The sequence below is a fragment of the Phaethon aethereus genome (genome assembly GCF_964289735.1).
Source record: "Phaethon aethereus genome assembly, contig: HAP1_SCAFFOLD_116, whole genome shotgun sequence".
In the NCBI taxonomy this organism is placed as follows: domain Eukaryota; kingdom Metazoa; phylum Chordata; class Aves; order Phaethontiformes; family Phaethontidae; genus Phaethon; species Phaethon aethereus.
Window position 1 is genome coordinate 378,638 of NW_028113910.1, and position 72,089 is coordinate 450,726.

Here is a 72,089-nt window from a genome sequence, read left to right on the forward strand (position 1 = left end):
TGCCGATCTCGACAGCTTCAACCACACCACCTCCTTCACCAAAGACCCCGACTTCTTGGAGGACGGGTCGGAGGGCAACAGCTCCAAGGACCTCCAGGCGGTGGCCATGCTGGGGGACAACGACCCCTTCTGGGGGGTGCCAGACTCCCCCTTGCAGGACCCCGACGGGAAGCAGGGCAGGGTGGCGGCAGACCTCCCCACCTTGCCGCCACTGAGTGCCCTGGAGGCTTCTGAGGAGAGCTCTCCGGAGAGTTTTCCAGATAGTTCTCCGGAGCGTTCAGAGGAGACTTCGGAGGACAGTCCTGTGGAGACGCCCTGGAAGGATCCCCTGAAGTGTCCTCCAGAGAGTCCCCTGCTGAGCCCACTGCGCATCCCGCTGCTGAGTCCCCTGGCCAGCCCCCCGGCTGCCCCCCAGCATCAGCCGCCCTGGAAGGATCCCCTGAAGTCTCCTCCAGGGAGTCCCCTGCTGAGCCCACTGCGCATCCCGCTGCTGAGTCCCCTGGCCAGCCCCCAGCATCAGCCGCCCTGGAAGGATCCCCTGAAGTCTCCTCCAGGGAGTCCCCTGCTGAGCCCCCTGCGCATCCCGCTGCTGAGTCCCCTGGCCAGCCCCCCGGCTGCCCCCCAGCGTCAGCCGCCCTGCACGGCCCCACTGGTGGAGGAGGCGCCGCGGAGGCAGCCCCGGCGGGTTCCGACCCGCCTGCCGCTGCCGCCACGCGCCACCTCCTGCCGGCTGGTGCCCAGATCGGGAGAGGCGGGCGACAAGAAGACCAAGCGCCCTGTGCCAGCCCGCACTCCCAAAACGCAGGAGACCTCCCCGCGGGACAACGTCCCACCAAAGAAGAAGAAGAAGATGGTGTAGCGCAGGTGTCCAAACGCTTGAACCCGCTGGGGGACGGGAAGCTGGTCGGGGACGGCGCGGCAGCAGGCCTTCACTGGCGGTGTGTCGGCCTCTGTCCCGGGGCTGCCAGTGCCCCGCGAGCCTGCCCAGCTCCACACTGTCACCTCCCAGCTGGCCCAGGCCAGCCTCTGGCAGGGGGTGCCAGGGCCCCTGGGGGTCCCGGGACAGGTGGGGCAGCTCCCTCGCGGGGTGCTGCTTCCCGCCAAGGTGCAGCTGCCCCCCGGGCTGCTCCCTGTCCCCTTGCCTATGGCTGGGGACAGCAAGTGGTCACAGGGACGCTGGTACCGCACCAGCCCATGGAGCAGGGGCCGTGGGCTGTGGTCCAGGGCGAGCCCCTGTGCCCCATGGGCTCCTGCATGCTGCACCTCCCTGCCCGCCCTGGCCCTCCACCACCCCGCCGCCCTGCGCCTCAGCACTGGCTGCAGGGCCCTGCCCTGCTCCACACCCTGCCTGGCAGTGCCTGGAAGCCGTCGCAGGCCTTTAACAAGGACGCAGTGGCCCTCGAGAGCAACGTCCCCGCCGCCAGCCCTGGTGGCAGCCCGCCCTGGCTCTGCCGACTGGCACAACCACGACCAAGCCCAAAGGTGAGGTCTGGGGGGTGGCAGGGCCCGTGGGCAGGTGGCCTGCGCTGAGGACAGCTTGCATCACCATGGGCCTGTGTTGGCTTTCTTTGCTTTTTCAGCAGTGGTGACCACCCCGATGGCCCTGGAGGAGCCCGCAGACATTCTCGGTCCGCGGCCGTACACCTTTGACGAGGCCTTTCATCAGCGGGCAGGTGACAACATCATCAACAATGTGCTCGCCTGGCTCAGCACCGTGGATGGCACAGGGGTGTCCCCGCCAGCCCTGACAGCCCCAGCTTGACCGCCTTCGTCCGTGAGCTCCCCGAGCTCTCTGCCCCGCGCCGGCCCGCACCCCCAAGACGCAAGAGGCATCCCTGTGGGAAAACAGGCCACCCAAGAAGAAGAAGAGGCTGGTATGCTAGGTAGCAAAACACTCCAAAGCCCTGTGGCAGGGGAAGCCAGACAGGGATGGCGCAGCAGCGGGCGGCGGCGGGCAGCAGGTGGGCAGCAGCGATCAACAAGCGGGCAGCAGCAAGTGCCGGGCGTCTGAGGGCACCAATGTGCCCACTTTGGGGCTCAAGCAACCCAGAAGCCGTGGGGACGCCGGGGGACAAAGTGCCCCGCGCCCGCTGCCTGCCCACCCAAACTGCCCACTGCTGATCGAGAAGGTGCGGAGCATGGATCCTTGCGACGTGTGACCCCAGAACAGGCTGCTGCGCAAAAAGGTCCAGGCCAAAAGGTCCGCTGCGGGGGCTGAGGACACCCTGCACCGAGCTGAGTGCTCACTTGCTGAACTCCAGACCGAGCTGCCACCCGCTGGGGCAAAGAGTGATCGTGCTGTGGCCGGCACGCCACCCGCCCAAACCGGAGCCCCAGGCCGGCCCCAAGCATGCCCCCCCGGGTCCCCAATTCCCTGCCAGCGACCCCAAGACCCAGCATGGGGCTGGCTGCCTCCAAGCCCCCGGCTGATGGCAAGAAGGAGATGGCACCGGCGGCGGCATCGAGCAGCAAGGCGCGCACCAGGCCTCCTGCCAAACCCAAGCAGCCCAGCTGGCTGTGCCTGTCGCCTGTGGGGGGCCAAACCCCAGGAGAGGGGCTGCCGCAGCAGCTGCGCATGCCGCTGCGGCGACGGTGCCCTCCCGCCGACTCTGTGCTATCCCTCGGGCCCTGGGGGGGGCCTCAGGGCTGTGCCCACCCCGCTGGAGGAACAGGAGGAGTCGGTGCCCATCACAGCTGAGCAGCAGCCTGAACAGGAGCGCATGAAGAAGCTGGCCCAGGAGGAGCGGGAGCGGGCGGCCCTGCAGATGTCACTGGGCCAGCTGCAGCTTTTTGCGCAAGGGAGATCGACATGGAGATAGCCAACAAGTACGGCTACGCGTAACCCACCGGTCCAGCACCATTCCCCGCAGCACCCATGCACGGAGGAGAGCCGGAGGCAGAGACCTGCACGCACCCGCTCCAGCCCCAGCCCTTTTCCAGGTGCCTCTTTCTCACGCAACTGATTAAAAGAGTGCGTGTTCGCTTTGCAGCGCGTCTCGGCCTGTGGTCATTTGCACAGCGGGAGGGGAGACCGGGGGGTTAATGCAGCCCCTGCCCACCCCACGGGTGGCTCAGCTGGGCTGGGGATGGCCACTGAGAGAATGGCCACCCTAATGCTAAGCCCTAACCCTAGAGCACCTCCCCCCAAGCCCCTCACCCTAAGCAATAACCCCTAACTCCCCAACCCTAACCCCTGAGCCTAACCCCTAACGCTAATCCTATCCTGTTGCTTAGCAGATATTTCTGGTGTCTTACATGGCTCTGCCGTTTCTCGAATGAGTGCTTCTGGGTCGTTTTGAGCATTTAGATTCTCTCTCCGTCATAGGCGTGTAGTTCTTGCAGAATTATGGTGAGTCCTGGTCAATTGGTGACAAGGTCCGGTGCTGTAGGAGGACTTCAGGACCACAGAGGCTAACGGCCGGAGCGCAGTGACTGACTTTGGCTCCTAGAGGTCGACTTCCGACTCACAACTCTACGAACAGGAAGTAAATCTCTTTGATTCAGCCAGTCTCTATGGTATGGAAGTCCTGCAACCGAGCCCGAATGCCTCCCATCTGCCTTGATGTTTTTTGTGATTTGGTTTTGGGGTTTTTTTTTTTACGTGGTGGGTTCAATTTATACCTCTTGGTGCACTGCAGCGTGACAGACACGGCCAGACACTGCAGTGCTCGTTTGGCGAAGGCTGTATCACAGGCCGTCAGCTCAAATGGAGCTGAACAGCACTGCCCCCCTCCCCGGCCTGGGGACCCTCGCCAGGGCAGGCGAGGGGTTAGGCTTAGGGTTGCGTAGAGATACATCTAGTTGGCGTTGCGTACTGCACCGTCACGGTTCAAGTCAGCATGACTAAAGGACCCCAGCTTGTTGTCGCAAATGCAGGTTCGTTCCCGCTGTGCAATGACCAATCTCACACACGGAGACGAGATACTGATTTATTACAGGGGTGCGCAAGTCTGGATGCTAGATGGAACTAGCACACCTCAGTTAACACGCGGAAAATATTTACGCGCTTCGAGCAACAGCTACCAGTATTTTAAAAAGTTGGCTCGGTCACCCTTGTTCCCACTGGTTCTCGCAAGGCTCGTCTCCACTTAAAAGTCACAGCGTCCTTCTTTTTTATTGCGCATGCTCAGTGAGGAAGGGGCTTTTCTGAGTAGGGGGCTTTCCTGCCCAGGGGCAGGTTCAAATTGATGTTGATTAGGTGTTAACAGGGATAGTTCACTCACGGTTCAGTTTTTATACAGTTCTTTACCGCTGAGTTTCTAACTGGTTACAGTAGTTTACAAGTAATCATCCGTGACAGTCTACAGAAACATTCTCAAGGTTCTCAATGCTACGTGACTGGACTTCATTTGACACTTAACTGCAGTTGGAAGACAACAATTCCCCGCTTTGGGACTTATTTAATTTTATTTAAAATAGTTACTTTGTTATAATATATTATTATTTTATTTATCATCCTTTATTCTCCACCCTGAGAAGAAAGGATACCCCTGCACTACCCAGGTCACGCCAGCATCCCAGCCCCTCTGACAACCTCTGTGAAACCCTCCCCCGATCTGGCATCACAGGTAAGGAACTGCAGCAAGACTGACTCCAGGGACGTCTGGATCGAGAAGGAAGCGGATGCACGACGGCCCCACAGAACTGAGAGCTGCTTTGCAAAGCAACCGGACTACTAACGCTGACTTTGGGCATCACTCAGTACCTAAGCTCAGCCGTCCCCAGTCCCTCTGATATCTGAGGATCGACTGGAAATCAAGGGGGTTTAGTTTCTGCCAAATTGCTCTGCCTCTTAACGCAACAGAAAAAATTGGCGTCACGGACAGGATTGCCATGGATAAATTGCTGCAAAACCACAAGTGTGCCTCTTCCCAGGCTGGGAAGGAGTGGGCTCAAAAGTTTTGGAAAGATGAAAAGAAAGTGGTAGAACGTATTGAGCAGTTTCAGGCTGCGCAAAAGACTGGAGCAAAAAAGGGTAAAGATGTGATTTGTGCAGTGTTGGGAGCCTGTTTGTCTTGTGCTCAGCAAGAAGCTAAAGAAACTCCTGCTCCCAAACTAGTTTCCGATGCAGAATATACCGCCTTAAAATCGGAAGATGAGGTGTTAAAGTCATCATTAGCCTTTGAGAGGGAGACAGAAAAAAACCTGGGAATCAGAGTTGATAAACTTGTAAGTGAGAACGATCATCTAAAACAAATGCTAGAAATTAAAGAACAATTGCTGGACAGGGTTAATCGTCTGTTAGATAAAATGCAGCCTTCTGCTCCAGTTAGGCAGGTTCGTAGATTAATGTGTAGTACAAACCCTGAAAATTGGGATGGCGATATTAGGTTTGATAGTGATGATGACGAGGAGGAAGAGACCTCCGATTCTGAATCTCAATTGATTTCTTTGAGACCTTTGGTTAAAACTGAGACTGTTGTTGATGACAATGACGAAGTCCGCACTACTGTGCGAACGATCCCGTGGTCACCAGCAGAACTGATAAAAATACAAGAGAAATTCTCGAGGCGGTCAGGAGAATCAGAAGTCGAGTATGTGTGGCGAGTTTCTCTTGAAGGGGGAGACTGAATTATGTTAAGTGAGGAAGAAGCAGGAGGCTTTTGGGGACCAGGAGTATTTTTAACTGTTAGGCCAGGAGACCATAGTTACTCCTTAACTGCATGAGCTGCATACTGGGCGAGTGGCATAGATCCCCAGGAGAGAGGAGAACCACTGGAAATTAAAACCACCAGCTATTCCGATCTGGCCACAGCAGTACAGAAAGCAGCCTGCGTTCAGGCAATATATGAGAGAGATGAATTAAGGAAATCCCCGATGCTAGCCCCTATTGATCCAGCCCGATTAACCTCTCTTATTCGTGGCCTCCCTGATTGTCTCAAGATGTTTGTAGCAAATACCCAGGATCGCATACAAGCTGCTAGTATAAAGGCTAATCGCGGTCGTGGACGAAATGGGCACACCCCCATACCCACCTGGAGTGAATTTGTACAAGACATAGACAGGTACGGACGCCGAATGGGCTGGGTCGGTTCATCCAGTACAAAGTCCTCAGATCATGCCCGGCGAGTTCGCCAAGTCCACCTTCAAAACCCCAAATACCCTAAATTCAATGAGAGATTTAAATCTAGTAAAGAACGGGGTGAATTGTGGTGTAAAGCCATAGATTTGGGTGTACCCCAACAAATCTTGTGGGGCACCTCTATAGAGGATCTCCGTACATTAGTCCAATCCCTGGGTAAGAGGAATAACCCAACAGGGGAGAAATGGCTCGCTGGGAAACCCCCAAACCATAAAGAAAGCGTACCTTCTGCACCAGTATGTAATCCAACTGACAGGGCAGAAGTCCAGCAAAAAAACTTCTATCCCCGGGGAGGGCAGTGAGCCACCCTGCTCGGCGGGTCTTAGCAATTCAATGGCTCTCTAATGAACACTCTGACCCTATAATTGCCATTCCCGTTGGACCCCGGAAAATATTGGTAAACTTTCTCATCGACACCGGGGCCCAAATGTCAGTAATCACCCATGAAACAGCACAAACCCTGGGCATAAAACCTGGACGACGCAGGGTTAAATTCACCGGAATCGATGGTGTGGAAAAGGAGGGCCCCACTGTGAGAATCTCACTCTGGCTGCCAGAGGAACGTAAATTAACTCGGGCAGAAGTACTAGCTGGTGCTGCATACGCTAATATTTTAGGATTTGACATATTGCGTGGGCGGATGTGGAAACTCCCAGATGGGACTGTGTGGAGTTTTGCAAGAAATAAAAAGGATCCCGGCACTGTGAAACTGAGCCTGTTACAAACATCTATACCCTTACCCCCCTCTCAAATCACTAATGTTCGGCAATATCCTTTGCCAGCAGCAGCACTTATGGGAATTGACGGGGTGGTAACAGAATTAGAAGAAAGAGGCATTATTAAACGAACTCATTCGCCATACAATTCACCGGTGTGGCCAGTAAAGAAACCAACCAGGCAGTGGCGTTTTACGGTAGATAACCACAAGTTAAATGCTAATACGGCACCTTTGACTGCTGCAGTTCCTAACATGGCAGAAATAGTGACATTGATACAAGGCGCTGCCCATCCTTGGATGGCTGCCTTGGATGTCAAAGATATGTTTTTCATGATGCCTCTCCTTGAACAGGGCAAAGCACAGTTTGCTTTCACATGGAAAGGGATCCAATACACTTTTAACAGGCTTCCACAAGGATATAAACATTCCCCCACGATTGCCCACAATGCTTTGGCTAAAATCTTAGCAGAAATTCCTGTTTCATCTGATAGCACAGTATATCAGTACATCGATGACATTCTGAGAGGGGGAAAAAGCCAAGAGAGTGTAAGAGACACCATGGAAATCATTCGGAAAACACTGCTTGATTTAGGATTAGAAATTCCAGACGCAAAGTGTCAGGGACCTGCACAGGAAGTTAAATTCCTGGGAGTCTGGTGGGTTAATGGAGCTGCTTCTATTCCTCAGGATACCCTGGAAAAAATAGAGCATGGACAAAGGCCATCTAGCGTAAAGGAATTACAACAAGTTTTGGGAACCCTAAGTTATTGGCGCAAACACATTCCAGGTTTTGCTATTATTGCGCGTCCTTTATATAGTTTGCTCAAAAAAGGAAAATCATGGGAATGGACTGAACAACATACGAGTGCATTAGAGTTGCTAATTAAGGAGCTGAGGTTATTCCAACAACTTGGTCCCATACATCCAACTGACCCTATTTATGTGGAATGGGGGTTCAGTGAACGTGGCTCTCATTGTAACCTATGGCAAAAGGGGCCAGAAGGACCGGAAAGGCCACTAGAATTTACATCTCACTCTTTCAGCGATACTGAAAGGAGACATTCAGATCTTGAGAAGGGTTTACTGTCGCTAGTGCGAGCAGTGAAACAAACAGAACAAATAAGGAGAGAACAAAGCGTGATTATTCGAGGACCCTTCCGCCTCCTGGACATAGTACGTAAAGGGACAATACCACCTGCTGGTATTGCTCAGAAACCCACAGTTCGTAAATGGTATGCATACCTAGAGGGCATTAATGAAATTATGCCAATTACTGAAGGTAATATTAAAATATCTAAACTACAAAAAGACATAGATAGTACCCTGTTGTTCCAGGCTCCGCCAAACAAACCATCCCCAATTCAGGAAGCCAAAGATTGCTCAGGAAAAGTACACCGGATTAGTACCCGGTGGATCTCACCCTCTTTCTAACCTTGCCGGTTGAATACAACCGAGCACGTTTATTTCTTTTTGTGTTCACAGGAATCCAGGAAAAGAAGGCTCTGAATTGAGGCAGATGTCTGTGGTTGCAAAGTGAACCACTTTGGTGAAAAATGTGGTGCTTAGTTCTGACTTTAATACAACTTCCTTTGATGTATAGCTGGAAAGATCCAGGATGGCCGTGGTCCCAAGCCTATATCGGACACACTGGAGTCATAGGAACACGTGCCGTCAAAGAAAAATTAAACTTAGCTACTGTGGTTATGCATGGGGCCGAGGTGTTTTCAAGACATGAGTGGAGCTGGGATAACGGATGGCTTCCAATCCTGAAGGGAAAAGCAGGAGAAGGAATCCAGATAGGGTGTAGGATGATTAACGGATCAACCCATGAGAAAGCCACATTAATGGCAATATACGGAAACCCAGTAGCCTCAAAGTTTTGTGTCGCTGACAAATGGGATTGTTGGTATAACTTTACCCTGGTGGAACCCACTATTGTGACTTGTAAGTGGCAACAACACTGTACAGGTTTAGGGCCATCACAACCACATTGTACAGGGTTGTTGTTTCGGTTCAAAATAGACATAATTGAACCTAACCCAGATACACCACCAGGCCTAACTCCATACATCCTATTTGACACTCTGAAATACGGAGCTAGGGACATACCCATTGTCACTATGACATCTCGTAATGACCCTTGGGACCATGCATTGTCACGATATAGTGGAAGTGTTGGAACACTACAAAACAAAAGGAACTTAAATCTCTCTACTCTAATTATACATGGAGATGAAGTGTTTTTGAAAGATGAATGGAGTTGGAATGACTCTCTTCAGATGGCTGAACTTCAAGCCATTTCAGGACAGGCAATACAAATCAGCTCCCGAGTAACTAACGGACCTAATTACCATAGGCCAACCGAAATCAAAGCATATCATACCGACTCTACCAGACCAAAGAACTACAACACTGAGTGTTACAAAATAACCGAACCAAATTCGGATTGTTGGTACAATTTTACTCTGACCAAACCCATAATTGTATACTGCCTTTGGGGTTCCGAAGGCACAGAATTAATATTTGAATTTATGATTGATACAGCAACATCAAAGGATAAGAAACCTTTACCCCCGCAAACATCTAAAAATGTACCAACTCGGCCTCCCATTGGTCTAACTCCCTTCATCTTCAACACAGGCCCTTACATAATCAAATATACAGGTCAGCAACAAGTGCTGTTTAATCTGTCATACTCCCTCAAACAGGTGGAGATGCTGATGCAAATTAACATCTCTACGATTAAACCAACCTGTTCACCATTGCTAAATATATCCCATGCAGGATGGTTAGCCTGGTTACGTGGGCAAACCCTCGTCTCTTCAAGACGGACAAGGAGAGACGCAACCGGTATTATAGGGACAGGATTGGGAGTCTTAAACAGTATAGATGCTGAAGTATTCATAAATAAACTGAGCACAACAACAAGTGATTTAAGCAAATTAGGACACCCATTGCGGTCTTCTCTAGTAGCACTGGGAACTAACCAATGGCTTGTGTCAGATTTGTTACCTCAGTGGGGAGAAACAAACGAAAAGGATCACCAACTGATTGTGGATGCACTTGGTGCAGCCCAAAATAATATTTCCCTAGCTCTCAGTTGCATCCAAGCTCAACTATGGATGCAATCTGTGGTGGCAGCAGTTATAAGAGAAGGTGAAGAGGGCATCTTACCCTTTGAAATTCGAAAGGTAGTTTGGGATAATGCAACTACATTTGAGAGAAAATTCCAATCATGGTGGTATTTGGTCAATTTTACCTACAACCCTACTGATGGCAAAGCCACTGCTTTTGTCTTAACAATATGCAATGCTTCGGTATATACCATATACCCAATCATTGCGTTAGGATTAAATCACAACGGAACTATACTCTATCCTATAGAGCATAGAGTATGGGCCCAACGAAATGAAAACAGATGGCAAACTATTGACGTTGCTGCATGTGTGGTACGGGAACAACAGGGATTCATTTGTGAAAGTAACATCATCAAAGGCCAAGACATTTGTCTTGACACTGAACAAAACATTTGTCATTTTGAAATACATCCCAATGAAACCCTTGAAACTGTGCTTGTATATATTGGAAAAGGGTGCGCTTGTATGAGAACCCCTTGTGATTTTGTGTTTGTAGATAATGTTACTGTTGATACTAACAATCGCTCAAATATTTGTGTTTGTAACTTTACTAAAATTGTAGGATGTGACTTTATCTATTCAGCTCCTGTTACATCTTACCAACTAGTACAATCAAATTATATTCTATTTCGAGATCTGCTACCTGTCCCTGTAGGAATGAATCTTACCCTGGTGAGAAAACTATTACAACATGAAGACCTGAAGCGGTTTTTGAAACAGGTTCGGGAAAATGGACAAAAGACTCTGATTACTGTCCATCATGATGTAGAGAGAATACATCAAGTGTTGGAAAGAGTAAGGAGGGATGGAGGACACCACTGGTGGGACACTTTGTTTGGATGGTCACCTACCACAACAGGAATCTTCAACGAGATGTTTCACCCTGTTGTTGTCTTATTAGTGCTCACCACATCATGTTTTATTTTAACAATTGTTTTGCATTTTAGACTTTGGATTATGTTGAAACGTTTGTCCATATCCCCAGAAAATATCTGTGCGCTCGATGATCCTCATAGCAAGAGTGTATGTGACACTTCCCATCTATTCTAAAAGAAAAGAATCGTGAAGCTTGAGTGACTATAGTCACGGGGTGGATAACGTGGAGTAATCGCTGAGGGGTACTTTGGAAATTTACCCTCTAAGAACAGCCTTGAAACCAGGTGGAACGTAGCACTCATGTACAACGGGTCTGTGCCATGGAAACTCCCTGAACAGCCTTGGATGTTGGCAACATCAGGGGCGCCTGGTGTGCTGACTCTGGGAGAGATTACATGGAGGGTGGAGCGGAGTGGAGACCTCGCGGCCACGCTCTGTGCACAGGGGAGTTTAGGGATGCACAGGATGTACATTGATAAGCTGCGCTTACAATGTCCTGGGCCAAAGACCTGTCAACTTTGATGAAGTGCTGTCCTTAGAGTGAACTTTGCTAATTATAATATCATTATAATACTAAAACGCACACCCCTCTCAAAAGCTACCACCCCCCCAAGGTGCGACCCCTCCTCAATGAGTGTGCGCACTGAATTTTTCCTAGTCTGGACCTTTAAACGCGAAGCGAGAGAATTCTGCACCAATCCTGATAAAGGTATGTATGACTAGAGTCACTCAAGCTCCACCTGCAAAGTAAAACACTATAAAATAATGTTTTAAGAGCTGGATGTTAGGGAAGATACCATCGTCATGTACCACTCTAACTTCTGGGATCAGTTGACGGGCTGAGCCTCTCTTCCCCCCCATCGGGACGCCGTTGGATAAGATTCGAACCCTCGGTCATACCAAGTGCCTTCCCGGGAAACTTAGAAATCTCTAGATAGAGTCACTTTACATCTTTTAACGCGTTCATAGCCAAGTAGTGTCCCTCGTAGTTTTAGCATTTGCACGTGCTTTATAGGTAGTGAATTTATCACGGGCAATCCAAAGAACCTGTATATCTGTTGCTTCAATAAATCGCACTATTGATTGACTCAGCCGTGTGTGGTCCCTGAACGCGACCATACATCTGAGTGCGGCCGTGTGAGTTCAGGAGGTGTCCGGCTGAGCAGGTAGTGTGAGGTTAGTAGTGCATCCGGACCCGTGAGAGTCCAACAAAGGTGTTGGGCACGACCGGACTACTAACGCTGACTTTGGGCATCACTCAGAACCTAAGCTCAGCCGTCCCCAGTCCCTCTGATATCTGAGGATCGACTGGAAAGCAAGGGGGTTTAGTTTCTGCCAAATTACTCTGCCTCTTAACGCAACAAGGGGAAAAACAAAGAATAGTGATGGGCCACAGGGCAGAGGTGGAGGAATTTAAAAAAGGGGACAGCAAGGTGGACAGAGTGAGACTGAGAAATACCAAAGCGCCTCAATAAGCTAAAGGGGAGAAGGAGAGGAATTAAAGAATAGGGACAGGGAGCCAAACAGACAGAGAACGATAAAGAGGGAAACAGGCTATGGGACAGAGAGGGAAGACATTACAACATAGGGACAGGGACCTGGAGCGAGAGAATCTAAGAAAGAAAAGGTCTATCTAGAATACAGGGCATTAAAAAATAGGGGCACGGATCCAGACAGAGAGAAGTGGGGCAGGGAGGGAGGGCCAGGAACTGTGAAGGGCTAAAGAGCAAATGGGGAGGAATTAAAAAAATTGGGATAGGAAAACAGACAGATAGATGGAGAAAGACAAAAATAGTGACGGGCTGCAGGACAGAGACAGAAGATTGTCCTGGTTTCAGCTGGGATAGCGTTAACTTTCTTCCTGATAGCTGGTATAGTGCCATGGTTTGGGTTTGGAATTAAGATAATGTTGGTAACATTATTGATGTTTTCAGTTGCTAAGCAGTTAAGGACAGCCCAGCTTCTCATGCTGGCCGGCTGGTGAGGAGGCTGGAGGTGCACAGGAAGCTGGGAGGGGACACAGTCGGGACAGCACACCCAAACTGGCCAAAGGGATATTCCGTACCATACGACGTCATGCTCGGTATATAAACTGGGCTGTAGAAGGAGGAAGTGGGACACGTTCGGAGTTATGGCATCTTGTCTTCCCAAGTGACTGTCACGCGTGATGGAGCCCCGCTTCCTGGAGATGGCTGAACACCAGGCAAGAGCAAGCAACTGCTGTCCACAGGGACTGATGGCTGCAGCTCTCCTCAGGCAGAACCCCTCCTGCCACAGCAGCTACTGGAGACGCCGCTCTTTGCCCCAAACTGATCCTAATGGCACCTGCATTTATGGTGCAATAAAGCATGTTCAAGGGCCAGCTTGCTGCCGTGAGGACGGGATTTGGGGGCAGCCAGTGGCTACAGGACAGGCTTCCGGGAAAGTGCTGGAGCTGGGGGCAGCCGCACGGGCTGAGCGGGGCTGGAGGAGTTTTGCTGAGCCGGGGAGGCAGGGGGGTGGGAAGGCCTCAAGGCACCCAGAGGGGTGGGGGCAGCTGTCTCCTGCCCCTCTTCCTGCTCCCCCTCCACAGCTGCCCTGACGGGGCCCAACTCCAACTGACCAGCAGCCTGTTGGTTGGAAACGTCCTCGCAGCACGTGAGCGCTCTCAGGCAGGCATGCCCCAGCAGCCCCATCCCTGGGGCTGCAGCCCTTTTACACAGATGGGCCGCCAGCCACACTGCTCCCCGCCCCTCGGGGGGCTCCTCCAGCCCCAGCCCACAGCTGCGGCCACGGCCCCTTACACCTGCTGCGTAACCGGTTCCCCGGACGCTGTGACAGCCACTCACCAAGCACACAGGACTGCAAACACAGCCACGAGCGCAATAGAGACAGCAAGTGTTTCTCCGTTAATGCATCTAAGTCCCGGGAGCGAGCCTGCTCCGGGGCTCGGTGCCTGTATGCTCACCCTTCCCCTAGGACGAGTCGGCAGTCGTTACCAGAGCAGCAGGTACAGAGAACGAAAATACAGCGATGGGGCGCAGGACAGAGGAACAGAAAGGGAAAACTAAGATGAAGGAGAAGGACTGAGGGACAGAGAAAGAAAGGTAAAAGGAAAAGGACAGCAAGATGGAGAAACCAATACAAAAGGGATGAGAAGCCCTGCAGGGACACGGCAGGACAAAAACAGGGTCAGGCAACAGGACAGAGGGAAAGGGAGAGACATTTAACAAGAGGCGTAAGGAATGCAGGAGGGAGGAAGAGCAAAGGACAGGGAACAAGCCAGAGGGACTGAGGTAAAAAAAGAGACACACGTCAATCATGTCAGAGAGACAGAGAAAGAAAAACCGGTGATGGCCTGCAGGATGAAAAAAAAGGCCAGGGAGCAGGACAGAGGGGGATAATGGGAGAGCAAGGCCGGCAGGGTGATATAGTGAGAAACGATCGAGGTACAGAGACAAAAAGTTAGGGGGGAGGCTGGAGGACAGAGAGGATAGGAGGAAAGGGACAGGGAGCGGGGCAGAGATGGAGAAAGGAAAAAATGCAGTGATGGGTAGCAGGACAGAGGGATGAGGAAAGACAAGATGGAGGAAAGACGGATATAGAAACCAGGTAAGGCACAGGCAGCCAGAAAGTGTGATACTGCAAAAGAGAACAGGGAGCAGGATGCCGAGACAGAGAGCAAACAAAAGCAACAGAGAGCATGAGAAAAACCAGGGACAGAAATGTGAAGTAACAAATAATGGGAAAGGGGAGCAGCACAGAGCACCACAGAGAAGAAGAGCTGAAGAGGAAGAGGGACAGGGACAGTGAGATATGAAAAATGAAAAATGAAAAAAAACCAGCTACAGCGAGCAAGACAGAGAGAGAGAGAAAGAAAAGGAAGGGGGGGGGGGGGAGAGAGAGAGAGAAGGTGGCAGGGACAGGGAGTGGCACATATAGGGGCAGAGAGGAAAAGAACGCCAGGGAACAGGTCAGAGAAATAAGGGAGGTGGAAAGAGATGGATGCAGATCAGGACAAAGAGACCGAAAAGGAAAAAACAGCAGTGGGCTGCAGGACAGAGACAGAGGATGAAAAAAAGGAGGGAGAAGGAGCAGGGAAAAAGCACAGAAAGAAAGAACAACAGCAGGAGAGAGAGAAAGGGTGAGAGGAAGAGGGAGCAGGACAGAAGAATAGAGATAAGAGGAGCAATGTAGGAAGAAAAAAAAAGTCACAGCAGCATGGGAAAGAGAGGGGGCCAGGAGAGAGACAGGGAGGGGCCAGCACGCACAAGAGGGGAGCCAGGGCCCCGAGGGCCTCGGACTCACCGCAGACCTCGCTCTCGGTGCTGGCAGGAGTATTTGACAGGTCAGACGCTCGTTTCTCCTTCTCTCCTCCCTTCCTGCTCTGTAACTCCTGCCACTTGGCTGTCCTCCACCTAAGAGAATACACGGGTATCTTACAGCTGCTATGAAACGAGACTTCTTAGACATGTAGCCACGGCCCTACTGTGCTTTGGGTTACGCATGCAGACCCTGCGGTGCCTGCTGGCTGTCTGGCCTGCTGCAGACTACGAGGAGGGATCGTTCCTCACCTGGAGAGGCAGGCTCTCTCCTGCAGCGGAAGGCAGCTGTGGGCCAGATGGCCTTTGATTTCTTCTTCTTCTCCTTCTTCTCTACTGTCGTCCAGCCTTTGCAGCTTCGGCCGCAGCACCTCCTGCCCACAGCCGGTAAGCGCTCCGCCTGTGCCCTTCTGCAGCCACGCCACGAGGACAGCAAGCTGGGCAGAGACAACCTACACAAGCCTGAGGTGGGTGCAGTCAACGGCATCCCCAGGGGGAGGAACGGACACCCACATCCTCACCGTGGCCTCTCTGGAAGAGGAAGCAGCGACCGTTATTCCCATAGTTCACCCCTGGCCGAAGCCTCTCCTTCTGCAGGGGCTGCTGGAGACACCGCTCTGTCCCTGCACCGCTGCCAATGGCGCCCGCTTTCAGGGAGTACCCAGCGCACACGAGGCCCAGCTTGCCGCCTCAGCGACAGGGCTCAGGGGTGCCCTGGGGCTACAGGACGGGCTTCAGGGGAGGGGCTGGAGCTGGGGGCAGCTGTGCGGGGCGAGCGGGGACAGCAGAGGCCCGGGGCCGGGGGGGGCTCTGGCGAGTTGGGAGGCGCCCGGCATCTGTGCCTGGTCAGTGTCCCACCTCCTCCCCTTCTGTCACCCCTTCTGGGTGATTTGAAGCTTCCCGTCCGGCCACCCCGGGGCAGCCTGAGGGCAGGAGAGAGCCCTGCGCCCACCGCAGGGGCTCACTCGCCGCACTGGGGGTCCTGGCCCCCACCCGCCACCAGGAACTGTGCCCAGTAAGTCGCCGTGCTGCTTCGGCCCCGAGGCAGCGGCGCTGCGCTGCCGCATTTTGCACGCCGAGCACCCGCTGACACTGCGCACATGGGACGGCAACGGCGCTTCCGTCCCGGGAAGCAGCAAGGAGCGCGCAGGCGCCCCCGAACGGCATCGCTGTTACCGGCGGACGTCAGCGTGGGTCACATCGACGCCACCGCGCATGCGCGGCTGCCGAACTGCAGTACCGAAATTCAGTCGCCGGGCGGCAGCACCGAGCGCGGGGACGCCTGCCCGCGCGCATGCGCAGTTTCGCAGCTGCAGTACCGCACTTTAGTCGCCGGCAGCGGCACCCAGCGCGGCGAGGAGCATCAATGCGCATGCGCGGCTGCCGAGCTGCAGTACCTAATTTTGGTCACAGGGCGGCAGCACTGAGGGCGGCGAGGAGGCACGCCACCACGCATGCCCGGGAACCCGCGTCGCAAAAACTACATCTCCCGGCATGCACTAGCAAGCACAGCATGACCGCCCGGAAGACCACCACGCTTCCCGGCATGGCGGGGAACGAACATCGCCGAGAGCAAACCCCGTGCCTCAGGACTACGGCTCCCGCCATGCCGCGAGACGCAGCCTGTCCTGCTGACTGACCCTGCGCGGACACCGTCTTCCACCCCCCCCATCCCCCAGCCCCGCCGAGACGCGAGCGCTAACCCGCCCTCTGCAGCGTAGTTCCGGGTGGACCCCTCCGCCGGCTCGCACGCCCCTCTGCTCCGTGCCTCCGACGCGGACCCCGCCGCCCTGCCTCCGGTCGATCGGGCGGCCCCGCTCACCTTCTTTCTCGCTGCAGCCGCAGCCCGGTCACGCCGGGCGACCGCTCCACCCTTGGCTCCCCCCGGCCCCTCCACAGCCACCGGGAGTAGGGCAGCAGCAGCACCAGCCCCTCCCCCGGCAGCCACCCCTGTGCAGGGAGCGTCCGTCCCCACCGGCCTCAGTGCCCGCACCTGGGGCTCCTCCAGCCCCGGCCCACAGCTGGAGCCCAGCTGGAACAGGGGGCCAGCGCCCAACCCCCACCCCAGGGCATCCCCTCCTGCCCCGAGCTCCGGCACAGCCCCTCCCCCGGGGCAAAGCGAGGGCGAACGCAGCCGCGAGGGCAAAGGAGGCGGCGCATGACAAGGCCCGGGAGCGGGGCTGCCCCGGGGCTCGGGGCCTGCCCCGGGGACACCCCGGCAGTCCTTCCCGGAGCCGCGCTCCTCGGTGCGGCAGGGAACAGGCGGGCGGGCGGCTCCCGGAGCCATGGGCCGCTGGGCAGGGGGAGGCCGCCGAAAACGAGGTGTGAGGCACGGGACGCTACAAGAGAGGAGACCAGGGGCAGGGAGTCAGACCAGGAGAGAGGGAGAGACAAAAAAGTGGCAACCGAGCCGAAAGGAGGAATGAAACAATGGGGAGCCAGGACAGTGAATCACGGAGGTAAGGGGCGGGGAACACCGCCAAAACAACCCCCGTATCTGCACCGTACAGGGAGCTGGGGAAAAAAGAGAGCTGGAGAGCAACAAGAAGAGCAATGAGCATGGAAAGAAGGGGGTGGATGGGTGGTGGGAGTCCAAAATAGGGTCATCAGGGAGCCAGAGACAGTGAGATGGAGAACGGACAAAAGCGACAGGCGCTGCAGGGTGGAGAGGGAGGAATTAATGGGCAGGGACAGCCAGCCAGCCAGCGACGGAGAAAGGCAAGAGACCACACAGGCGACGGTGCGGAGAGGGAGGAATTAAAAGCGAGGGGCAGATTGCTGGGAAAGCAGAGGCAGAGAATGGAACAGAATCAGAGCGTGCTACAGGGCCAAGAAGGAAGAAACAGGGACAGGGAGCCAGGGAAAGAAAAAGTACTGACGAGCTACAAGACAGACAGGGAGAGATGAAAAAACAGGGTTCCGGAGCCCGGCAGAGAGAGAGCTGGTGAAAGAAAACGATAGCAGTAGGCTACAGGGAGGAGAGGAAGGAATGAAAAGATAGGGACGGGGAGCCAGACGCAGAGAGAACCATGCCTCTGTGCTCTGAATGAGAGGCCGGTCTGGAAATAGTGCAGATACTAAATTTAATAAAGTAACAGCGAATACGATATAGATGAGACTTGACCAAGTGTAGCACGAAATGTAACATACACTGCCCTGCTCCGTCAACTACTGTGGCCTAGCATCTAATGGCAGGCTTAGTTTCTGTTTCCCAAGGAGAGTAGCACAAAAACATAATTTTCCGATTATACAAATATTTTACCAGACTATACAAAGAAAGTAACAACAATTGCCTTACAGATCTACGTGAATACATAACAGTAGCAGAAAGTTGCTAGAGTACAAAACACTCAGCCTTCAAAGTCCACAGAAAGACATTAGGTCTTGTAAATCATCAGTTCTAAGGACCCTGCTGCTACCACATCAGCGCAACATGTGACTCACAGCGTATTTCTTTCTTTCTAGGTTTAAGGAATTCCTTCATTTTGGGGGTTTATTTGTTGGGGGGTTGTGAAGAAGGAAGCTCTTTAGCTCTGTTTTTCTTAAATCTGGCATATTAACTATTATGGCATGCTGTAATGATCACAGATTTGATATGTTTTCCTGGAAACAAGGTTGAATGCAGAAACAAACTCAAAGACCCAAGCACAGAAAATGAGCTAGGATCCTGGCGTACAAGCTGGTGTAGACAAAAATCTTACAGAAGATTAACTGAAAAGTCCTCATTCTGCAAATGCTTATACACTTATCAATCCATTATTTGAGTCCACTAGCTTGGTATACAGTAAAGCCTGTGAGAGTAAACATTGTGGTCTGCTTGGTAGAATCATCTGTGACTCCACTCATTGCATACTTAATATTTTCCCCTTCTGTCAAAAGGAATCGTTTTACCAAATGAAGTTCACGTTGTTCATGATCGCTTTTATGGGAAACTGGCAAAAAAGAGTTTTCCTTAGGGTGAAAGAGCGAAAATGTTGTGTTGCCAAAAGAACAAATTCAGGATTCAAATGCAAGTCCACTCGCCCTAAGAAGTTAACACTTCCTCTCCTATAACAATTCCCCACACAGAGCTCTAGAGAATGAGGACCTTATTTTGCTTGGATTTTTGGATTTTGCCCACAGTCTGGACCAAACAAAATCTCTCCTCAAGGTTAACTCACTGAGCGACGTCATTGCACAGCTGACAAGACACTAGGTGTTTGAGGAGGTAGGGGGTGATTAGGAGTTTGGTTTTGGTTTGAAATTTTTTTACTCCCCAATTGCAGTTACAAATTCAGAAAAAAAAAAGAAATATAGGAACACAGTCACATAAAACTTTCCTCGCGTTTGGTTCCTTCCACAGTATTCGTCATGCATTCAAAATCAAGGTGCATTGCTGTACAAAGCAATGTATCACTTCTCTACGTTATTCACAGGCAACACAGAAGTTAAAATTCAACGCAAGAGTTCTGCAAGGACACAAAAGGGAAAAAACACATGCCATCTAGTTTCCTGCCCACTGAGAAATTGGAAAGCAGATTAAAAAAGGCAAGACGTACAAAAAAAGATCCCCGGCATCAAGGACTCTATTGTCTTGGTTAATATTGGTAACTATTGCTTGGATTTCTTTGTAAAAAGAAACACAAAGGAATTAGACTATAATCAATGAGAATTAAGCCAGCACAGCAAAAACCCAAACAAACCCAACACATAAACAACATTAACTCCTCAAAAATACCTTCCAAACATTTCTTTAGAATAAAAACAGGGAACATGCAGCTACTGGAGACTTCGATATTTATGTCTTTCTGTGACTCTCCGCACCTACATTTGGGGAGAAGACTGTAAAACAAGTTCACAGTGCATGAGGTCTTTTAAACTAAAAAAGGGATTAAACTTATGAAAAGTATTTTACTTCTAGAGCTTCACTTGTTCTCTTTGCATTATCATAGGACCCACAGAAGCAAGCCTAAAAAACTTGTGGAAAATTAGTTACATGAATTATGAAGAGGGCCAAGAACCTCTCAATTTTAAACCTACCTCGGGCAAACGATTCTGCCAGCAACTTTTCCAGACTCTGGGATTTTCCTGCTTTCCGTATGTCTGAAAAGATGGTGGGGGAAGCTACCATGCTTGTATAACCTTTGAAGCGGTTAGCATTTCTGCAAAACATGAAACGTTCTTACAGACTGAGCATGCAACAGGGAAAGTTTTACAGACATCCCTTTGTTCTACACACAACGCCATACTTCTCTCAAGACTGGTAGCCAAGGAGGGAAGGTTTTGAACTCTTTTACGTTTACCTGAATTGTACTGCATAAATATGATATCTTTTTTTAAGTGCTGCAAATTCCTCTTCATTTTCTGGGATTGCTTCATATGAATATAGACCATGTTTTAATGGGGCATTGCTACCTAACAATTCCAGACACTTGCTAGCTCATTGCTTGACAAATGCACATACTCTGAACACTGCAGATGTCAAGTTTGGCGTGAAGTTTGGTGTCCATCATGACAGGCCACAATTTAAGCATAATAGAAGGCGACCAAATCTGTTCAGAACGTGCTACAGGTTTTCACTTTGCAAATCATAATAGTTTTGGTATTTCCTTGAATGCTCAGCTCTTTATGACAGATGACTATGGATGGACAAAAAAAAACCAAACCAAAAAACCCAATCACAAAAATTTTCTCCCAAGCTTCTTGATTCTAAAACAAATCTAAAAAATACAGTGTGCCCTAAAACAAACCCTGAACTCACAAAGAAAGCAAAGAACAAATATGAGGTGCATTATAAAAATCTCAATTTTTATGCCAGTCTCATGATTACAGTAGGCACTATTCAGGATATAAAAACATTTGGAGTTTGCCTACTGATGGGTCTTCCATAGCTTTCAGGGAAGCTTTCAAAGAGAAGCAAAAGTCTAACTCATCACCAACCAACCACTACTGTAGCAAGCCATCCTTTCTAAATCTCTCACACAGAATGCATGATTTTTACTTCAGATACATGTCTTCATAAGCTCTACACACACATCTCTTCTGTGGACAGGAGTGGATGTTCTCCAAACACAGGCAGGAAAACAGGAACACAGAGGATTCACTGGAATTCCTACAACTGCTGAGCTAAGTGAGAAACACCCTTGATAACCATTTCCCCCCAGTGGTTTATGACTGCAGCACCACTGGCACTGACTTAGTCATAAGCTTGAGACTTTTGCCTTAGTATTAAAAAAACAAACCACGGATCCGCAGCTCCACTCCCCTGGACGGTCCCATATCTTCCCGCACAAGGAAGACAACTGCCTCTAGGTCTGTCCCTACAGCTTTACAAGCCCCACTCCGAGAGGCAGTGGGACCTGATGGAGGAACAATGATGATTAAGGTGCCCTTTTCCACCACTGATCTAGGAGAATGGAGAAAAGTTGCAAGAGACTATAGAAGCGACCCGGTGAGTGTTACTAAGCATTTTCAGTTCATCGTAAAACAACATAATCCAGACTGGAAAGATATACAGTTGCTCTTAGAGTATATGACAGAAACAGAAAAGCAATTAATTTTGAAAACAGCAGAGAATTTAGCTGAAGACCATTACAAGATCACGGGGGGGATGTCAAAGAATATTTCCCCTCCGAGACCCAAAATGGGACGCTAATAAATCTGCCCATATGGAGAGGCTACAGGAATATCAAGAATGGATTTTGAAGGGAATGGAAAGGGCTATTCCCAAAACCACAAACTGGTCAGCTCTATATGCAGTTAAACAAGGTCCTTCTGAGTCCCCATCCGAGTTCCTGGATCGATTGAGGGATGTAATGCGCCGTAGCACACCGCGGGATCCTGGGTCAGAAGTAGGAGGAATACAACAAATAGTCTCCCTGTTCTTGGGTCAGTCCACGGGGGACATTAGGCACAAACTCCAGAAGCTGCGCCCTACAGAAGGTAGAAATCTGGAAGTGTTGCTGGATGAAGCGTGGAGAGTATTTAGTAATAGAGAGGAAGAATATAGACAAGGGCAAAGAAGAAGGATAGCAGTTGTCAGGGAAGAGGAGGAAGGGAGGCCTAGACGAGAACCGTCTTGATTAGGTAAGGATCAATGTGCGTTGTGTAAGAAATTTGGTCATTGGAAAGGAGGGTGTCCAAGAAACAAGGCAAAGAGGCGAAGCCACCAGACAGGAGTAGCCCATGTGAAAAAGGATTGACAGGGACCTGGGGAATGTACCCTAGCAGATCCACTGGTTATAATGAGGCTAGGGAAGGAAGAAGTAGAATTTTTGGTTAACACAGGGGCAACATACTCGGTTTTAAATCAAGCCTTGATGCCCCTGGGAAACGACTATATCATGGTAAAAGGAGCGACTGGCCAAAGTGAAAAGGCATATTTTTGTAAACCTTTGAAGTATAAATTGGGAAAACAATGGGGTATCCACAAATTCCTATATATGCCCAACTCCCCAAAGCCACTTTTGGGAAGAGATTTGTTACAACAATTGGGTGCAAAAATTACATTTGAAAAAGGAGAAATTACTCTGGAAGTAAAAGATCAGCAATATATCCAGATACTGAGTCTATTCTTAACCAGTCTCTCCACAGAAGGGAAGGTAAGGAAGGAATTTGGCCAGCGATTGAAAGATTTTTATAAATAGGATTACTGAAAAACTGTGAGTCTGATTTCAACACCCCTATATTACCTGTTCGTAAACCTGACGGGTTGTATAGTGTGGTCCAGGATCTACGGGCCGTAAATAAAATAACTGAGGACCTTTACCCCGTAGTAGCAAATCCATATACCCTGTTGACCGTATTAACACCTGAACTACCTTGGTTTACTGGTTTAGATCTGAAGGATGCCTTCTTTTGCCTCCCTCTCCATGAAGCCAGCCAAAAAATATTTGCATTCGAATGGGAAAACCCCAAAAGTGGTCGCAAGACTCAGCTCACTTGGACGGTGTTGCCACAAGGATTTACGAACAGTCCTACCATCTTTGGCAATCAGCTCGCAAAAGACTTGGAATCTTGGGAAATACCGTCTGGAGAAAGGAAACTGTTACGATACGATTGTATGATCTGGACGGGCAAAGAGACCACACGAGCCTTTGAGCTACTAAAGAAAGCTTTGATGTCGGCTCCGGCCCTAGGGCTCCCCGATGCGAGTAAACCGTTTTTTTCTCTTTTCCCACGAGAAACAGGGAATTGCTCTGGGAATATAAGCACAAGATCTGGGCCCCTATTGACGATCAGTTACCTACTTTTCCAAACAGTTAGACGCAACTGCGAAGGGTTGACCTGGATGCTTGAGAGCAATTACAGCTGTAATATTGAATATACAAGAAGCCCGAAAATTTACTCTGGGCCAGAAGATGACTGTTTTAGTGTCTCACACAGTGTCCGCAGTGCTGGACGCAAAGGGTGGGCACTGGCTTTCTCCACAAAGATCCCTGAGATATCAGGCTATACTGATAGAACAGGATGATGTGGAGGTCGTAGTTACTAACATTGTCAACCCAGCTTCTTTCCTTAGTGGAAACACGGGAGAACCAGCGCATCATGACTGTTTGGAGACTATTGAAACAACGTACGCAAACCGACCAGATCTAAAAGACAGCCCTATGGAAAGCGGAGAAAACTGGTTCACAGGTGGAAGCAGCTATGTCCTGAGTGGTAAAAGACACGCGGGATATGCCATTTACCACTAGTCAAGAAATAATAGACCTTTGCCCATAAATACCTCTGCACAGAGCGCAGAAATAATTGCTCTGACCCGAGCCTTGGAAGTGGCTCAAGGCAAAGTTGTGAATATTTATACAGACTCAAGATATGCCTTCGGAGTTGTGCACGTGCATGGAACAATCTAGAAAGAAAGAGGGTTACTGAGCTCTCAAGGGAAAACTATTAAGCATGCAAAAGAGATTTTGAGACTGTTGAAAGCAGTCCAACTTCCTGAGAAGGTGGCGATTATGCATATTAAGGCACACCAGAAAGTGAACTCGGAATTGGAGAGAGGAAATGAGCTGGTGGCCAGAGAGGCAAAACAGGTAGCTAAAACAGAGATGAAAACAGAAGGGGCTTTAGTCCCTGACGGCGAATCTCCCTAGAAGGTAAGCCAAAATATACCGAGGAAGATCAAAACCTTATCACAGATCTGGAAGGGTCATATAACAAAGAAGGGTGGGCTTATACCCCACAAGGAAAAGTGGTTATTCCCTCCTGCCTAATAGGGAAGAACATAGGAAAAGGCATTGGGAGATGGAGACTCTATATAAACATTTAATTAGAGAGATTATGGCCAGAAATTTGTATACTGTGGTGAGACAGGTAACTCAACAACGTGATCTTTGCCTCCAAACTAATCCCAAGAATACCGCCAAGCCAGAAATGGGCCAGATTGGGAAACACAATGGGCCTGGGCAACAATGACAGATTGATTTTATAGAACTTCCAAGAAAAGGGGGGTATCGATAGTTATTAGTATTAACTGATACCTTTTCAGGTTGGCCAGAGGCATTCCCAACCAGAACAGCTAAAGCTCGGGAGATAGCTAAAGCATTAATACAAGAGATAATACCATGTTTTGGAGACCTCTGACAGAGGTCTCTGTCCTCTGACAGAGGACCACATTTTGCCTCTATTGATCCAGCATTTCAGTTTCTTAATTATACTGGCCTCCCGGTTCCGCTAGGGACAGGGTGGTACTGGTTGTGTGGTACAGCAGCTCGGAAAACTTTACCTCTGAGGTGGTGGGGAGCATGTACTTTGGACACCCTGGTTCCCAACATCACTATTATTGATAAAACAACACAGAATCCCTTGAGAGGAAAATGGAGGGCCACTTTAATCAGAAACTGAAGGATGAGTAAGCCCTTAATAGAAAAGCCGACAAGCTATCATAGCTTTGTGCGGTGGCTAATCCCATTTCTGGGGGTTAGCGAGTTAGAAAAAGCTATAATAAACATCTCGGCTGTAATAGAGATAATCGAAAATAAAACTATAGATGCCATCAGGAAACTCCAAGAAGAAACTACTAGTTTATCGAAAATAGTATCACAAAATTGTATGGCTCCAGATTTAATATTAGCCTCGCAGGGAGGGGTGTGCACAGTAATCAATGTCAGCTGTTGCATGTATGTAGACCAAAGTGGGTGAATATCTGCTGACTTACGGGAGATCAGAGAACAAGCAAAAATCCTACGTGAAGTAACTCAAGATGACACCTTTTGGGGGTTTTCTGAGCTGTGGAAAAGGTTAACCTCTTGGTTACCAAACCTATCATGGTTAAAACGATTATTTGTTACTTGAATAATTGTTGTGCTTCTCTCCATAGCGCTTTGTGTTATAGTTCGATGTGCCCTGTGGTGTTTCCGGAACACAGGGGACTCCTACAGCGGATGGAAGAGGAACCAGTTACGCCGCAGGCTTGAGCCTAACAGGTATTTTGAAAAGATGCTGGATAAGGGAACACTGTATTAGAAACAGGCATAGTAAAAGAATTTACTAACTTCTTAGAAGAGGGCACTGAGAGAAGGGGTTAAGGGAATCTTAGCAGTTAATTAGTAGATAAGCTTTGAAATCTTGTTAGCTATTGCGTAAAGTAACTAATGCAGGAGCTCTGTAGTTCCTTACAAAGACAGTTCCTGGTCAACTAACAGGAGCAAGAAGATTTGTGGCTCCTCACAAGGACAGTCCCTGATAAGAATTAGGAACTTGCCTCAAGAAACTAGCTAAAACCGACCCTGCGGTTTGAGTACGAACCAAGGAACAACCGAGTCTGCACAGGGACAAAAGGTTACCAGCGGTGACGAAGAGGAACCACTAACCTTCATCCCCACGACCCCTGACGACCATCGCTAGGAGACAATGCACAAGCGCAGATGGGAGGGGTTCATGGAAATAGCGTCTTGGAACTCTTTTCAATACGAAGTGGGGACAGATCATGCATATGTATAGGCATATTGCAAAACTTTATGTATATGTAACACTTTGCTGTATATATTCGAAGTAAGTGCCGCGTTGGGGTGCGCACAGTTTTTGGTGGGACTACCCCCCGTGCTGCCCAGGCTGAATAAACATACCGACTTCACAATCTTACAGATTGTGGCGTCTCTTTTCCGCACGTCACAACAGTTACCAGAATTTAAAAAGTTGGCTCGGTCACCCTTGTTCCCACTGGTTCTCGCAAGGCTCGTCTCCACTTAAAAGTCACAGCGTCCTTCTTTTTTATTGCGCATGCTCAGTGAGGAAGGGGCTTTTGTGAGTAGGGGGCTTTCCTGCCCAGGGGCAGGTTCAAATTGATGTTGATTAGGTGTTAACAGGGATAGTTCACTCACGGTTCAGTTTTTATACAGTTCTTTACCGCTGAGTTTCTAACTGCTTACAGTAGTTTACAAGTAATCATCCGTGACAGTCTACAGAAACATTCTCAAGGTTCTCAGTGCTACGTGACTGGACTTCATTTGACACTTAACTGCAGTTGGAAGACAACAATTCCCCGCTTTGGGACTTATTCAATTTTATTTAAAATAGTTACTTTGTTATAATATATTATTATTTTATTTATCATCCTTTATTCTCCACCCTGGAGAAGAAAGGATACCCCTGCACTACCCAGGTCATGCCAGCATCCCAGCCCCTCTGACAACCTCTGTGAAACCCTCGCCCGATCTGGCATCACAGGTAAGGAACTGCAGCAAGACCGACTCCAGGGACGTCTGGATCGAGAAGGAAGCGGATGCACGACGACCCCACAGAACTGAGAGCTGCTTTGCAAAGCAGCAGCCTGCGTGTGTGTGTTAAGGAGCCATTGGTCGAGTCGCGTTGGACCTGAACGCTTGAAAGCGTTAGGCCGAGAGGAAATGGCCTCAAGTTGCGCCAGGGGAGGTTTAGACTGGATATTAGGAAAAATTTCTTCACCGAGAGGGTGGTCAAGCATTGGAACAGGCTGCCCAGGGAGGTGGTAGAGTCACCATCTCTGGAAGTATTCAAAACACGTGTGGATGTGGCACTTCAGGACATGGTTTAGGAGACATGGCGGCGTTGGGTTAATGGTTGGACTTGATGATCTTGAAGGTCCTTTCCAACCTTAGTGATTCTGTGATTCTGTGATTCTGTGAAAGGTATACGAACCATGTGTAAGACCGCATTTGGGGTGCCCCAGTTTGAATGGGACAGCTTGTGCACACGAACGCAAGAATTCCTCTGGTAACGCTATGCTTTGCATCCCAGCCTCTCTTCTCGGTCGGCACAGGCCAATTGCCAAATTGTGGTGACAGCTCCCCATCATGGCCGCATGGTACCTGTTGCCTTAAGAGGCAGAGCGATTTGGCAGAAACTAAACCCCCTTGTGTTGAGAGAAGGGGTTAAGGGAGTCTTAGCAGTTAATTAGTAGATGAAGCTTGAAATCTTGTTAGCTATTGTGTGAAGTAGTTAAAGCAGGAGAACTGTAGTTCCTCCCAAAGACAGGTCCTGATAAACTGAAAGGAGCAAGAAGATTTATGGCTCCTCACAAGGACGGTCCCTGATAAGAATTAAGAACTTGCCTCAAGAAACTAGCTAAAACTGACCCTGCGGTTTGGATAGAAGCCAAAAAACAACGGAGCCTGCGCAAAGACAAAAGGTTACTAGCGGTGATGAAGAGGAACCACCGGCCTTCATCCCCACGACCCCCGACGACCATCACCAGGAGGCAACACACAAGCGCAGATGGGAGGAGAACTCATTTTAATACGAAGCAGGGATAGATCATACATATGTATAGGTATATTGCTAAACTTTATGTATATGCAACACTTTGCTGTATATATTTGAAGTAAGTGCCGCGTTGGGCGCGCACGGTTTTTGGTGGGACTACCCCCCGTGCTGCCCAGCGCTGAATAAACATACCTACTTTACAATCTTACAGATTGTGGAGTCTGTTTTCCGCACGTCAGTTTTGGCGAGCCAGCCAGGAGACTCTCTGCTTAACCATGGGATCGGCTGTGGAGCGGACGCCCCTGGGCACGCCTCAAGCACTTTCCTCGGAGGGGACTCCGCTGCCAGCCGCTCACCGCGGGAGCAGACAACAACCTCCTGAAGCCGCGGAAGAAAACGGTATGTTTTATGAGGGGAGCCTGTAAGTCGTACGCGTGGCCGGGGCAGCTGGTAAATCGCGCGGAGACGTCTGGCGTGCAGCACAGTCCCCGTAGGAGGAGGGTACCCTGCAGGGGAATAAGGGGATTTGCTGACCGAAGGGGTGGCCGCTAGCGATCTTGAGGGTAGAGCGAGCAAATCCGAGGTCACCGCTGCATCCCAGTGTCGGGAGCCAGGATGGACCTGCTAATGACTGGTATATAAGAAGCAGGAGAAGGGTAAGCGGACCTCCTCGCAATTGCGGTAGGGTTATTATTTTATATATTCGCAGCTGCTAGATGGGTGTTACCCGGAGTGATGAATGTATAAATTAAGTACCCGGGAATTTTATGTTAAAAGTCTTTGTCTCTATGTGTGTAATATATAGAAAGATTGTGAATACCTTTATATGTTAATGAGAAGCGGGGCAAAGGGAATTACTCCTTCAGTGGTTTGGGCTCGAACCTTGGGGATATCTAAATGAAGGAAGACATTGGATAAAAAGGGGAAATGAACAATTTTATCTGAGGAGCGTATGTGACTCCTGCAGGGTGGAAAGTAGCCTCAGATTGGGAACAACCTTCAGACGATTTTTGTAAATCCCAGTGTTGGTGGACAAATAAGACTAATTCCCTGTTTTGTGTGTGGAAAGGAAAATCTAATCCCAGAAATTTGGGAAGTGTGGGAAAAGAACTGGATAGAAACCATAAAGAAGTCTAAGGAACAGCTTGTGTGGAAACTTATTGAAAAGTATATCAGAAACTAAAGTAATAGAAGAGGTTTGCAAAAATGGGTAACACTCAAAAGGGACTTTTAAAGAAAAGCCCCCTAGGCTGTGTGCTTGCTCATTGAAAAAACATTGCTGGGATTGGGGGAACAGAAAGTAAAAAAACCCTTATTAAATATTGTAATCAGTAGTGGCCGTTGTATAAGTTAGAGAATGATGCTAAGTGGCCACTTAATGGATCTATAGACTATAATACCCTTTTACAATTGATGTTGTTTTTAAGGAGAGAAGGGAAATGGGATGAAGTTTCATATGCAGACATGTTTTTCACCCTCCGAAACCATCCTGTGGAATGGTGCCACCACAGGACCCCCTGGTACTCGCACTTGAGCGGGAAAATAATAAAGAACTTAGAGGTAAATAAAAGCGATGTTGCTCGGCGTGCAGCATTGGACAAAGATGCATTAAAGTAAAGAAAACCCACCAGGCACCGGAACCAGATTTAACTGACCTATTTAAGCCTCCCCCTCGATCTCAGGAACGGGATGTGGACTCAGACGAAACCTCCACCCCCCCAGATAGCCCCGTATCTTCCCGCACTAGGGGGAAGTCTGCTCCAGTGGCCTTACAGGCACCTCTCCGAGAGGCGGTAGGACCCGAAGGTGGGGCAATGCTAATCAGAGTGCCTTTTTCTATTGCTGACTTACAAGGGTGGGAAGGGGCTGCGAAGGATTACAGAGCTGATCCAGTGAGAGTAATGAGGCATTTTCAATTTATTGTGAAACAGCACAACCCTGACTGGAAAGATATACAGTTATTATCAGAATATATGACTGAGACAGAAAAACAGCTGATTTTAAAGACGGCAGGGAATTTAGCCGAAGATCATTATAAGAGTATAGGAGGGGACGTCAAAGATTATTTTCCTCTCCAAGATCCGAAATGGGATCCTAACAAATCCTCACATATGGAAAGATTGCAGGGGTATCAGGAATGGATTTCGAGAGGAATAGAAAGAGCTATCCCCAAAACAATAAATTGGTCAGCTTTGTATGCAGCCAAACAGGGCCCCTCCGAGTCCTCATCTGAATTCCTGGATCGGTTGAGAGATGTAATGCGCCGTAACACACCGCTAGATCCTGGGTCAGAAATAGGGATACAACAATTAGTCTCTCTGTTCCTGGGTCAATCTACAGGGGACATCAGGCGTAAGCTTCAGAAGCTACGCACTACAGAAGGAAGGAATCTGGAAATATTGTTAGATGAGGCATGGAGAGTGTTCAGCAATAGAGAAGAAAGATATAAACAAGGACAGCGGCAAGTAATAGCGGCTCTCAGAGAAGAGGAAGGAAAAAGGTACAAACGAGAACCATCTCAGTTAGGCAAAGACGAATGTGCACTATGCAGGAAATTTGGTCATTGGAAAAGAGAATGTCCAAACAAGGAAAAGAGACGGGGCTACCAGATTGGGAAGATGGTAGCCCATGTAAAAGAAGATTGACGGGGACCCGGGGAATCTACCCTAGCGGATCCGCTGGTTATAATGAGGCTAGGGAAAGAACAACAGGAAGTGGAGTTCTTAGTTGATACAGGGGCAACCTACTCGGTTTTGAATCAAGCCTTGATGCCCCTGGGGAATGATTACATCATGGTAAAAGGGGCGACTGGCCAAAGCGAAAAGGCATATTTTTGCAAACCTTTGAAGTATAAATTTGGAAAACAATGGGGGATCCATAAATTCCTATATATGCCTAACTCCCCAAAGGCCCTTTTGGGAAGAGATTTGTTAGAACAATTGGGTGCAAAAATTACATTTAAAAAGGGAGAGATTATTCTGGAGATAAAAGACCACGATTATATTCAAGTACTGAGCCTATTTCTAACCAGTCTTCCTGGAGAAGGAGAGATTAGTGAAAAGATCCTAAATCAAGTATATCCTGGGGTATGGGCTACTGATGTACCTGGAAGGGCAAAGAATGCCCCACCCGTTGAAGTTAAACTCAAAGAAGGTCGGCAACCCGTAAGGGTTAAACAGTACCCCTTGAGGAAGGAAGATAGGGAAGGGATCCGACCAGTCATTGAAAAAACAACTAGGATTATTAAAAGAATGTGAGTCTGATTTTAACACCCCTATATTACCTGTCTGCAAGCCTGACGGGTCATACCATGTGGTCCAGGATCTACGGGCTGTAAATAAAATAACTGAGGACCTTTACCCCGTAGTGGCGAATCCATATACCCTGTTGACTGTAGTGACATCTGAGCTAACTTGGTTTACTGTTTTAGATCTGGAGGATGCCTTCTTTTGCCTCCCTCTCCATGAAGCCAGCCAAAAATGATTTGCATTTGAATGGGAAAACCCCAAAAGTGGTCGCAAGACTCAGCTCACTTGGACGGTGTTGCCACAAGGATTTACGAACAGTCCTACCATCTTTGGCAACCAGCTCGCAAAAGACCTGGAATCTTGGGAAATCCCGTCTGAAAAAGGGAAACTGTTACAATATGTAGATGATATCCTGATCGCCACCAAAACAGAGGACGATTGTATGACCTGGGCGGTGAGTCTACTAAATTTTTTGGGGCTTCAAGGGTATCGGGTATCTAAGAAGAAGGCCCAAGTAATACAGCAGAAAGTGATCTATTTGGGCTACGAAATTAGTGCGGGACAGAGAACTTTGGGACAAGCCCGCAAAGAAGCAATATGCCAAACCCCGAGACCTCAGACAGTAAAAGAATTACGAACTTTCCTGGGAATGACTGGGTGGTGCAGACTGTGGATATATAACTATGGACTGCTTGTTAAACCATTGTATGCATTAACAACCACTGAACAGAAACACCTCGAATGGAACAAGGAGACCGCACGAGCCTTTGAGCTACTAAAGAAAGCTTTGATGTCGGCTCCGGCCCTAGGGCTCCCAGACGTGAGTAAACCGTTTTTCCTTTTTTCCTACGAGAAACAAGGAATCGCTCTGGGAGTATTAGCACAAGATCTGGGCCCCTATCGACGAGCGGTTGCATTCTTTTCCAAACAGTTAGACGCAACTGCGAAAGGTTGGCCTGGATGCCTGCGAGCAGTTGCAGCTGTAATATTGAATATACAAGAAGCCCGAAAATTTACTCTGGGCCAGAAAATGACCGTCTTAGTGTCTCACACCGTATCCGCAGTGCTGGAAGCGAAGGGTGGGCATTGGCTTTCCCCACAAAGATTCCTGAGATATCAAGCTATACTGGTAGAACAAGATGATGTGGAGATCGTAGTTACTAACATTGTCAACCCAGCCTCTTTCCTCAGTGGGAACACGGGGGAACCACTGCATCATGACTGCTTGGAGACTATTGAAGCAACGTATGCAAGCCGCCCAGATCTGAAAGACAGCCCTATGGAAAGCGGAGAAAACTGGTTCACAGATGGAAGCAGCTATGTCCTAAGTGGTAAAAGACACGCGGGATATGCCATTACCACTAGTCAAGAAATAATAGAGTCAAGACCTTTACCCATAAATACTTCTGCACAAAAGGCAGAAATAATTGCTCTGACCCGTACCTTGGAGTTGGCCCGAGGCAAAGTTGTGAATATCTATACAGATTCAAGATATGCTTTTGGAGTTGTACATGCGCATGGAGCAAGTTGGAAGGAAAGAGGGTTATTGAGCTCTCAAGGGAAAAATATTAAGCATGCAGAAGAAATTTTGAGACTGTCGGAAGCAATCCAACTTCCTGAGAAAGTGGCGATTATGCATATTAAGGCACACCAGAAAGTAAGCTCAGAATTGGAAAGAGGAAATGAGCTGGCGGATAGAGAGGCAAAACAGGTAGCCAAAGCAGAGGTAAAAACAGAAGGAGCTTTAGTCCCCGACAGGCGAATCTCTTTAGAAGGTAAACCGAAATATACCAAGGAAGATCAAAAACTTATTACAGATCTGGAAGGATTATACAATGAAGAGGAGTGGGCTTATACCCCACAAGGAAAACTAGTTATTCCCTCTTGCCTAATATGGCATTTAGTAAGAGAGGAACATAGGAAGAGGCATTGGGGAATAGAGGCTCTATATAAACATTTAATTAGAGAAATTGTGGCCAGAAATTTATATACTACGGTGAGACAGGTTACTCAGCAATGTGATCTTTGCCTCCAGATTAATCCCAAGAATATTCCCAGGCTAGAAATGGGCCAAATTGGGAAAGACAATGGGCCTGAGCAACAATGACAGATTGATTTTACAGAACTTCCAAGAAAAGGGGGGTATCGATATTTATTGGTATGAACTGATACCTTTTCAGGTTGGCCAGAAGCATTTCCAACTAGAACCGCTAAGGCTCGAGAAGTAGTTAAAGCATTAATACAAGAGATAATACCACGTTTTGGGGTCCCAATGATAATGTCCTCTGATAGGGGACCACATTTTGTTTCAAAAATAGTACAACAAGTTAGCCACCATTTAGGCATAGATTGGCAACTTCATACCCCATACCATCCCCAGTCGAGTGGCCAAGTAGAGAAAATGAACCACCTAATCGAGCAACAGATTGTGAAACTAGGACAAGAAGCAAATCTAGCCTGGCCTCAGTCTCTTCCTTTAGCCCTCTTGCGTATACAAACTAGGCCAAGGGCGAAGGAAGGACTGAGCCCATTTGAAATCTTGTATGGACAACCATATGGAATACAGAGAGGAATATCCATACAAGCTGGAAACGAAATCATGACCTCTTACATGGTTGCCCTAGGAAAACAACTCAATAATATTAGAAAACACGTAATTGGGACTAGGGGGAGAGGTTTGGATGGACCTGTACATAATATACAACCAGAAGACTACGTATATGTAAAATCTCTATTACAGAAAAGACTCTGGAGCCACAATGGAAAGGACCTTTCCAAGTCCTCCTTACCTCTTTTACAGCAATTAAAATTAAAGAACAAAACGCTTGGATTCATCATACCAGAGTCAAGAAAGCTCCTCGGCTACCATGGAAGTCAACATTAGCTGGACCTTTGAAATTACGCCTCCAACGAAAAGACGAACCCTGATCGTTTGTATAATGGGACTATGGGCAAAAGTTGTGTGTACATGGGACCAAAATATGTATGTACAAATGACCAAATCGATAGTAGATAACATGAACTTGTCTAGCTGTTGGGTGTGCATAGCTCTTCCCAGAGGTCAGATGGAGATACCCACGTTTGGAGTCATGTCTTCTAATTGGTCTATAATTAATGAAGACACTGGGGTGGACATGTAGAAGTCAGGAAACACATCCAAACTAGAGTGTCAAACTAAGGTGACAACTAGAGAAAGAGGACCTAAATTTGAACTTCAGGTCTTGGAGGGAGGAATATTTTTTGAAGGATGTAAGAACAAGAGCTCCGAAGCATGTATTAGCGCCCCTCAATTTGGAAGCTTTAATTTGAGCACCATAAACTGTACTATCATTGATTTACAGAACGGGACATCAATCGGAACCTTAAGTAACCTGGTTAATGACGACCTACAGGTGACTTTGAATGGAATCTATCTTAATATAACTGCCCGAAGAAGGAGTAACGCGGCAAGCCCAGTACCTATATGTCCGACCCCTCAAGGGACTTGGTGGTTATGTGGAGATGGACGTGCACGAAAGATATTACCCAGAGCTTGGCAAGAGACCTGTACTCTTGGGTATCTCACAACACAATATAGGATCGTTAATCAAACCGAGGTACCTTCAGGAGTCCTGAGGAGCCCCTGGGTACGAGTAAAACGGAATAACCCATTGATAGATAGACCTACTAGTTTTCACAGTTTCGCTCGATGGTTCCTCCCTTGGTTAGGAGTAAGCGAACTTGAAAAAGCTATCCTAAACATATCAGCAACAATGGAGTTGTCTTTAAATGCAACAGGAGATGCCCTGTTGTCTCAGCAAAAAGAAAGAGAGAGTTTGCGACTGTTTGCGGCACAGAATAGGATGACTTTAGATATTTTATTTGCTAATCAGGGAAGAACATGTGCAGTGATTAATAGTAGTTGTTGTTCTTCTGTTGATCAGAGTAAAAGAATTGCCGCAGACATCAACCAAATTTGGAAACAGTCAAAAATATTACACCTAGTAACACTAGATGACACTTCACTGGGTTTCTCTGATCTTTGGAATAAGTTGACTTCTTGGCTCCCAAACTTGACTTGGTTAAGACAATTATTTGTTCTGATAATTGCGATTATCTTTTTGGTTATAACTCTCTGTATTACAGTTCGATGTGGTCTCTGGTGTTTTCAGAACACAGGAGACTCTTATAGTGAATAGAAAAAACCCCAATTACGACGCAAATTGGAATCTAACAAGTACTTTAAAATGTTAGATAAAGAAACATTGTATTAGAAATAGTATCGGAAATAAATCTAGTAAAAGAATTTACTAACTTTTTAGAAAAGGGGGGACTGAGAGAAGGAGTTAAGGGAGTCTTAGCAGTTAATTAGTAGATGAAACTTGAAATCTTGTTAGCTATTGTGTGAAGTAGTTAAAGCAGGGGAACTGTAGTTCCTCCCAAAGACAGGTCCTGATAAACTGAAAGGAGCAAGAAGATTTATGGCTCCTCACAAGGACGGTCCCTGATAAGAATTAAGAACTTACCTCAAGAAACTAGCTAAAACTGACCCTGCGGTTTGGATAGAAGCCAAAAAACAACGGAGCCTGCGCAAAGACAAAAGGTTACTAGCGGTGATGAAGAGGAACCACCGGCCTTCATCCCCACGACCCCCGACGACCACCACCAGGAGGCAACACGCAAGTGCAGATGGGAGGAGAACTCATTTTAATACGAAGCGGGGATAGATCATACATATGTATAGGTATATTGCTAAACTTTATGTATATGCAACACTTTGCTGTATATATTTGAAGTGCCGCGTTGGGCGCGCACGGTTTTTGGTGGGACTACCCCCCGTGCTGCCCAGCGCTGAATAATCATACCTGCTTTACAATCTTACAGATTGTGGAGTCTGTTTTCCGCACGTCAGTGTTCCAGTTGATCCTCAGATATCAGAGGGACCGGGGGCGGCTGAGCTTAGGTTCCGAGTGATGCCCAAAGTCAGCGTTAGTAGTCCGGTCGCGCCCAACACCTTTGTTGGACTCTCACGGGTCCGGATGCACTACTAACATCACACGACCTGCTCAGCCAGTCACCTCCTGAACTCACACGGCCGCACTCAGAGGTACGGTCGCATTCAGGGACAACAGACACGCGGCTGAGTCAAACAATAGTGCGATTTATTGAAGCGACGAGACGCACAAGTTTTTTGGATCGCCGGTGAGAAATTCACTGTCTGCAAAGCACGCGCAATAAATTAATTACGGTCGGGTTACACACGTGTGGGGTAATAAAACAACTCTACACAGAGATTCCTAAAGTTCCCAGGGATCCACTCGGGATAGCCGAGTGTCCGAATCTTACCCAAAGGTGTCCCAATAGCGGGGAAGAGAGGGTCAGCCCGTCGGCTGGTCTGGTGGTGTCTTCCCTGACATCCAGCTCTTTTCAAACTATTTTATAGTGTTTTACTTTGCAGGTGGAGCTTGAGTGACTCTAGTCATACATACCTTTATCAGGACTGGTCCAAAATTCTCTCGCTTAGCGTTTAAAGGTCCAGACTAGGAAAAATTCAGTGCGCACGCTCATTGAGGGGTGGTCGTACCTTGGGAGGTGGGTAACTTTTGAGAGGCGTGTGTGTTTTAGTATTATAATGATACTATAATAAGCAAAGTTCACTCCAAGTACAGCATTTCATCAAAGCTGACAGGTCACTGACCCAGGGCATCGCATGTGCAGCTTATTAAGGTACACACTGTGTACCTTTAAAGTCCCTTGTTCACGGAGTGTGGCCGCGAGGTCTCCACTCCGCTCCACCCTCCATGCAATTTCTCCTAGGGTCAGCACACCAAGTTCCCCTGATGTTGCCAACGTCTGGGGTTGCCTGGGGAATTGCCATGGTACAGACTCGTTGTACATTTACTCGTTTCACCCCGTCTCAGTGCTGTCCTTAGAGTGTAAATTTCTAAATTGCCCCTCAGCGATTATTCCACAGTACCGGTCCTGCTACCGGTTCCCTCACAGTTGGGAGCAGCAGTTGCCCCCCGGGGCAGAAAGGGGGAGGGCCAACACAGCCCAAAAGCACCCCAACCCTCCCCCATCCCCACTACTGGGGCAGGATGGGGCAGCAGACACACGTCGGCATCGCAGGGTCACACGTGCTGGCCCCATCCCTTCCCACTGGACAGGAAATTCACCTCCCACCACAATCATGCTTGGGATGAGAAAACGTGGGCATGGCAGACCGTTGGGTTTGGAAACCATCACAGGGGTGAGAAATCATCGGTGGGATGGGAAGCCATCGTGGGGATGGGAAACCACCCTTCTGGACAAGAAGGAGGTCCTGTCGGAATGATCGCCATGGGGACAGAGGTTGGTTGCCACCAACAAACCCCACACTGACCAACTGCCATGGCAGGTACAGCAGCCGGCTCCCACTCCTGCTGGTGCTCTGGCCCTCAAGGTAACCCCCCAGGCAGCTCTGCCTGCCAATACCTCACCCCATCACCCCTCTTCACTTCCCCCAACAGAGAGGTTCCCTCTCCGGCTGCCGCTGGCATCAGAGGTGCGCGGCGCGACCTTCGCCACCCCGGCCGTGCCGCCAACAGTCCCTGCCTGCGTGCTGCCCTCTGTGCCGGGGCTGCCAGTGTCTGCTGAGCCGGCCCAGCTCCATCCCGTCACCTACCAGCTGTCACAGGCCACCGTCTGGCAGGGGGTGCCAGGGACCCTGGGGACTGCAGGGCAGCCGGTGCAGCTCCCCACCGGGGTGCAGCTCTCCCATGGGATCCAGCTACCCCAGGGTGTGCAGCCCCGCCACGGGGTGCCGCTCCCCCACGGAGTGCAGCTCCCCAGCGCGTTGCAGCTGGCCCATGCGGGGCAGCTACCCCACGGGAAGCAGCCCTGCCACGGGCTGCAGCTCCCCCCTGTGGTGCAGCTACCACCGGGGGTGCAGCTCCCCAGTGGGGTGCAGCTCCCCCCTGTGGTGCAGCTACCAACAGGGGTGCAGCTCCCCAGTGGGGTGCAGCTCCCCCAGGGGGTGCAGCTCCCCCCTGTGGTGCAGCTACCACCGGGGGTGCAGCTCCCCAGTGGGGTGCAGCTCCCCCCTGGGGTGCAGCTCCCCCCTGTGGTGCAGCTACCAACAGGGGTGCAGCTCCCCAGTGGGGTGCAGCTCCCCCAGGGGGTGCAGCTCCCCCCTGTGGTGCAGCTACCACTCGGGGTGCAGCTCCCCAGTGGGGTGCAGCTGGCGCATGCAGGGCAGCTCCCCCAGGGGGTGCAGCTCCCCAGTGGGGTGCAGCTCCCCCAGGGGGTGCAGCTCCCCCCTGTGGTGCAGCTCCCCCAGGGGGTGCAGCTCCCCCGCGGTGTGCAGCTCCCCCACAGACCTGCTCCTTACCCCCCTGCCTATGGCAGGGGACAGCAGGTGGTCACGGGGACGCCGGTGCCCAACCAGCCAACCAGGCTGGAGCCGAGGGCCGTGGTCCGGGGGGAGCCCCTCTGCCCCACGGGCTCCTGCGTGCTGCCCCTCTCTGAGGACCCTGGACCCCCACCACCCCGCCGCACTGCAGCTCAGCATGGGGTGCGGGGCCTCCCTGTGCTCCACACCCTGCCCGGCGGCGCCCAGAAGCCATCAGAAGCCTCCAACAAGGACGTGGCGGACGTCGAGGGCAGCTTCCCTGCCGCCAGCCCCCACCAGTCTGCCCTGGCTCCGCTGACCGACGCAACCATAATGACACCCAAAGGTGAGTTTTGGGGGTGGCGGAGCCCGTGGGCGGGCAGGCTGCCTGCGCTGAGGACAGCTGCATCGCCCCCGGGTTGGGTTGACTTTGTTTGCTTTTTCAGCTGTGGCGACCAGCCCAGCAGCTCCGAGGAAGCCCGCGGACATGCCCGAGCAGGGGCCAGCCGCCTTCGCCGAGGCCCTTCCTGAGCAGGCAGAGGACACCACCATCAAGCGTATGCTCGCCTGGCTCGACACCCTGGATAGCGAGGAGCCCATCCCCGATGTCCCCGACAGCCCCAGCCTCACAGCCTTCCTCCAAGAGCTGCCTGACCTCTCCGAGTTCGTGGCGGAGGGCAGCTGCCCCAAGGAGCGAGTGGCGGAGCCAGGGCTGGGGGACAGCGAGGACACCATCGACGATGTCCCCGACTTGACTGCCATCCTCAGTGGGGTCCCCGACCTCTTCGAGTACGTGGCGGAGGGCAGCTGCCCCAAGGAGCGAGTGCTGGTGCGTCCGGGGCTGGGGGACAGCGAGGACACAGTCCCTGATGTCCTTCATTTCCCCAACAGCCTCGCCAGCAGCCCTTTCGTTGATGAGTTCCGTGACTTCTCGGAATATGTGGCGGATGGCAACTGCCCCCCTGACCAAGCGGTGGTGGCACGGATAAAGGACAGCGAGGACACCATCGTGGCTGCCGAGGTCCTTGATGAGTTCCCTGACCTCCCCAAGTACGTGGCGGATGGCAACTGCCCCCAGGACCAAGCGGTGGTGGCACGGCTAGAGGACAGCGAGGACACCATCGTGGATGCCGAGGTCCTTGATGAGCTCCCCGACCTCTCCAAGTACGTGGCGGAGGGCGGCTGCCCCTAGCAGCGAGCAGTGGCGGTGGGGCTGGGGGATGGCGAGGACACCGTCCCCCATGTCCCCAACGTCCCCAGCTCGACCATCCCCCTCAACAAGCTCCCCCACCTCCTGGACTACAGGGCAGAGGGCGGCTGCAACGAGGAGCAAGCGGCGGAGGTCATGCTGGCGGACGGCGAAAACATCTTTGCCGATCTCGACAGCTTCAACCACACCACCTCCTTCACCAAAGACCCCGACTTCTTGGAGGACGGGTCGGAGGGCAACAGCTCCAAGGACCTCCAGGCGGTGGCCATGCTGGGGGACAACGACCCCTTCTGGGGGGTGCCAGACTCCCCCTTGCAGGACCCCGACGGGAAGCAGGGCAGGGTGGCGGCAGACCTCCCCACCTTGCCGCCACTGAGTGCCCTGGAGGCTTCTGAGGAGAGCTCTCCGGAGAGTTTTCCAGATAGTTCTCCGGAGCGTTCAGAGGAGACTTTGGAGGACAGTCCTGTGGAGACGCCCTGGAAGGATCCCCTGAAGTCTCCTCCAGAGAGTCCCCTGCTGAGCCCACTGCGCATCCCGCTGCTGAGTCCCCTGGCCAGCCCCCCGGCTGCCCCCAGCATCAGCCGCCCTGGAAGGATCCCCTGAAGTCTCCTCCAGAGAGTCCCCTGCTGAGCCCCCTGCGCATCCCGCTGCTGAGTCCCCTGGCCAGCCCCCCGGCTGCCCCCCAGCGTCAGCCGCCCTGCACGGCCCTACTGGTGGAGGAGGCGCCGCGGAGGCAGCCCCGGCGGGTTCCGACCCGCCTGCCGCTGCCGCCACGCGCCACCTCCTGCCGGCTGGTGCCCAGATCGGGAGAGGCGGGCGACAAGAAGACCAAGCGCCCTGTGCCAGCCCGCACTCCCAAAACGCAGGAGACCTCCCCGCGGGACAACGTCCCACCAAAGAAAAAGAAGAAGATGGTGTAGCGCAGGTGTCCAAACGCTTGAACCCGCTGGGGGACGGGAAGCTGGTCGGGGACGGCGCGGCAGCAGGCCTTCACTGGCGGTGTGTCGGCCTCTGTCCCGGGGCTGCCAGTGCCCCGCGAGCCTGCCCAGCTCCACACTGTCACCTCCCAGCTGGCCCAGGCCAGCGTCTGGCAGGGGGTGCCAGGGCCCCTGGGGGTCCCGGGACAGGTGGGGCAGCTCCCTCGCGGGGTGCTGCTTCCCGCCAAGGTGCAGCTGCCCCCCGGGCTGCTCCCTGTCCCCTTGCCTATGGCTGGGGACAGCAAGTGGTCACAGGGACGCTGGTACCGCACCAGCCCATGGAGCAGGGGCCGTGGGCTGTGGTCCAGGGCGAGCCCCTGTGCCCCATGGGCTCCTGCATGCTGCACCTCCCTGCCCGCCCTGGCCCTCCACCACCCCGCCGCCCTGCGCCTCAGCACTGGCTGCAGGGCCCTGCCCTGCTCCACACCCTGCCTGGCAGTGCCTGGAAGCCGTCGCAGGCCTTTAACAAGGACGCAGTGGCCCTCGAGAGCAACGTCCCCGCCGCCAGCCCTGGTGGCAGCCCGCCCTGGCTCTGCCGACTGGCACAACCACGACCAAGCCCAAAGGTGAGGTCTGGGGGGTGGCAGGGCCCGTGGGCAGGTGGCCTGCGCTGAGGACAGCTTGCATCACCATGGGCCTGTGTTGGCTTTCTTTGCTTTTTCAGCAGTGGTGACCACCCCGATGGCCCTGGAGGAGCCCGCAGACATTCCCGGTCCACGGCCGTACACCTTTGACGAGGCCTTTCATCAGCGGGCAGGTGACAACATCATCAACAATGTGCTCGCCTGGCTCAGCACCGTGGATGGCACAGGGGTGTCCCCGCCAGCCCTGACAGCCCCAGCTTGACCGCCTTCATCCGTGAGCTCCCCGAGCTCTCTGCCCCGCGCCGGCCCGCACCCCCAAGACGCAAGAGGCATCCCTGTGGGAAAACAGGCCACCCAAGAAGAAGAAGAGGCTGGTATGCTAGGTAGCAAAACACTCCAAAGCCCTGTGGCAGGGGAAGCCAGACAGGGATGGCGCAGCAGCGGGCGGCGGCGGGCAGCAGGTGGGCAGCAGCGATCAACAAGCGGGCAGCAGCAAGTGCCGGGCGTCTGAGGGCACCAATGTGCCCACTTTGGGGCTCAAGCAACCCAGAAGCCGTGGGGACGCCGGGGGACAAAGTGCCCCGCGCCCGCTGCCTGCCCACCCAAACTGCCCGCTGCTGATCGAGAAGGTGCGGAGCATGGATCCTTGCAACGTGTGACCCCAGAACAGGCTGCTGCGCAAAAAAGTCCCCTGCTGCGGGGGCTGAGGACACCCTGCACCGAGCTGAGTGCACACGTGCTGAACTCCAGACCGAGCTGCCACCCGCTGGGGCAAAGAGTGATCGTGGTGTGGCCGGCACGCCACCCGCCCAAACCGGAGCCCCAGGCCGGCCCCAAGCATGCACCCCCGGGTCCCCAATCCCCTGCCAGCGACCCCAAGACCCAGCATGGGGCTGGCTGCCTCCAAGCCCCCGGCTGATGGCAAGAAGGAGATGGCACCGGCGGCGGCATCGAGCAGCAAGGCGCGCACCAGGCATCCTGCCAAACCCAAGCAGCCCAGCTGGCTGTGCCTGTCGCCTGTGGGGGGCCAAACCCCAGGGGAGGGGCTGCCGCAGCAGCTGCGCATGCCGCTGCGGCGACGGTGCCCTCCCGCCGACTCTGTGCTATCCCTCGGGCCCTGGGGGGGGCCTCAGGGCTGCGCCCACCCCGCTGGAGGAACAGGAGGAGTCGGTGCCCATCACAGCTGAGCAGCAGCCTGAACAGGAGCGCATGAAGAAGCTGGCCCAGGAGGAGCGGGAGCGGGCGGCCCTGCAGATGTCACTGGGCCAGCTGCAGCTTTTTGCGCAAGGGAGATCGACATGGAGATAGCCAACAAGTACGGCTACGCGTAACCCACCGGTCCAGCACCATTCCCCGCAGCACCCATGCACGGAGGAGAGCCGGAGGCAGAGACCTGCACGCACCCGCTCCAGCCCCAGCCCTTTTCCAGGTGCCTCTTTCTCACGCAACTGATTAAAAGAGTGCGTGTTCGCTTTGCAGCGCGTCTCGGCCTGTGGTCATTTGCACAGCGGGAGGGGAGACCGGGGGGTTAATGCAGCCCCTGCCCACCCCACGGGTGGCTCAGCTGGGCTGCGGATGGCCACCGAGAGAATGGCCACCCTAATGCTAAGCCCTAACCCTAGAGCACCTCCCCCCAAGCCCCTCCCCCTAAGCAATAACCCCTAACTCCCCAACCCTAACCCCTGAGCCTAACCCCTAACGCTAATCCTATCCTGTTGCTTAGCAGATATTTCTGGTGTCTTACATGGCTCTGCCGTTTCTCGAATGAGTGCTTCTGGGTCGTTTTGAGCATTTAGATTCTCTCTCCGTCATAGGCGTGTAGTTCTTGCAGAATTATGGTGAGTCCTGGTCAATTGGTGACAAGGTCCGGTGCTGTAGGAGGACTTCAGGACCACAGAGGCTAACGGCCGGAGCGCAGTGACTGACTTTGGCTCCTAGAGGTCGACTTCCGACTCACAACTCTACGAACAGGAAGTAAATCTCTTTGATTCAGCCAGTCTCTATGGTATGGAAGTCCTGCAACCGAGGCCGAATGCCTCCCATCTGCCTTGATGTTTTTTGTGATTTGGTTTTGGGTTTTTTTTTTTTTAAGTGGTGGGTTCAATTTATACCTCTTGGTGCACTGCAGCGTGACAGACACGGCCAGACACTGCAGTGCTCGTTTGGCGAAGGCTGTATCACAGGCCGTCAGCTCAAATGGAGCTGAACAGCACTGCCCCCCTCCCCGGCCTGGGGACCCTCGCCAGGGCAGGCGAGGGGTTAGGCTTAGGGTTGCGTAGAGATACATCTAGTTGGCGTTGCGTACTGCACCGTCACGGTTCAAGTCAGCATGACTAAAGGACCCCAGCTTGTTGTCGCAAATGCAGGTTCGTTCCCGCTGTGCAATGACCAATCTCACACACGGAGACGAGATACTGATTTATTACAGGGGTGCGCAAGTGTCCTGGTTTCAGCCAGGATAGAGCTGGTTTTCCTCACAGAAGCTAGTGTGAGACTGTGTTTTGGATTTGGGATGAGGAACTGTTGATAATGTGCTGATGTTTTGGGTTGTTGCTGAGCCGTCAAGGACAGTCCAGCTTCTTGTGCTGGCCTGCCAGCGAGCAGGCTGGGGGTGCATGGGGAGCTGGGAGGGGACACAGCCGGGACAGCTGACCCAGACTGGCCAAAGAGATATTCCCTACCATACGACGTCATGCCCAGTACATAAACTGGAGTTGGCCGGGGGGGCGGAAATCGCTGCTCGGGGACGGGCTGTCGATCACGGGGTGGTGAGCAATTTCTGTATTGGGCATCACTTGTTCTTATACATTCCTTTGTTGGTATTATCATTATTGTTCCCTTCTTTCTTTCTGTCCTATTAAACCGTGTTTATCTCAACCCACGAGGTTTTTCCTAATTCTCTCCCCCGTCCCGCTGTGGGAGGGAGAGTGAGCGAGCGGCTGCGTGGTGCTTAGTTGCCGGCTGGGGCTAAACCACGACAGTCCTTTTTGGCGCCCAACGTGGGGCCCGAGGCTTGAGATAATAACGGTTGCAGGTCACAATATCAGTTTGATTTGCATCATGCTCTCGTCTTTGCTGTACATGTTAAGGATCGGTGTTGGTTTCTGCGGGCTGCTGTACTCTGCAATGATTAGTAATGTCTCGCCTGTGAATTTTGTTTTTAGAGCACTGACCTTGAGCTTAATGTGGTATCATCTGAGCTCTGTACTAAAGCCGTTACTGTATTTTGGCTACAGTCTTGTGGAGACGATTAGCAATTATACTTCTGCCTCTGAAAGTTTTTTTATGGAGGAAATGCAGAATGGTACCTTTGATACCCTCTATCATAACATTTCCTCCTTCATCACAATAATTTTTCAGTATTTTGAACACCCTTGGCTGGTTAAAATACCTCTATTGCTACTTCTGGGGAACATGGTTTCAGTTTTGTCTAAGGTTGGCAAGCAATTTAAGAATATCACCCGGAGATCTGCCCCAAGGCTGGATAGTTATGAATGGCAGGGTGTGTGGAACAGCATGGGCAAATGCCTGGGGCGGTGGGCACCTCCGGTGTTTTGGAGCTTCACTCCCAAACAAGTGCAGAATCCTGATAAACTAGCAGAATATCTGGAAGAAGTATGCTGTCAGCCTGGCAGCTCCAAGGAGACACAAATCATTGCCATGTGCTGGGGCCTGGCCCATGCCTACCGAACCCTATTTAACACTATGCAAAGGGGAGAGGGGCTCTCTGGGTCTGATGGCAATGTGGCAGGCACTGTGACTACTCCAACGTCTGTAGCAGGCACTGTCACTACTCCAACCCCCACGGCGGGCACTGCCACTACTCCAACCCCCTTGGCGGGCACTGTAGCTACTCAGACTGTTGCAGCTGAACCAGAGAACCAGCCCATCCCGGTATCAGTTGCCCCTGTACAAAAGAAGAAATCTTGGAAGCGGAAGTCAGCTCGTTTAGTAAGGGAGGAGGAAGATCCTGCTAAGAAGGAGCCAGAGGAAGAGAGTGAGGAGGCAGAGTGCTCTGAAGCAGGGCCATCACAAGCACGGAAGAGGGAAGAGAGCGAGTCATCGCTTGAAGAGGAGGAAGAGGAAGAACTTATAAAAGAGACGGTAACTACCCGATCTCTATCCCTGAGTGAATTGCGAGATATGCGAAAGGATTTCAGCCGTCGTCCAGGTGAGCACATTGTCACCTGGCTGCTCCGATGCTGGGATAATGGGGCCAGTAGCCTGGAATTAGAGGGTAGGGAAGCCAAGCAGCTGGGATCCCTTTCTAGGGAAGGGGGCATTGACAAAGCAATTGGAAAAGGTGCACAAGTCCTCAGCCTCTGGAGACGACTCCTATCGGGTGTGAAGGAAAGGTATCCCTTCAAGGAAGATGTTCTATGTCACCCAGGCAAGTGGACCACCATGGAGAAAGGTATCCAGTACCTGAGGGAGCTAGCGGTGCTGGAAGTGATTTATGGTGACTTGGACAATGGACAATCATCCAAAGATCCAGATGAAGTCAATTGCACGCAACCTATGTGGCGGAAGTTTGTACGGAGTGCACCATCATCATATGCCAACTCATTAGCAGTAATGGCCTGGAAGGACGGAGAGAGACCAACGGTGGATGAATTGGCTGGCCAACTCCGGCAATACGAAGAAAGTCTCTCTTCCTCCCTACGGGCCTGCGTCTCTGCTATAGAGAAACTGTCCCGAGAGTTCCGGCAATTCAAAGAGGATATGCCCTACCCTCCACCCATACGGACCAGTGTCTCAGCCATTAGGAGTAAGCGCTCTTCTGTTCAAGAGAGAAGATATAGAGGATACACACCACGAGCCACCCTGTGGTTTCAATTGCGTGACTACGGAGAGGACATGAGGAGGTGGGATGGAAAACCTACCTCGACCCTAGAGGCACGAGTACGCGAGCTGCAAGGAAAAACAATTACAAAAGGGGGTTCAGGTTCCTCGAGGAAAATCGTCGCTCCACTTTCCAGTGGGCAGCTTCCCAGAAAGAATAGAAGAGCTGATCTCACCTCTGATCCTCTTGAAGGGACTTCTGATTCCTATTTACAAGAAGTGGGTAACGAGTACTATGAGCAGGATTAGAGGGGCCCTGCCTCCAGCCAGGCGGAGGAGAGGGACAACCGAGTTTATTGGACTGTGTGGATTAGATGGCCTGGCACGTCAGACCCACAGGAATATAAGGCTTTAGTGGACACCGGTGCACAATGTACCCTGATGCCATCAAGCCATATAGGGGCAGAACCCATCTGTATTTCTGGAGTGACAGGGGGATCCCAACAGCTGACTGTACTGGAGGCTGAAGTGAGCCTAACTGGGAATGAGTGGCAGAAGCACCCCATTGTGACTGGCCCGGAGGCTCCGTGCATCCTGGGCATAGACTACCTCAGCAGAGGGTATTTCAAGGACCCAAAAGGGTACCGGTGGGCTTTTGGTATAGCTGCCTTGGAGACGGAAGAAATTAAACAGCTGTCCACCTTGCCTGGTCTCTCAGAGGACCCTTCTGTGGTGGGGTTGCTCAGGGTCAAAGAACAACAGGTGCCGATCGCTACCACAACAGTGCACCGGCGGCAATATCGCACCAACAGAGACTCCCTGATCCCCATCCATGAGCTGATTCGTCGGCTGGAGAGCCAAGGAGTGATCAGCAAGACTCACTCACCCTTCAACAGCCCCATATGGCCAGTGCGAAAGTCTAATGGAGAGTGGAGACTGACGGTAGACTATCGTGGCCTGAATGAAGTCACGCCGCCACTGAGCGCTGCTGTGCCGGACATGCTAGAACTTCAATATGAACTGGAGTCAAAGGCAGCCAAGTGGTACGCCACCATTGATATTGCTAACGCGTTTTTCTCGATCCCTTTGGCGGCAGAGTGCAGGCCACAGTTTGCTTTCACTTGGAGAGGTGTCCAATACACCTGGAATCGACTTCCCCAGGGGTGGAAACACAGCCCTACCATTTGCCATGGGCTGATACAAACTGCACTGGAACAGGGTGAAGCTCCAGAGCATCTGCAATACATTGACGACATCATCGTATGGGGAAACACAGCAGAAGAAGTTTTCGAGAAAGGGAAGAAAATAATTCAAGTCCTTCTGAAAGCTGGTTTTGCTATAAAGCAAAGTAAAGTCAAGGGACCTGCACAAGAGATCCAGTTTTTAGGAATAAAATGGCAAGATGGACGTCGACAGATCCCAACGGATGTGATCAACAAAATAACAGCTATGTCTCCACCAACTAGCAAAAAAGAAACACAAGCATTTCTGGGTGTTGTGGGTTTCTGGAGAATGCATATTCCAAATTACAGTCTGATTGTAAGCCCTCTTTATCAAGTGACCCGGAAGAAGAACGATTTTAAATGGGGCCCTGAGCAACGACAAGCCTTCGAACAAATCAAACAGGAGATAGTTCATGCCGTAGCCCTCGGGCCAGTCCGGGCAGGACAAGATGTTAAAAATGTGCTCTACACAGCAGCCGGGGAGAATGGCCCTACCTGGAGTCTCTGGCAGAAGGCACCAGGAGAGACTCGAGGTCGACCTTTAGGGTTTTGGAGTCGAGGATATAGGGGATCTGAGTCCCGCTATACTCCAACTGAAAAGGAGATATTGGCAGCATATGAAGGAGTTCGAGCTGCCTCAGAAGTGGTTGGTACTGAAGCACAGCTCCTCCTGGCACCCCGACTGCCGGTGCTGGGCTGGATGTTCAAAGGGAGGGTCCCCTCTACGCATCATGCGACTGATGCTACGTGGAGTAAGTGGGTCGCGCTTATTACACAGCGGGCTCGAATAGGAAATCTTAATCGCCCGGGAATCTTGGAAGTGATCATGGACTGGCCAGAAGGCAAAGATTTTGGAATATCACCGGAAGAGGAGGTGGCGCGTGCTGAAGAGGCTCCACCATATAATGAACTGCCAGAGAACGAAAGGCAATATGCCCTGTTTACTGATGGGTCCTGTCGTATTGTAGGCAAACATCGAAGGTGGAAAGCTGCTGTATGGAGCCCTATACGACGAGTTGCAGAAGTGGCTGAAGGACAAGGTGAATCAAGTCAGTTTGCGGAGGTGAAAGCCATCCAGCTGGCTTTAGATATTGCTGAATGAGAAAAATGGCCAGTACTCTATCTTTATACTGACTCATGGATGGTAGCAAATGCTCTATGGGGGTGGCTGCAGCAATGGAAGCAGAGCAACTGGCAACGCAGAGGCAAGCCCATCTGGGCTGCTGAATTGTGGCAAGATATTGCTGCCCGACTAGAGAATCTCGTCATAAAAGTACGTCACGTAGATGCTCACGTACCCAAGAGTCGGGCCACCGAAGAACATCAAAACAACCATCAGGTGGATCAGGCTGCTAAGATTGAAGTGGCTCAGGTGGATCTGGACTGGCAACATAAGGGTGAATTATTTATAGCTCGGTGGGCCCATGACACCTCAGGCCATCAGGGAAGAGATGCAACATATAGATGGGCTCGGGATCGAGGGGTGGACCTGACCATGGATGCTATTGCACAGGTTATCCATGAATGTGAAACGTGTGCTGCGATCAAACAAGCCAAGCGGTTAAAGCCTCTCTGGTATGAAGGACGATGGTTGAAATATAAATATGGGGAGGCCTGGCAGATTGACTATATCACACTTCCACAAACTCGCCAAGGCAAGCGCTATGTGCTTACCATGGTGGAAGCAACCACCGGATGGCTGGAAACATACCCTGTGCCCCATGCCACCGCCCGGAACACTATCCTGGGCCTTGAAAAGCAAGTCTTATGGCGACATGGCACCCCCGAAAGAATTGAGTCAGACAATGGGACTCATTTCCGAAACAACCTCATAGACACCTGGGCCAAAGAGCACGGCATTGAGTGGGTGTATCATATCCCCTATCATGCACCAGCTTCCGGAAAAATTGAACGATACAACGGACTGTTAAAGACTACACTGAGAGCAATGGGTGATGGGACATTCAAAAATTGGGATAAACATTTAGCCAAAGCCACCTGGTTAGTCAACACTAGGGGATCTACTAATAGAGCCGGCCCTGCCCAATCAAAACTTCTACGTACTGTAGAAGGGGATAAAGTCCCTGTGGTGCATGTGAGAAACATGCTGGGGAAGACAGTCTGGGTTACTCCTGCATTAGGAAAAGGCAAACCCATTCGTGGGATTGCCTTTGCCCAGGGACCTGGGTGCACTTGGAGGGTAATGCGGAAGGATGGGGAAGTCCGATGTGTACCTCAAGGAGACTTGATTTTGGGTGAAAACGGTCAATGATTTGAATTGTATTATGTTAATTGTTCAGAATGACATTACTACTATGGCTGCTATCTACCATATCAATGGTATTATAGTAAGAATCACCCAGACTGATGAAGAATGAGCTTCACTGAAACCAAGCAACGTGCACCAGTGATGAAACCAGAACTGGCTTCAGCAGCTTGCGCCCAACAAATCCCTCGAGATCGACATCTTCGACCTGCAGATCATGGACATGGACCGTGCCAGATGACAATCCAACACCACATACCATCTCCCCTGCCCTGAGAGACTGCTATGATGGATGAAGCCCAGAGTCATGGACTGACTGAACTTCATAGACATTTTAAGTGATGGCCCATGGACTAAGAGAGTGATATCTGTGTGTATATATTAAAGGACAGGAAGAGTAATAATGAATAATTGGAATGTATTGAAAAGTATAGGACCTGGGCATGACGTAAATGGTATGGAATAAGGGGTGGATACTGTCCTGGTTTCAGCCAGGATAGAGCTGGTTTTCCTCACAGAAGCTAGTGTGAGACTGTGTTTTGGATTTGGGATGAGGAACTGTTGATAATGTGCTGATGTTTTGGGTTGTTGCTGAGCCGTCAAGGACAGTCCAGCTTCTTGTGCTGGCCTGCCAGCGAGCAGGCTGGGGGTGCATGGGGAGCTGGGAGGGGACACAGCCGGGACAGCTGACCCAGACTGGCCAAAGAGATATTCCCTACCATACGACGTCATGCCCAGTACATAAACTGGAGTTGGCCGGGGGGGCGGAAATCGCTGCTCGGGGACGGGCTGTCGATCACGGGGTGGTGAGCAATTTCTGTATTGGGCATCACTTGTTCTTATACATTCCTTTGTTGGTATTATCATTATTGTTCCCTTCTTTCTTTCTGTCCTATTAAACCGTGTTTATCTCAACCCACGAGGTTTTTCCTAATTCTCTCCCCCGTCCCGCTGTGGGAGGGAGAGTGAGCGAGCGGCTGCGTGGTGCTTAGTTGCCGGCTGGGGCTAAACCACGACAGCAAGTCTGGATGCTAGATGGAACTAGCACACCTCAGTTAACACGCGGAAAATATTTATGCGCTTCGAGCAACAGTTACCAGTATTTTAAAAAGTTGGCTCGGTCACCCTTGTTCCCACTGGTTCTCGCAAGGCTCGTCTCCACTTAAAAGTCACAGCGTCCTTCTTTTTTATTGCGCATGCTCAGTGAGGAAGGGGCTTTTGTGAGTAGGGGGCTTTCCTGCCCAGGGGCAGGTTCAAATTGATGTTGATTAGGTGTTAACAGGGATAGTTCACTCACGGTTCAGTTTTTATACAGTTCTTTACCGCTGAGTTTCTAACTGGTTACAGTAGTTTACAAGTAATCATCCGTGACAGTCTACAGAAACATTCTCAAGGTTCTCAATGCTACGTGACTGGACTTCATTTGACACTTAACTGCAGTTGGAAGACAACAATTCCCCGCTTTGGGACTTACTCAATTTTGTTTAAAATAGTTACTTTGTTATAATATATTATTATTTTATTTATCATCCTTTATTCTCCACCCTGAGAAGAAAGGATACCCCTGCACTACCCAGGTCACGCCAGCATCCCAGCCCCTCTGACAACCTCTGTGAAACCCTCCCCCGATCTGGCATCACAGGTAAGGAACTGCAGCAAGACCGACTCCAGGGACGTCTGGATCGAGAAGGAAGCGGATGCACGACGACCCCACAGAACTGAGAGCTGCTTTGCAAAGCAGCAGCCTGCATGTGTGTGTTACGGAGCGATTGGTCGAGTCGCGTTTGTCAATCAAAATCAGAGTAGGGTAATGAGAAATAAGAACAAATTAAAAAAAACCCAAACAACTCCCCCCCCCCACCCCCTCCCCTCTTTTTCCCTGGGCTCATCTTCACTCTTGACTTCTCTACCTCCTCCACCCAAGCAGCACAGGGGGACAGGGAGCAGGGGCCATAGCCAGTTCATCGCATGTTGTCTCTGCTGCTCCTTCCTCCTCACATTCTTCTTCTGCTCCAGCATGGGGTTCCTCCCACGGGGCCACAGGTGCTGCCAGGAGCCTGCTCCAGCACAGGTTCTCCACAGGGTCACAGCCTCCTTCAGGCACATCCACCTACTCCAGCATGGGGTCCTCCGTGGGCTGCAGGTGGGCATCTGCTCCACCATGGACCTCAGCGGGGTGCAGGGGGATGACCTGCGTCAGCATGGTCTTCACCATGGGCTGCAGGGGAATCTCTGCTCCGATGCCTGAAGGACCTCCTCCTCCTCCATCTTCACTGACCTTGGTGTCTGCAGAGCCATTTCACACACATATTTTCTCTATCAGCATTTTTTAGCCCTTCTTAAATACACAGAGCCACAGAGGCACCACCATTGCTGATGGGCTCAGCTCGACCAGCAGCAGATCTGCCTTGCAGGTGGAACTGGCTGTGCCCAACATGGGGGCAACTCCTGGTGTCTTCTCACACAACCTACTCCTGCAGCCTCGTAAACCCAATACGAAAGCGATCAGCTGCAGGGCGAGTGGGGGGATTGAAAAAATAGGGAAAGGAGCCACAGAGAGAGACAGAGGGGAAAAACAAAGAATAGTGATGGGCCACAGGGCAGAGGTGGAGGAATTTAAAAAAGGGGACAGCAAGGTGGACAGAGTGAGACTGAGAAATACCAAAGCGCCTCAATAAGCTAAAGGGGAGAAGGAGAGGACAGGGACAGGGAGCCAAACAGACAGAGAACGATAAAGAGGGAAACAGGCTATGGGACAGAGAGGGAAGACATTACAACATAGGGACAGGGACCTGGAGCGAGAGAATCTAAGAAAGAAAAGGTCTATCTAGAATACAGGGCATTAAAAAATAGGGGCACGGATCCAGACAGAGAGAAGTGGGGCAGGGAGGGAGGGCCAGGAACTGTGAAGGGCTAAAGAGCAAATGGGGAGGAATTAAAAAAATTGGGGTAGGAAAACAGACAGATAGATGGAGAAAGACAAAAATAGTGATGGGCTGCAGGACAGAGACAGAAGATTGTCCTGGTTTCAGCTGGGATAGCGTTAACTTTCTTCCTGATAGCTGGTATAGTGCCATGGTTTGGGTTTGGAATTAAGATAATGTTGGTAACATTATTGACGTTTTCAGTTGCTAAGCAGTTAAGGACAGCCCAGCTTCTCATGCTGGCCGGCTGGTGAGGAGGCTGGAGGTGCACAGGAAGCTGGGAGGGGACACAGCCGGGACAGCACACCCAAACTGGCCAAAGGGATACTCCATACCATACGACGTCATGCTCGGTATATAAACTGGGCTGTAGAAGGAGGAAGTGGGACACGTTCGGAGTTATGGCATCTTGTCTTCCCAAGTGACTGTCACGCGTGATGGAGCCCCGCTTCCTGGAGATGGCTGAACACCAGGCAAGAGCAAGCAACTGCCGTCCACAGGGACTGATGGCTGCAGCTCTCCTCAGGCAGGAACCCCTCCTGCCACAGCAGCTACTGGAGACGCCGCTCTTTGCCCCAAACTGATCCTAATGGCACCTGCATTTATGGTGCAATAAAGCATGTTCAAGGGCCAGCTTGCTGCCGTGAGGACGGGATTTGGGGGCAGCCAGTGGCTACAGGACAGGCTTCCGGGAAAGTGCTGGAGCTGGGGGCAGCCGCACGGGCTGAGCGGGGCTGGAGGAGTTTTGCTGAGCCGGGGAGGCAGGGGGGTGGGAAGGCCTCAAGGCACCCAGAGGGGTGGGGGCAGCTGTCTCCTGCCCCTCTTCCTGCTCCCCCTCCACAGCTGCCCTGACGGGGCCCAACTCCAACTGACCAGCAGCCTGTTGGTTGGAAACGTCCTCGCAGCACGTGAGCGCTCTCAGGCAGGCATGCCCCAGCAGCCCCATCCCTGGGGCTGCAGCCCTTTTACACAGATGGGCCGCCAGCCACACTGCTCCCCGCCCCTCGGGGGGCTCCTCCAGCCCCAGCCCACAGCTGGGGGCAGCCACCCCGGGGCAGCCTGAGGGCAGGAGAGAGCCCTGCGCCCACCGCAGGGGCTCACTCGCCGCACTGGGGGTCCTGGCCCCCACCCGCCACCAGGAACTGTGCCCAGTAAGTCGCCGTGCTGCTTCGGCCCCGAGGCAGCGGCGCTGCGCTGCCGCATTTTGCACGCCGAGCACCCGCTGACACTGCGCACATGGGGCGGCAACGGCGCTTCCGTCCCGGGAAGCAGCAAGGAGCGCGCAGGCGCCCCCGAACGGCATCGCTGTTACCGGCGGACGTCAGCGTGGGTCACATCGACGCCACCGCGCATGCGCGGCTGCCGAACTGCAGTACCGAAATTCAGTCGCCGGGCGGCAGCACCGAGCGCGGGGACGCCTGCCCGCGCGCATGCGCAGTTTCGCAGCGGCAGTACCGCACTTTAGTCGCCGGCAGCGGCACCCAGCGCGGCGAGGAGCATCAATGCGCATGCGCGGCTGCCGAGCTGCAGTACCTAATTTTGGTCACAGGGCGGCAGCACTGAGGGCGGCGAGGAGGCACGCCACCACGCATGCCCGGGAACCCGCGTCGCAAAAACTACATCTCCCGGCATGCACTAGCAAGCACAGCATGACCGCCCGGAAGACCACGCTTCCCGGCATGGCGGGGAACGAACATCGCCGAGAGCAAACCCCGTGCCTCAGGACTACGGCTCCCGCCATGCCGCGAGACGCAGCCTGTCCTGCTGACTGACCCTGCGCGGACACCGTCTTCCACCCCCCCCATCCCCCAGCCCCGCCGAGACGCGAGCGCTAACCCGCCCTCTGCAGCGTAGTTCCGGGTGGACCCCTCCGCCGGCTCGCACACCCCTCTGCTCCGTGCCTCCGACGCGGACCCCGCCGCCCTGCCTCCGGTCGATCGGGCGGCCCCGCTCACCTTCTTTCTCGCTGCAGCCGCAGCCCGGTCACGCCGGGCGACCGCTCCACCCTTGGCTCCCCCCGGCCCCTCCACGGCCACCGGGAGTAGGGCAGCAGCAGCACCAGCCCCTCCCCCGGCAGCCACCCCTGTGCAGGGAGCGTCCGTCCCCACCGGCCTCAGTGCCCGCACCTGGGGCTCCTCCAGCCCCGGCCCACAGCTGGAGCCCAGCTGGAACAGGGGGCCAGCGCCCAACCCCCACCCCAGGGCATCCCCTCCTGCCCCGAGCTCCGGCACAGCCCCTCCCCCGGGGCAAAGCGAGGGCGAACGCAGCCGCGAGGGCAAAGGAGGCGGCGCATGACAAGGCCCGGGAGCGGGGCTGCCCCGGGGCTCGGGGCCTGCCCCGGGGACACCCTGGCAGTCCTTCCCGGAGCCGCGCTCCTCGGCGCGGCAGGGAACAGGCGGGCGGGCGGCTCCCGGAGCCATGGGCCGCTGGGCAGGGGGAGGACGCCGAAAACGAGGTGTGAGGCACGGGACGCTACAAGAGAGGAGACCGGGGGCAGGGAGTCAGACCAGGAGAGAGGGAGAGACAAAAAAGTGGCAACCGAGCCGAAAGGAGGAATGAAACAATGGGGAGCCAGGACAGTGAAACACGGAGGTAAGGGGCGGGGAACACCGCCAAAACAACCCCCGTATCTGCACCGTACAGGGAGCTGGGGAAAAAAGAGAGCTGGAGAGCAACAAGAAGAGCAATGAGCATGGAAAGAAGGGGGTGGATGGGTGGTGGGAGTCCAAAATAGGGTCATCAGGGAGCCAGAGACAGTGAGATGGAGAACGGACAAAAGCGACAGGCGCTGCAGGGTGGAGAGGGAGGAATTAATGGGCAGGGACAGCCAGCCAGCCAGCGACGGAGAAAGGCAAGAGACCACACAGGCAACGGTGCGGAGAGGGAGGAATTAAAAGCGAGGGGCAGATTGCTGGGAAAGCAGAGGCAGAGAATGGAACAGAATCAGAGCGTGCTACAGGGCCAAGAAGGAAGAAACAGGGACAGGGAGCCAGGGAAAGAAAAAGTACTGACGAGCTACAAGACAGACAGGGAGAGATGAAAAAACAGGGTTCCGGAGCCCGGCAGAGAGAGAGCTGGTGAAAGAAAACGATAGCAGTAGGCTACAGGGAGGAGAGGAAGGAATGAAAAGATAGGGACGGGGAGCCAGACGCAGAGAGAACCATGCCTCTGTGCTCTGAATGAGAGGCCGGTCTGGAAATAGAAAGTGCAGATACTAAATTTAATAAAGTAACAGCGAATACGATATAGATGAGACTTGACCAAGTGTAGCACGAAATGTAACATACACTACCCTGCTCCGTCAACTACTGTGGCCTAGCATCTAATGGCAGGCTTAGTTTCTGTTTCCCAAGGAGAGTAGCACAAAAACATAATTTTCCGATTATACAAATATTTTACCAGACTATACAAAGAAAGTAACAACAATTGCCTTACAGATCTACGTGAATACATAACAGTAGCAGAAAGTTGCTAGAGTACAAAACACTCAGCCTTCAAAGTCCACAGAAAGACATTAGGTCTTGTAAATCATCAGTTCTAAGGACCCTGCTGCTACCACATCAGCGCAACATGTGACTCACAGCGTATTTCTTTCTTTCTAGGTTTAAGGAATTCCTTCATTTTGGGGGTTTATTTGTTGGGGGGTTGTGAAGAAGGAAGCTCTTTAGCTCTGTTTTTCTTAAATCTGGCATATTAACTATTATGGCATGCTGTAATGATCACAGATTTGATATGTTTTCCTGGAAACAAGGTTGAATGCAGAAACAAACTCAAAGACCCAAGCACAGAAAATGAGCTAGGATCCTGGCGTACAAGCTGGTGTAGACAAAAATCTTACAGAAGATTAACTGAAAAGTCCTCATTCTGCAAATGCTTATACACTTATCAATCCATTATTTGAGTCCACTAGCTTGGTATACAGTAAAGCCTGTGAGAGTAAACATTGTGGTCTGCTTGGTAGAATCATCTGTGACTCCACTCATTGCATACTTAATATTTTCCCCTTCTGTCAAAAGGAATCGTTTTACCAAATGAAGTTCACGTTGTTCATGATCGCTTTTATGGGAAACTGGCAAAAAAGAGTTTTCCTTGGGGTGAAAGAGCGAAAATGTTGTGTTGCCAAAAGAACAAATTCAGGATTCAAATGCAAGTCCACTCGCCCTAAGAAGTTAACACTTCCTCTCCTATAACAATTCCCCACACAGAGCTCTAGAGAATGAGGACCTTATTTTGCTTGGATTTTTGGATTTTGCCCACAGTCTGGACCAAACAAAATCTCTCCTCAAGGTTAACTCACTGAGCGACGTCATTGCACAGCTGACAAGACACTAGGTGTTTGAGGAGGTAGGGGGTGATTAGGAGTTTGGTTTTGGTTTGAAATTTTTTTACTCCCCAATTGCAGTTACAAATTCAGAAAAAAAAAAGAAATATAGGAACACACTCACATAAAACTTTCCTCGCGTTTGGTTCCTTCCACAGTATTCGTCATGCATTCAAAATCAAGGTGCATTGCTGTACAAAGCAATGTATCACTTCTCTACGTTATTCACAGGCAACACAGAAGTTAAAATTCAACGCAAGAGTTCTGCAAGGACACAAAAGGGAAAAAACACATGCCATCTAGTTTCCTGCCCACTGAGAAATTGGAAAGCAGATTAAAAAAGGCAAGACGTACAAAAAAAGATCCCCGGCATCAAGGACTCTATTGTCTTGGTTAATATTGGTAACTATTGCTTGGATTTCTTTGTAAAAAGAAACACAAAGGAATTAGACTATAATCAATGAGAATTAAGCCAGCACAGCAAAAACCCAAACAAACCCAACACATAAACAACATTAACTCCTCAAAAATACCTTCCAAACATTTCTTTAGAATAAAAACAGGGAACATGCAGCTACTGGAGACTTCAATATTTATGTCTTTCTGTGACTCTCCACACCTACATTTGGGGAGAAGACTGTAAAACAAGTTCACAGTGCATGAGGTCTTTTAAACTAAAAAAGGGATTAAACTTATGAAAAGTATTTTACTTCTAGAGCTTCACTTGTTCTCTTTGCATTATCATAGGACCCACAGAAGCAAGCCTAAAAAACTTGTGGAAAATTAGTTACATGAATTATGAAGAGGGCCAAGAACCTCTCAATTTTAAACCTACCTCGGGCAAACGATTCTGCCAGCAACTTTTCCAGACTCTGGGATTTTCCTGCTTTCCGTATGTCTGAAAAGATGGTGGGGGAAGCTACCATGCTTGTATAACCTTTGAAGCGGTTAGCATTTCTGCAAAACATGAAACGTTCTTACAGACTGAGCATGCAACAGGGAAAGTTTTACAGACATCCCTTTGTTCTACACACAACGCCATACTTCTCTCAAGACTGGTAGCCAAGGAGGGAAGGTTTTGAACTCTTTTACGTTTACCTGAATTGTACTGCATAAATATGATATCTTTTTTTAAGTGCTGCAAATTCCTCTTCATTTTCTGGGATTGCTTCATATGAATATAGACCATGTTTTAATCGGGCATTGCTACCTAACAATTCCAGACACTTGCTAGCTCATTGCTTGACAAATGCACATACTCTGAACACTGCAGATGTCAAGTTTGGCGTGAAGTTTGGTGTCCATCATGACAGGCCACAATTTAAGCATAATAGAAGGCGACCAAATCTGTTCAGAACGTGCTACAGGTTTTCACTTTGCAAATCATAATAGTTTTGGTATTTCCTTGAATGCTCAGCTCTTTATGACAGATGACTATGGATGGACAAAAAAAACCAAACCAAAAAACCCAATCACAAAAATTTTCTCCCAAGCTTCTTGATTCTAAAACAAATCTAAAAAATACAGTGTGCCCTAAAACAAACCCTGAACTCACAAAGAAAGCAAAGAACAAATATGAGGTGCATTATAAAAATCTCAATTTTTATGCCAGTCTCATGATTACAGTAGGCACTATTCAGGATATAAAAACATTTGGAGTTTGCCTACTGATGGGTCTTCCATAGCTTTCAGGGAAGCTTTCAAAGAGAAGCAAAAGTCTAACTCATCACCAACCAACCACTACTGTAGCAAGCCATCCTTTCTAAATCTCTCACACAGAATGCATGATTTTTACTTCAGATACATGTCTTCATAAGCTCTACACACACACCTCTTCTGTGGACAGGAGTGGATGTTCTCCAAACACAGGCAGGAAAACAGGAACACAGAGGATTCACTGGAATTCCTACAACTGCTGAGCAAAGTGAGAAACACCCTTGATTACCATTTCCCCCCGGTGGTTTATGACTGCAGCACCACTGGCACTGACTTAGTCATAAGCTTGAGACTTTTGCCTTAGTATTAAAAGAACAAACCACGGATCCGCAGCTCCACTCCCCTGGACGGTCCCATATCTTCCCGCACAAGGAAGACAACTGCCTCTAGGTCTGTCCCTACAGCTTTACAAGCCCCACTCCGAGAGGCAGTGGGACCTGATGGAGGAACAATGATGATTAAGGTGCCCTTTTCCACCACTGATCTAGGAGAATGGAGAAAAGTTGCAAGAGACTATAGAAGCGACCCGGTGAGTGTTACTAAGCATTTTCAGTTCATCGTAAAACAACATAATCCAGACTGGAAAGATATACAGTTGCTCTTAGAGTATATGACAGAAACAGAAAAGCAATTAATTTTGAAAACAGCAGAGAATTTAGCTGAAGACCATTACAAGATCCCGGGGGGGATGTCAAAGAGTATTTCCCCTCCGAGACCCAAAATGGGACGCTAATAAATCTGCCCATATGGAGAGGCTACAGGAATATCAAGAATGGATTTTGAAGGGAATGGAAAGGGCTATTCCCAAAACCACAAACTGGTCAGCTCTATATGCAGTTAAACAAGGTCCTTCTGAGTCCCCATCCGAGTTCCTGGATCGATTGAGGGATGTAATGCGCCGTAGCACACCGCGGGATCCTGGGTCAGAGGTAGGAGGAATACAACAAATAGTCTCCCTGTTCTTGGGTCAGTCCACGGGGGACATTAGGCACAAACTCCAGAAGCTGCGCCCTACAGAAGGTAGAAATCTGGAAGTGTTGCTGGATGAAGCGTGGAGAGTATTTAGTAATAGAGAGGAAGAATATAGACAAGGGCAAAGAAGAAGGATAGCAGTTGTCAGGGAAGAGGAGGAAGGGAGGCCTAGACGAGAACCGTCTTGATTAGGTAAGGATCAATGTGCGTTGTGTAAGAAATTTGGTCATTGGAAAGGAGGGTGTCCAAGAAACAAGGCAAAGAGGCGAAGCCACCAGACAGGAGTAGCCCATGTGAAAAAGGATTGACAGGGACCTGGGGAATCTACCCTAGCAGATCCACTGGTTATAATGAGGCTAGGGAAGGAAGAAGTAGAATTTTTGGTTAACACAGGGGCAACATACTCGGTTTTAAATCAAGCCTTGATGCCCCTGGGAAACGACTATATCATGGTGTCCTGGTTTCAGCTAGGGTAGAGTTAATTTTCTTCATAGAAGCTAGCATGAGGCTATGTTTTGGATTTGGGATGAGAAAATGTTGATAAGGTGCTGATGTTTTGAGTTGTTGCTAAGTAGTCAAGGACAGTCCAGCTTCTCATGCTGGCCTGCAGCGAGCAGGCTGGGGGTGCACGGGAAGCTGGGAGGGGACACAGCTGGGACAGCTGACCCAGGCTGGCCAAAGAGATATTCCATACCATATAGCGTCATGCTCAGTATATAAAGCTGGGACAAAGAAGGAGGAAGGGGTGGAGGGACGTTCGGAGTTATGGCGTCTGTCTTCCCAAGAAACCATTACGCGTGACGGAGCCCTGCTTCCCTGGAGATGGCTGAACACCTGCCTGCCCATGGGGAGTGGTGAACAAATTCCTTGGTTTGCTTTGCTTGCGTGCACGGCTTTTGCTTTACTTATTAAACTGTCTTTATCTCAAACCATGAGTTTCCTCACTTTTACTCTTCCGATTCTCTCCCCCGTGCCACCGTGGGGGAGTGAGCGAGCGGCTGCGTGGTGCGTAGTTGCTGGCTGGGGCTAAACCACGACAGTCCTTTTTGGCGCCCAACGTGGGGCTCGAAGGGTTTGAGATAATGACAAGTTTGATTGGAATGTGCTAGATGATAGAATTTATCGCTGTTATTGCTGCTTAGCCATTAATTGTCAGGCCCCTGTGCTTGCCATGGGTTTGCCTTCCCTGCATATATTAGAGTCCAGTGCTCGTTAGTGGCTGCTTTTTGCTTTCGCTGCTGCTGTACTGCTGATCGTCTGACCCTGCTGTGCCTGGGAAGATTCTGATAACAGCAATGGCCTTGCACCTGGGCTGGCAGATGGCCGGGGTATTGCTGGTTTTTCTCCTGTGCTGCTGTACTGAATAGGCTGGAACTCCACTGTGAACTCAAGTCGAAGGGACTGTGACCTGTGGGTGAGTCCATGTGGGAGCAGGACACCCCGAAGCGTCTGTGGCTGTGCATAAGCCCATGACAGAAGCAGGTATATCTCGAAGCATCTGTGGCCATGGTTATGTCTGTGCCGCAGCAGGTATACCTCTGATGGGATTGTGGCACAAGGATAAGTCCACGCTGGAGAAGGTACATCTCGAAGCGTCTGTGGCTGTGGATAAGTCTATGTTGCAGCAGGTGCACCTTGAAGCATTATTGGTTGTGCATGAGGTCATGCTTGGAGCACCTCAAAGTGTGTGGCCATGGAGAAGCCCTGGAGGAACTGGAACTATGGGTAAGGCCACGTTGGAGCAGATTTATCTCTGGAGGTAGTGTGGCCTGTGGAGACGGCCGTTTTGGAGCAGGTGCACCTCGAAGTGACTGCAACTGTGGATAAGTCTATGCCACAGCAGATATACCCCTGGAGAGACTGTGGCTCACGGAAGGGACTGCAGTCTGTGGATAAGTCCAAGCTGGAGCAGGGGCAAGGGGAGGAGTTCATTGCAATGTTACACCCTATGGTCCAGTACAAAGGGCCCAGGGGTGGAGATTGTAATGGAAGTACCTTTAAACTGTTGTAACCCATGATTTGAGTTGCATGTTATAGGAACTACTATAGCAGGAACCACCTGAATGAATGGAGGACAAGCCTTACAAGAAGCAGTGCCAGTGCAGCGGTGACCTGACCTGAGCTGGTACCCAGTAACTCCACGCAACACCCCACCTCGCCTGTCCTGAGTGACCACCATAAGGGATGGAGCCCAAAGTCATGGACTAAATGAACTCAGCAGACTTTTCAGGGACATTTTGGAGGGAAGTCTATAGACTAAGGGGATGATAATCTGTGTATTATATTAAAGGATGGGAAGGGGGGGGGTGGTTAATGAGGTTATATTGGATAGTGTGGTACCTGAGCATAACGTAAATGGTATGGAATAAGGGGTGGATAATGTCCTGGTTTCAGCCAGGGTAGAGTTAATTTTCTTCATAGAAGCTAGCATGAGGCTATGTTTTGGATTTGGGATGAGAAAATGTTGATAAGGTGCTGATGTTTTGAGTTGTTGCTAAGTAGTCAAGGACAGTCCAGCTTCTCATGCTGGCCTGCAGCGAGCAGGCTGGGGGTGCACGGGAAGCTGGGAGGGGACACAGCTGGGACAGCTGACCCAGGCTGGCCAAAGAGATATTCCATACCATATAGCGTCATGCTCAGTATATAAAGCTGGGACAAAGAAGGAGGAAGGGGTGGAGGGACGTTCGGAGTTATGGCGTCTGTCTTCCCAAGAAACCATTACGCGTGACGGAGCCCTGCTTCCCTGGAGATGGCTGAACACCTGCCTGCCCATGGGGAGTGGTGAACAAATTCCTTGGTTTGCTTTGCTTGCGTGCACGGCTTTTGCTTTACTTATTAAACTGTCTTTATCTCAAACCATGAGTTTCCTCACTTTTACTCTTCCGATTCTCTCCCCCGTGCCACCGTGGGGGAGTGAGCGAGCGGCTGCGTGGTGCGTAGTTGCTGGCTGGGGCTAAACCACGACACATGGTAAAAGGAGCGACTGGCCAAAGTGAAAAGGCATATTTTTGTAAACCTTTGAAGTATAAATTGGGAAAACAATGGGGTATCCACAAATTCCTATATATGCCCAACTCCCCAAAGCCACTTTTGGGAAGAGATTTGTTACAACAATTGGGTGCAAAAATTACATTTGAAAAAGGAGAAATTACTCTGGAAGTAAAAGATCAGCAATATATCCAGATACTGAGTCTATTCTTAACCAGTCTCTCCACAGAAGGGAAGGTAAGGAAGGAATTCGGCCAGCGATTGAAAGATTTTTATAAATAGGATTACTGAAAAACTGTGAGTCTGATTTCAACACCCCTATATTACCTGTTCGTAAACCTGACGGGTTGTATAGTGTGGTCCAGGATCTACGGGCCGTAAATAAAATAACTGAGGACCTTTACCCCGTAGTAGCAAATCCATATACCCTGTTGACCGTATTAACACCTGAACTACCTTGGTTTACTGGTTTAGATCTGAAGGATGCCTTCTTTTGCCTCCCTCTCCATGAAGCCAGCCAAAAAATATTTGCATTTGAATGGGAAAACCCCAAAAGTGGTCGCAAGACTCAGCTCACTTGGACGGTGTTGCCACAAGGATTTACGAACAGTCCTACCATCTTTGGCAACCAGCTCGCAAAAGACCTGGAATCTTGGGAAATCCCGTCTGAAAAAGGGAAACTGTTACAATATGTAGATGATATCCTGATCGCCACCAAAACAGAGGACGATTGTATGACCTGGGCGGTGAGTCTACTAAATTTTTTGGGGCTTCAAGGGTATCGGGTATCTAAGAAGAAGGCCCAAGTAATACAGCAGAAAGTGATCTATTTGGGCTACGAAATTAGTGCGGGACAGAGAACTTTGGGACAAGCCCGCAAAGAAGCAATATGCCAAACCCCGAGACCTCAGACAGTAAAAGAATTACGAACTTTCCTGGGAATGACTGGGTGGTGCAGACTGTGGATATATAACTATGGACTGCTTGTTAAACCATTGTATGCATTAACAACCACTGAACAGAAACACCTCGAATGGAACAAGGAGACCGCACGAGCCTTTGAGCTACTAAAGAAAGCTTTGATGTCGGCTCCGGCCCTAGGGCTCCCAGACGTGAGTAAACCGTTTTTCCTTTTTTCCTACGAGAAACAAGGAATCGCTCTGGGAGTATTAGCACAAGATCTGGGCCCCTATCGACGAGCGGTTGCATTCTTTTCCAAACAGTTAGACGCAACTGCGAAAGGTTGGCCTGGATGCCTGCGAGCAGTTGCAGCTGTAATATTGAATATACAAGAAGCCCGAAAATTTACTCTGGGCCAGAAAATGACCGTCTTAGTGTCTCACACCGTATCCGCAGTGCTGGAAGCGAAGGGTGGGCATTGGCTTTCCCCACAAAGATTCCTGAGATATCAAGCTATACTGGTAGAACAAGATGATGTGGAGATCGTAGTTACTAACATTGTCAACCCAGCCTCTTTCCTCAGTGGGAACACGGGGGAACCAGTGCATCATGACTGCTTGGAGACTATTGAAGCAACGTATGCAAGCCGCCCAGATCTGAAAGACAGCCCTATGGAAAGCGGAGAAAACTGGTTCACAGATGGAAGCAGCTATGTCCTAAGTGGTAAAAGACACGCGGGATATGCCATTACCACTAGTCAAGAAATAATAGAGTCAAGACCTTTACCCATAAATACTTCTGCCCAAAAGGCAGAAATAATTGCTCTGACCCGTACCTTGGAGTTGGCCCGAGGCAAAGTTGTGAATATCTATACAGATTCAAGATATGCTTTTGGAGTTGTACATGCGCATGGAGCAAGTTGGAAGGAAAGAGGGTTATTGAGCTCTCAAGGGAAAAATATTAAGCATGCAGAAGAAATTTTGAGACTGTCGGAAGCAATCCAACTTCCTGAGAAAGTGGCGATTATGCATATTAAGGCACACCAGAAAGTAAGCTCAGAATTGGAAAGAGGAAATGAGCTGGCGGATAGAGAGGCAAAACAGGTAGCCAAAGCAGAGGTAAAAACAGAAGGAGCTTTAGTCCCCGACAGGCGAATCTCTTTAGAAGGTAAACCGAAATATACCAAGGAAGATCAAAAACTTATTACAGATCTGGAAGGATTATACAATGAAGAGGAGTGGGCTTATACCCCACAAGGAAAACTAGTTATTCCCTCTTGCCTAATATGGCATTTAGTAAGAGAGGAACATAGGAAGAGGCATTGGGGAATAGAGGCTCTATATAAACATTTAATTAGAGAAATTGTGGCCAGAAATTTATATACTACGGTGAGACAGGTTACTCAGCAATGTGATCTTTGCCTCCAGATTAATCCCAAGAATATTCCCAGGCTAGAAATGGGCCAAATTGGGAAAGACAATGGGCCTGAGCAACAATGACAGATTGATTTTACAGAACTTCCAAGAAAAGGGGGGTATCGATATTTATTGGTATTAACTGATACCTTTTCAGGTTGGCCAGAAGCATTTCCAACTAGAACCGCTAAGGCTCGAGAAGTAGTTAAAGCATTAATACAAGAGATAATACCACGTTTTGGGGTCCCAATGATAATGTCCTCTGATAGGGGACCACATTTTGTTTCAAAAATAGTACAACAAGTTAGCCACCATTTAGGCATAGATTGGCAACTTCATACCCCATACCGTCCCCAGTCGAGTGGCCAAGTAGAGAAAATGAACCACCTAATCGAGCAACAGATTGTGAAACTAGGACAAGAAGCAAATCTAGCCTGGCCTCAGTCTCTTCCTTTAGCCCTCTTGCGTATACGAACTAGGCCAAGGGCGAAGGAAGGACTGAGCCCATTTGAAATCTTGTATGGACAACCATATGGAATACAGAGAGGAATATCCATACAAGCTGGAAACGAAATCATGACCTCTTACATGGTTGCCCTAGGAAAACAACTCAATAATATTAGAAAACACGTAATTGGGACTAGGGGGAGAGGTTTGGATGGACCTGTACATAATATACAACCAGAAGACTACGTATATGTAAAATCTCTATTACAGAAAAGACTCTGGAGCCACAATGGAAAGGACCTTTCCAAGTCCTCCTTACCTCTTTTACAGCAATTAAAATTAAAGAACAAAACGCTTGGATTCATCATACCAGAGTCAAGAAAGCTCCTCGGCTACCATGGAAGTCAACATTAGCTGGACCTTTGAAATTACGCCTCCAACGAAAAGACGAACCCTGATCGTTTGTATAATGGGACTATGGGCAAAAGTTGTGTGTACATGGGACCAAAATATGTATGTACAAATGACCAAATCGATAGTAGATAACATGAACTTGTCTAGCTGTTGGGTGTGCATAGCTCTTCCCAGAGGTCAGATGGAGATACCCACGTTTGGAGTCATGTCTTCTAATTGGTCTATAATTAATGAAGACACTGGGGTGGACATGTAGAAGTCAGGAAACACATCCAAACTAGAGTGTCAAACTAAGGTGACAACTAGAGAAAGAGGACCTAAATTTGAACTTCAGGTCTTGGAGGGAGGAATATTTTTTGAAGGATGTAAGAACAAGAGCTCCGAAGCATGTATTAGCGCCCCTCAATTTGGAAGCTTTAATTTGAGCACCATAAACTGTACTATCATTGATTTACAGAACGGGACATCAATCGGAACCTTAAGTAACCTGGTTAATGACGACCTACAGGTGACTTTGAATGGAATCTATCTTAATATAACTGCCCGAAGAAGGAGTAACGCGGCAAGCCCAGTACCTATATGTCCGACCCCTCAAGGGACTTGGTGGTTATGTGGAGATGGACGTGCACGAAAGATATTACCCAGAGCTTGGCAAGAGACCTGTACTCTTGGGTATCTCACAACACAATATAGGATCGTTAATCAAACCGAGGTACCTTCAGGAGTCCTGAGGAGCCCCTGGGCACGAGTAAAATGGAATAACCCATTGATAGATAGACCTACTAGTTTTCACAGTTTCGCTCGATGGTTCCTCCCTTGGTTAGGAGTAAGCGAACTTGAAAAAGCTATCCTAAACATATCAGCAACAATGGAGTTGTCTTTAAATGCAACAGGAGATGCCCTGTTGTCTCAGCAAAAAGAAAGAGAGAGTTTGCGACTGTTTGCGGCACAGAATAGGATGACTTTAGATATTTTATTTGCTAATCAGGGAAGAACATGTGCAGTGATTAATAGTAGTTGTTGTTCTTCTATTGATCAGAGTAAAAGAATTGCCGCAGACATCAACCAAATTTGGAAACAGTCAAAAATATTACACCTAGTAACACTAGATGACACTTCACTGGGTTTCTCTGATCTTTGGAATAAGTTGACTTCTTGGCTCCCAAACTTGACTTGGTTAAGACAATTATTTGTTCTGATAATTGCGATTATCTTTTTGGTTATAACTCTCTGTATTACAGTTCGATGTGGTCTCTGGTGTTTTCAGAACACAGGAGACTCTTATAGTGAATAGAAAAAACCCCAATTACGACGCAAATTGGAATCTAACAAGTACTTTAAAATGTTAGATAAAGAAACATTGTATTAGAAATAGTATCGGAAATAAATCTAGTAAAAGAATTTACTAACTTTTTAGAAAAGGGGGGACTGAGAGAAGGAGTTAAGGGAGTCTTAGCAGTTAATTAGTAGATGAAACTTGAAATCTTGTTAGCTATTGTGTGAAGTAGTTAAAGCAGGGGAACTGTAGTTCCTCCCAAAGACAGGTCCTGATAAACTGAAAGGAGCAAGAAGATTTATGGCTCCTCACAAGGACGGTCCCTGATAAGAATTAAGAACTTACCTCAAGAAACTAGCTAAAACTGACCCTGCGGTTTGGATAGAAGCCAAAAAACAACGGAGCCTGCGCAAAGACAAAAGGTTACTAGCGGTGATGAAGAGGAACCACCGGCCTTCATCCCCACGACCCCCGACGACCACCACCAGGAGGCAACACGCAAGCGCAGGTGGGAGGAGAACTCATTTTAATACGAAGCGGGGATAGATCATACATATGTATAGGTATATTGCTAAACTTTATGTATATGCAACACTTTGCTGTATATATTTGAAGTAAGTGCCGCGTTGGGCGCGCACGGTTTTTGGTGGGACTACCCCCCGTGCTGCCCAGCGCTGAATAATCATACCTGCTTTACAATCTTACAGATTGTGGAGTCTGTTTTCCGCACGTCAGTGTTCCAGTTGATCCTCAGATATCAGAGGGACCGGGGGCGGCTGAGCTTAGGTTCCGAGTGATGCCCAAAGTCAGCGTTAGTAGTCCGGTCGCGCCCAACACCTTTGTTGGACTCTCACGGGTCCGGATGCACTACTAACATCACACGACCTGCTCAGCCAGTCACCTCCTGAACTCACACGGCCGCATTCAGAGGTACGGTCGCATTCAGGGACAACACACACGCGGCTGAGTCAAACAATAGTGCGATTTATTGAAGCGACGAGACGCACAAGTTCTTTGGATCGCCGGTGAGAAATTCACTGTCTGCAAAGCACGCGCAATAAATTAATTACGGTCGGGTTACACACGTGTGGGGTAATAAAACAACTCTACACAGAGATTCCTAAAGTTCCCAGGGATCCACTCGGGATAGCCGAGTGTCCGAATCTTACCCAAAGGTGTCCCAATAGCGGGGAAGAGAGGGTCAGCCCGTCGGCTGGTGTGGTGGTGTCTTCCCTGACATCCAGCTCTTTTCAAACTATTTTATAGTGTTTTACTTTGCAGGTGGAGCTTGAGTGACTCTAGTCATACATACCTTTATCAGGACTGGTCCAAAATTCTCTCGCTTAGCGTTTAAAGGTCCAGACTAGGAAAAATTCAGTGCGCACGCTCATTGAGGGGTGGTCGCACCTTGGGAGGTGGGTAACTTTTGAGAGGCGTGTGCGTTTTAGTATTATAATGATACTATAATAAGCAAAGTTCACTCCAAGTACAGCATTTCATCAAAGTTGACAGGTCACTGACCCAGGGCATCGCATGTGCAGCTTATTAAGGTACACACTGTGTACCTTTAAAGTCCCTTGTTCACGGAGTGTGGCCGCGAGGTCTCCACTCCGCTCCACCCTCCATGCAATTTCTCCTAGGGTCAGCACACCAAGTTCCCCTGATGTTGCCAACGTCTGGGGTTGCCTGGGGAATTGCCATGGTACAGACTCGTTGTACATTTACTCGTTTCACCCCGTCTCAGTGCTGTCCTTAGAGTGTAAATTTCTAAATTGCCCCTCAGCGATTATTCCACAGTACCGGTCCTGCTACCGGTTCCCTCACAGTTGGGAGCAGCAGTTGCCCCCCGGGGCAGAAAGGGGGAGGGCCAACACAGCCCAAAAGCACCCCAACCCTCCCCCATCCCCACTACTGGGGCAGGATGGGGCAGCAGACACACGTCGGCATCGCAGGGTCACACGTGCTGGCCCCATCCCTTCCCCTTGGACAGGAAATTCACCTCCCACCACAATCATGCTTGGGATGGGAAAACGTGGGCATGGCAGACCGTTGGGTTTGGAAACCATCACAGGGCTGAGAAATCATCGGTGGGATGGGAAGCCATCGTGGGGATGGGAAACCACCCTTCTGGACAAGAAGGAGGTCCTGTCGGAATGATCGCCATGGGGACAGAGGTTGGTTGCCACCAACAAACCCCACACTGACCAACTGCCATGGCAGGTACAGCAGCCGGCTCCCACTCCTGCTGGTGCTCTGGCCCTCAAGGTAACCCCCCAGGCAGCTCTGCCCGCCAATACCTCACCCCATCACCCCTCTTCACTTCCCCCAACAGAGAGGTTCCCTCTCCGGCTGCCGCTGGCATCAGAGGTGCGCGGCGCGACCTTCGCCACCCCGGCCGTGCCGCCAACAGTCCCTGCCTGCGTGCTGCCCTCTGTGCCGGGGCTGCCAGTGTCTGCTGAGCCGGCCCAGCGCCATCCCGTCACCTACCAGCTGTCACAGGCCACCGTCTGGCAGGGGGTGCCAGGGACCCTGGGGACTGCAGGGCAGCCGGTGCAGCTCCCCACCGGGGTGCAGCTCTCCCATGGGATCCAGCTCCCCCAGGGTGTGCAGCCCCGCCACGGGGTGCCGCTCCCCCACGGAGTGCAGCTCCCCAGCGCGTTGCAGCTGGCCCATGCGGGGCAGCTACCCCACGGGAAGCAGCCCTGCCACGGGCTGCAGCTCCCCCCTGTGGTGCAGCTACCACCGGGGGTGCAGCTCCCCAGTGGGGTGCAGCTCCCCCAGGGGGTGCAGCTCCCCCCTGTGGTGCAGCTCCCCCACGGGGTGCAGCTCCCCCGCGGTGTGCAGCTCCCCCACAGACCTGCTCCTTACCCCCCTGCCTATGGCAGGGGACAGCAGGTGGTCACGGGGACGCCGGTGCCCAACCAGCCAACCAGGCTGGAGCCGAGGGCCGTGGTCCGGGGGGAGCCCCTCTGCCCCACGGGCTCCTGCGTGCTGCCCCTCTCTGAGGACCCTGGACCCCCACCACCCCGCCGCACTGCAGCTCAGCATGGGGTGCGGGGCCTCCCTGTGCTCCACACCCTGCCCGGCGGCGCCCAGAAGCCATCAGAAGCCTCCAACAAGGACGTGGCGGACGTCGAGGGCAGCTTCCCTGCCGCCAGCCCCCACCAGTCTGCCCTGGCTCCGCTGACCGACGCAACCATAATGACACCCAAAGGTGAGTTTTGGGGGTGGCGGAGCCCGTGGGCGGGCAGGCTGCCTGCGCCGAGGACAGCTGCATCGCCCCCGGGTTGGGTTGACTTTGTTTGCTTTTTCAGCTGTGGCGACCAGCCCAGCAGCTCCGAGGAAGCCCGCGGACATGCCCGAGCAGGGGCCAGCCGCCTTCGCCGAGGCCCTTCCTGAGCAGGCAGAGGACACCACCATCAAGCGTATGCTCGCCTGGCTCGACACCCTGGATAGCGAGGAGCCCATCCCTGATGTCCCCGACAGCCCCAGCCTCACAGCCTTCCTCCAAGAGCTGCCTGACCTCTCCGAGTTCGTGGCGGAGGGCAGCTGCCCCAAGGAGCGAGTGGCGGAGCCAGGGCTGGGGGACAGCGAGGACACCATCGACGATGTCCCCGACTTGACTGCCATCCTCAGTGGGGTCCCCGACCTCTTCGAGTACGTGGCGGAGGGCAGCTGCCCCAAGGAGCGAGTGCTGGTGCGTCCGGGGCTGGGGGACAGCGAGGACACAGTCCCTGATGTCCTTCATTTCCCCAACAGCCTCGCCAGCAGCCCTTTCGTTGATGAGTTCCGTGACTTCTCGGAATATGTGGCGGATGGCAACTGCCCCCCTGACCAAGCGGTGGTGGCACGGATAAAGGACAGCGAGGACACCATCGTGGCTGCCGAGGTCCTTGATGAGTTCCCTGACCTCCCCAAGTACGTGGCGGATGGCAACTGCCCCCAGGACCAAGCGGTGGTGGCACGGCTAGAGGACAGCGAGGACACCATCGTGGATGCCGAGGTCCTTGATGAGCTCCCCGACCTCTCCAAGTACGTGGCGGAGGGCGGCTGCCCCTAGCAGCGAGCAGTGGCGGTGGGGCTGGGGGATGGCGAGGACACCGTCCCCCATGTCCCCAACGTCCCCAGCTCGACCATCCCCCTCAACAAGCTCCCCCACCTCCTGGAGTACAGGGCAGAGGGCGGCTGCAACGAGGAGCAAGCGGCGGAGGTCATGCTGGCGGACGGCGAAAACATCTTTGCCGATCTCGACAGCTTCAACCACACCACCTCCTTCACCAAAGACCCCGACTTCTTGGAGGACGGGTCGGAGGGCAACAGCTCCAAGGACCTCCAGGCGGTGGCCATGCTGGGGGACAACGACCCCTTCTGGGGGGTGCCAGACTCCCCCTTGCAGGACCCCGACGGGAAGCAGGGCAGGGTGGCGGCAGACCTCCCCACCTTGCCGCCACTGAGTGCCCTGGAGGCTTCTGAGGAGAGCTCTCCGGAGAGTTTTCCAGATAGTTCTCCGGAGCGTTCAGAGGAGACTTTGGAGGACAGTCCTGTGGAGACGCCCTGGAAGGATCCCCTGAAGTCTCCTCCAGAGAGTCCCCTGCTGAGCCCACTGCGCATCCCGCTGCTGAGTCCCCTGGCCAGCCCCCCGGCTGCCCCCAGCATCAGCCGCCCTGGAAGGATCCCCTGAAGTCTCCTCCAGAGAGTCCCCTGCTGAGCCCCCTGCGCATCCCGCTGCTGAGTCCCCTGGCCAGCCCCCCGGCTGCCCCCCAGCGTCAGCCGCCCTGGAAGGATCCCCTGAAGTCTCCTCCAGAGAGTCCCCTGCTGAGCCCCCTGCGCATCCCGCTGCTGAGTCCCCTGGCCAGCCCCCCGGCTGCCCCCCAGCGTCAGCCGCCCTGCACGGCCCCACTGGTGGAGGAGGCGCCGCGGAGGCAGCCCCGGCGGGTTCCGACCCGCCTGCCGCTGCCGCCACGCGCCACCTCCTGCCGGCTGGTGCCCAGATCGGGAGAGGCGGGCGACAAGAAGACCAAGCGCCCTGTGCCAGCCCGCACTCCCAAAACGCAGGAGACCTCCCCGCGGGACAACGTCCCACCAAAGAAAAAGAAGAAGATGGTGTAGCGCAGGTGTCCAAACGCTTGAACCCGCTGGGGGACGGGAAGCTGGTCGGGGACGGCGCGGCAGCAGGCCTTCACTGGCGGTGTGTCGGCCTCTGTCCCGGGGCTGCCAGTGCCCCGCGAGCCTGCCCAGCTCCACACTGTCACCTCCCAGCTGGCCCAGGCCAGCGTCTGGCAGGGGGTGCCAGGGCCCCTG